At 42.5% G+C, this 72,089-nt stretch overlaps 1 protein-coding gene, 1 long non-coding RNA gene and 1 pseudogene across 4 annotated transcripts; 1 reads left to right on the top strand and 2 right to left on the bottom strand.

Moving 5' to 3' along the window:
- Nucleotides 1–11,463: 11,463 nt before the first annotated feature.
- Nucleotides 11,464–12,439, bottom strand: LOC122755812 (annotated as a pseudogene).
- A 23,988-nt stretch (nt 12,440–36,427) lies between these two features.
- On the top strand, nt 36,428–44,011 carry LOC122755813. 3 transcript variants are annotated; one of them, XR_006356410.1, is made up of 4 exons: nt 36,428–36,550; nt 37,493–37,642; nt 37,851–38,028; nt 43,388–44,011. It is a non-coding gene; the product is annotated as an uncharacterized LOC122755813 (long non-coding RNA). The 3 variants fall into 3 exon arrangements; XR_006356411.1 differs by having other exon boundaries at nt 37,493–37,637; XR_006356409.1 differs by having other exon boundaries at nt 37,493–38,028.
- Nucleotides 39,671–41,667, bottom strand: HOXB13 (homeobox B13). The gene is made up of 2 exons (XM_044004651.1): nt 41,067–41,667; nt 39,671–39,924 (listed from the first exon to the last, which is right to left on the bottom strand). The coding sequence occupies exons 1-2, from the start codon at nt 41,665–41,667 to the stop codon at nt 39,671–39,673; spliced, it is 855 nt and encodes a 284-aa protein (XP_043860586.1).
- Nucleotides 44,012–72,089: the final 28,078 nt, after the last annotated feature.

Genomic DNA, 72,089 nt, shown 5'->3' on the forward strand with positions numbered 1-72,089 from the left:
AAATCCAAATGAATAAAAAAAAATAGAGGGCAATATGAAATATCTCCTTGGAAAAACAACTGACATAGAAAATAGATCCAAGAGAGATAATTTGAAAATCATTGGACTACCTAGAAACCATGACCAAAATGAGTTTAGACAGCATCTTCCAAGAGATTGTCAGAAAATTGCCCTGATATTCTAGAAGCAGAAGGCAAAATAGAAATTGAAAGAATTCACCAATCACCTCCTGAAAGAGATCCCCAAGGGAAAAATCTTCAGTATTATTATAGCCAAATTCCAGAGCTCCCAAGTCAAGGAGAAAATATTGCAAGCAGCTAGAAAAAAGGAATTCAAACACTGTGGAACTCCAATAAAGCTAAAACAAGATCTAGCAGCATCTACATTAAAGGACTGGAGGGCATGGAATATGATGTTCCAGAGGGCAAAGGAACTGGGACTACAGCCAAGAATCACATACCCAGCAAAACTGTGTATAATCTTTCAGAGGAAAAAAATGGGACTTCAATGAAAAAGAGGACTTTCAGGCATTTGTGATGAAAAGACCTGAACTGAATAAAAAATTTGACTTTCAAATATAAGACCCTGGAGAAACATAAAAAAAGTAAACAGGAAAAAGACTTCATGAGGGATATTAAAAGATCAAACTGTTTACATTCCTACGTGGGAAGATAATACTTAGAACTTATAAGAACTTTCTCAGTAAGGAATTTACAGAAGACACAGGTCTGAACTGAATATGAAGGGATGATATCTGTAAAGCATTTATGTTTTGTTCTTTGTGGGGCAAACAGGGTGGGGTGTCTTATGCCTGGGGCTGGATTTGGGCTTGGGGCCTCCTGGGTCCAGGGCTGGTGCTTTGTCCACTGTGCTACCTAACTAACCCATGATGACATCTTTAAAATAGGGTAGAAGGGTAGGAGGTAGTTCACATGAAGGAAAAAAGAAAAAAGCTTATGGAGGGGAGGGGAAGAGGGGGAAGGAGTGGGGTAGTGAGCAAACCTTAATATCATCAGAATTGGCTCAAAGAGGGAATAACATACATACTCAAGTAGGTATAGTAATATATTTTCACCCTGAGGGAAAGGGGGAGAGGAGGGAGATAAGGGGGGGGGGTTGTAGAGGGGAAGGAAGGAAGGGCAGATTGGGGGAGAGAGCAGTAAAAAGCAAAACACTTTCAAGGAAGGTGAAGATGTTCTGTATAACTGCACAAGCATGACATATTGAATTGCTTGATTTCATAGGGAGGGTTAAGAAGGGAGGGAGGAAGAAAAATTTAGAACACAGAATTAGCTCAAAGACCTTAATATCATCAGACTGGGCTTAAGGAGGGAATAACATTCACACCCAATTGAGAGGAGTAATCTATTTAACCCTACAGGAAAATAAGAGAGGAAGAGGATAAGGAGGGAAGGGTGAAAAGGGGAGTGCAGAGTGGGGGAGGGAACAGTCAGAAGCAAAACACTTTTGAGGAGGAATAGGATAAAAAAAGATAGAAAAGAGAATAAATATCATGGGAAGGGAATAGGATGGAGGGAAATAGTTGTGATGATTGATTATAATGGCAAAATGTATGGTACCTACTTTGCTGGGCTACTATGAAGAAAATTCTTTGTCTAGTTTAAGGTACTATGTACAGGTTATGATGAACAGGATACTATCAGAAAAACCTGGAAAGACCTACATGAACTGAAGCAGAGTGAAATGTACTGTATACAGAATTACAGCAATAGTGTAAAGATGATCTGCTGGGAAGCATGTGGGTATTTTCTTTTCTTTTTTTTTTAGTGAGGCAGTTGGGGTTAAGTGACTTGCCAGGGTCACACAGCTAGTAAGTGTTAAGTGTCTGAGGCCGGGTTTGAACTCAGGTCCTCCTGACTCCAGGGCTGGTGTTCTATCCACTGCGCCACCTAGCTGCCCTTATGTGGGTATTTTCAGCAAGGCAATGATCCAATATAACCCTGAAGGACTTATGAAAATTGCAACCCATCTGCAGAGAAAGAACTGATGGTATCTGAAAACAGATGGACACACACTTTTAAAAAGTTTTTTTTTTCTTTGACAATTCCTTAATCTGAAGTTTTGTTTTTACTGTTTTCTCTCACAACCTATCTAATGTGGTAATGTTTTCCATGACTACTTATGTATAACTTATTTTGAATTGTTTGAATTCTTATGGGTGAGGGGTGGGAAGGGAGGGAGGAAGTGTAATGATTGGAATGATGCCACCTGCTGGAGACTTGCTGTAGAAGAGTTCCGCCCATGAAGCAAAGGTCTTTGAGGGCAAGACCAGGAGTCTTTTCTTTGGCGTCAGGAAATGACGCGGGCTAGTGGGAGGAGGAAGGAAGAGACTGGCGCTCGGTCTCACTCTTTTTCCTGGGGATGCTGGTGGAGAAGGCAGCTAGAAATGCGCTCTCCCTTTAATAGATAGAGGAATCTGGGCCTTTCTTCTCTCTTTACCAAATTCTTATTCTCCTTAATAAATGCTTAAAAGTCTAACTCTTGCTAAAGCTTATAATTTATTGGCGACCACTCATTAGATATTTTAGACAGTTTAGCTAGAATTTTAGCCCTTAACAGAAGAGAAATTAGAACACAAAGTTTTAAAAAATTGATGTCAAAATTTGTTTTTACATATATTTTGGAAAACAATAAAAGTAAAATGCAAGAAGGATAACATAAGCACTGTATACACTATGCAAAGAAAGGCCCCCCCAAAAAAGTCCCAGCCCCAAGGAGCTTACATTCTAATAGGGGAGACAGCCTGTTATTTAAATACATTTAAACCAATTACAACATAGTGAATATTATAAAAAGCAAAATGGATTGGATTTGTGACTTCCTTAGGAGAGGGAATTCCCAATGAGTAGCATATGCACAGAAGACATAGAAGATATATACGGAATTGATGTGTGATCTGTTGGAAGGCACTAGCATTGAGGGGATTCAGGGAGAGCCTACTGCAGAAGATGGACTTTGAGCTAACTCTTTTTTTTTTCCAGGGCAATGGGGGTTAAGTGACTTGCCCAGGGTCACACAGCTAGTAAGTGTCTGAGGCTGGGTTTGAACTCAGGTCCTCCTGAATCCAAGGCTGGTGCCTTATCCACTGCGCCACCTAGCTGCCCTAGCTAACTCTTGAAAGAAGACAAGGAAGCTAAGAGGCAGAGGTGAAGAGGGAGAATATTGCAGTCTTGGGGAACAATGAGTGAAAAGACATAGAGTAGGTAGATTGAGAAATGTGTCTGAGAAATAGAAAGACCAGCATAGCTGAATATCAGAGTTCATGGAGGGAAGTCAAGTGTAAGAAAACTGAAAAGGTAGAAAGGTGCCAAGATGTTAAGGACTTTATATGCCAAACAGAGAACTTTATATTTGATCCTAGAGGTAATAAGAAGTCATTGGAATTTATTAAGTAGGGGGTCACAGTCAGACCTACACTTTAGGAAAATTATTTTGGCAGCCAAGTGGAAGGTGGGTTGGAGTGGAACAAAATTTGAAGTACAGAAGGGCATTGCAATAGTCCAAGGAAAGTCTGATGAGGACCTATACAATGAGGAGTGACTGGGTGAGTTGAGATAAAAGGTTATATAGGAGAGATGTTGTTAAAGTAAAATCATGAATATTAGACAACAGATTAGGGTGGGTGGGAATGAGGAATTGAGGATAAGACCTAGATACAAGCCCAGGTAACTGGGATCTGGAGAAAAGATGATTTTTCTCTTGAATATATTGAGTTTGAGATGTCCAAAAGCTGGGTAGTGATTAAGGACAGGAGCTCAGGAGAGAAATTAGAGCTGGATATATAGACCTAGGAAATCATCTGCATAGAGATAATAATTGAACCTGTGGGCAGTGATAAGATCACTAATATCATAGAGGAAGAAGTAAAGAGGATCCAGGACAGAGTCTATGGGATGACCACATTTAATGAGCATGATATGGTTGAATATTCAGCAGAGGGGAGTGAGAAAGAGGAATTAGACAGGTAGGAGGAGAATCAGAGGAGAACGGTGTCTTGGAAACCTATAGAACCTTGTATCCAGTAGATCATGATCAACTGTGTTAAAGGTTGAAGATGGGTGAAAAAGGAAAAAGATTAAGAAAAGGCAATTAGATCACTGATAACTTTGGAGAAGGTGGAAGCAAGATTGCAGAGGGCTTAGAATTAAGTAAGAAAGAAAAAAAATATCCAAATAAGGTCATAGGAAAATGCCCGGAGCAGCAAAACTCACAGAAGAATGTGCTGAAATCATCTTCTAACCAAGAATGGCTTGCAAGGTCAGAAGGAGGGAGCTGCTGTGCTGATACAGGAGTCGGGCCCAACCCCACAGTCACCCTGACACAGATCCAGTCTCAGGAAGTCCTCACCAGAGAAGGACATCCCCAGAGCCTCTGTATCAGCTGAAGCACCAGTGTCGTCTGGAACTAAGCTCACAGTCTGGTGAGTGGGCTGAGCTCTGGGCAGGGGAGAGACTATGGGGGTCTATGCTGGTGCTAAGGCAGAACTTGGATTTTACACCCCCTACTGAGAACCAGGTGGTAGGCTTGAGTAGAAGTGGCCCAGGTGGGGAAGGGGCACAGGCTTGTCGGAGCTAACAACCACAACACACAAAGCTGGTTGATTGGCAAGTTGGTCTGGGGTCATCTAGGACCAGGAAACAGGCCAGTCGAGGGAAGAACCTGATTCTCCTTAAATCATACCACCTGGGATGTCTTAAGCTTGGGATACTGCAGCCTGGAAACAGTGCCCCACTGTAAGGAGCTAAAAGTCTAGTAAAAGAAAGGCAAAATGAGCTGACAGAGAAAGGTTAAGACCATAGAAAGTTTCTTCAGTAACAAGGAAGACCAAGGGGCACCCTCAGAGGAAGATGTCAACATCAGGGCCCCTATATCTAAAGTTTCCAAGAAAAATATGAATTGGTCTCAGGCCACAGAGGTGCTCAAAAAGGACTTTGAAGATAAAATTAGAGAGGTAGAGGAAAAAATGGAAAGAGAGATGAGGGTGATGCAGAAAAGACATGAGAAAAAAAGTCAACAGCTTGAAAAGTCAAATGGAAAAGGAGGTACAAAAGCTCTCTGATGAAAATAATTGCCTAAGAATTAGGATTGAACAAATGGAAGCCAGTGACTTTATGAGAAACCAAGACACAATAAAGCAAATCCAAATGAATAAAAAAAATAGAGGGCAATGTGAAATATCTTCTGGGAAAAACTGCTGACCTGGAAAATAGGTCCAGGAGAGATAATTTGAAAATTATTGGTCTACCTGAAAACCATGTTCAAGGAAAGAGCTTAGACACCATCTTCCAAGATATTCCCAGGGAAAATTGTCCTGAAATTCTAGAAGAAGAAGCTAAAATAGAAATTGAAAGAATCCACCGATCACCTCCAGAAAGAAATCCCCAAAAGAAAACTCCTAGGAATATTATAGCCAAATTCCAGAGCTCTCAGGTCAAGGAGAAAATATTGCAAGCTGCCAAAAGGAAAGAATTCAAGTACTGTGGAGTCCCAGTCAGGATAGCGCAAGATCTAGCAGCTTCTAGATTAAAGGACTGGAGGGCATGGAATATGATATTCCAAAGGGCAAAGGAAATGGGATTACAACCAAGAATCACCTACCCAGCAAAACTTAGCATTATCTTTCAGCAGAAAAAATGGGACTTTAATGAAAAAGAAGACTTTCAGATATTTGTGATGAAAAGACCTGAACTGAATAGAATTAAGTAAGAAAAAGGGGAGTAGATGCAAGAATTATGGTTGATTTCTCAATCAGCTTGACTGAAAAGGTGAGAGGAGATATAAGATTATGGTTAGTGAAGTGTTAGGATTGAGTAAGAGCTTTAAAGGATGGAGAAGATGTAAGCATGTTTCTAGGCAATAGGGAAGCATCCAGCAGGCATAAATAGAATGAAGATTAGTTGGAGGATGTATTGTTGGGGGCAATTTTCTGGAGAAAATGTAGATGAGATCCAGAGTTCATGTAGAGGGATTTGCCTAGACAAGGAAAATATCCACCTCTTCATCAGAGACAAGACAGAAGGAGGAAATAATAAGGGAAGATTTCTGAGTTATGTGAGATGAGGGGGAGGGGAAAGGAGGAAACTCTTGGTGCATGGGTTTAATTTTTTCCAGTGAATTGTGAGATGATGTCTTCAGTTAAGAGGGTCAAAGGAAAGAGTGCAGTGGGAGACTTAAGGAGTCTTTTTTTTTTTAAAGTAACTGGAGGAAATTTTTCATAGACAGTCTCTCAGATGAAGGTTTTATTTATCAAATAGATAAAGAGAGAAGGATAAACAAAAGAAAATAGGACAAAGAGAAATATATACCTAGTAATCATTACCATGAATGTGAATGGGATGAACTTACTCATAAAATGGAAGCAGATAGCAAGATTGTTTAGAAACCAGAATCCCAACAATATGCTGTTTATAAGAAATACACATGATGGGGGCAGCTAGGTGGTGCAGTGGATAAAGCACCGGCCCTGGATTCAGGAAGACCTGAGTTCAAATCTGGCTTCAGACATTTATACTTACTAGCTGTGTGACCCTGGGCAAGTCATTTAACCCTCATTGCCCCGCCCCCCCAAAATACACTTGATAAGAAAAGACACACAAAAAGTTAAAATAAGTGCCTGGAGCTGAATCTATTATGCTTCAGCTAAGGTAAAAAGACGGGTAGCAATTATGATCTCAAAGAAAGCAAAAGCAATAACAAATGTAATTAAAAGAGACAGTCAGGAAAATTACATTTTACTAAAAGGTACCATTGACAATTAAGTAATGTCAATGCTAAACATATATGAACCAAAGTGTAGAGCACCGAAATTCTTAAAGAAAAACTTAAATGAGCTACAGGAGGAAATAGACAGTAAAACTATACTAGTCGGGGGACCTCAACTTTCCCTTCTCAAAACTAAATAAATATAACCATAAAATAAATAAGAAAAAAACTTAAGGAGGTTAATATAATTTTAGAAAAGTTAGATATGATAGACTTGGAGAAAATTAAATGGGAATAGAACAGATTATACCCTTTTCTCAGCTGTATACATGTCACCTTCACAAATATTGACTATGTATTAGGACATAAAAAATGCACAAACAATTGCAAAAAAGCAGAAATATGAAATGCACCTTTTCCTGCTTAGAATACAATAAAAATTACATTCAACATAGGGCCTTGGAAGCATAAATTGAAAATTAATTGGAAACCAAATAATCTAATCCTAAAGAGTGAGTGGGTCATCATTTTCAAAAGTACTTCAATTAAAGCAAACACTATAGCAATATGGTAACAGGGACAAAATATTCATTATTTTACAAAGTTTGTATTCTTTCTTTCTTTCTTTCTTTCTTTCTTTCTTTCTTTCTTTCTTTCTTTCTTTCTTTCTTTCTTTCTTTCTTTCTTTCTTTCTTTCTTTCTTTCTTCTTTCCTTCCTTCCTTCCTTTCTTTTTTGGTGAGGCAATTGGGGTTAAGTGACTTGCTCAGAGTCACACAGCCAGTAAGTGTTAAGTGTCTGAGGCTAAATTTGAACTCAGGTCCTCCTGACTCCAGGGCCAGTGCTCTATCCACTGCGCCACCTAGCTGCCCCTATATTATTTCCAATATAAAGTTATTACTCTGTGTTTATCCACCAGAAAAAAAGAGGTATATATTAATTGGACATTTGCTTGTTATACTTAATATATGAAAATAAATGTTAAAATGTGACCATAAAAAAGAATGGGTGGACCAAAAAAACAAATCATAGGAATAATCAATAATTTCATTAAAAATAATAACAAAAATGAGGTAACATACCAAAATTTGTGGGATACAGCCAAAGCAGTACTTAGGTGAAAAAATTATATTTCTAAATGCCTACATCAATAAAAAAGGAAAAGGAGCAGATTAATAATTTGGGTATGCAATTTTAAAAACTAGAAAAAGAACAAATTTTAAATCTCCTATTAAGTGTCAAAATAGAAATCCTGAAAATCAAAGGGAAGATTAATAAAATTGAAAGAAAAAAACCAACACTGAACTGATACATAAAACTGGAGTTGATTTTATGGGAGGAAACCCAATAAAATAGACAAATTATTTGTTGATTTGATTTTTTTAAAGGAAAGAAGAAAACCTAATTACCAGTATCAAAAATGAAAAGGGAAAATACATCACCAATGAAGATGAAATTAAAGTAATCATTAGGATCGATTTTGCCCAATTATATGCCAATAAAACTGACAATCTAAGTGAAATAGATGAAAGTTTAAAAATATAAATTGCCTAGATTAAGAGAAGAGGAAATAGAATACTTAAATAATCTTATATTAGAAAAAGAAATGGAACAAGCCATAAATGAGCTCCCTAAGAAAAAAATCCCTGGGACCAGATGAATTTACAAGTGAATTCTACCAAACATTTAAAGAACAATTAATACCCAGTAACTGGAGAACATCTGAACATACTAGTATATGAACTTAATGTAATATAATTTGTCCAATAGCTAACTAGCTAGCTATGTAGATATGTACATTTATTAAGTACTTACTACATGCCAGGCACAGAACCAAGCTGGGCAAGTGGGTCAGGGAGAATAAAAAAAGATACGAGATAATATTTTCTCTCAAGGAGGTACATTCTATTTTTTTTCTTTTAATTAAAAAAAACTTTTTCAGTTCCAAATGCTTTACCTCTTTCCACTTTCTCACACAGACACTGAGAAGGCAAGAAATATCATGCCCACTATACATATGAAGCCATGCAAAACATATTTCTACATTATCCATGCTAGAAAAAAAAGGTAAGAAAAACAAAGTGGAAAAATAGCCATTAATCAGCACTCTGAGGCCCTCAGATCTCTATCTGGAAGTGGATAGCATTTTTCATCATCAGTCCTTTGGAACTGTCATGGATCATTTATTTTATCAAAATAGCTGTCATTCACAGTGGATTATCTTTATAATATCCCTCTTACATGTACAATATTCTCTTACTTCTGCTCACTTCACTTTGCATCAGCTCATACAAGTCTTCCCAGGTTTATCTGAAACAATTCCCATCATTATTTCTTCAGCACAATAGTGTTCCATCACAACATACCACAATTTGTTCAGTTATTCCACAATTGATGGGTATCCCCTTAATTTCCAATTCTTTAACACCACAAAAAGAGCTGCTATAAATATTTTTGTACATATGGATCTTTTTTCTTTGATCTCTTTGGGATACAGACCTAGTAGTGGACTTGCTGGGTCAAAGGCACATAGCTTTAGAGCTAGCTCTTTGGGCATAGTTCGGTATTCTACTCCAGAATGGTTAGACCAGTTCACAGAAGAAAATTCCATTCAAATGCTGTTGTCTTTCATATTCAAAGAGGTCCAAATTATTTCATCATTGGGGTCAAGGTACAGTGTGTTCAACTGCGACTGATGAGTCCAATATGAGCTCAGACAGCTCTACCACAGGTTGGGATGGAGATGTCTCTAGATTTGCACCTCATGTTCCCTTTGCTACTTTGATTCTGCTTTGATCATAAAGCACAGCATCTTCTTTGATGCAGACATGCCATGCTGAGTGATTCTGTGCCAGAGTCTCCTGTGTCTAATATCTGAGATTAAAGTTCTTCAGAAAGATATTGAGAGTGTCCTTGTACTGCTTGGACCTCTGTGTGAGTGTTTGCTTTTTATGAGTTCTCCATAAAATAATATTTTAAGTAAATGTACATTTGACATTCAGACTGTGTGGCCAGCCTATTGAAGTTGCACTCTCTGTAGTAGAGTTTGAATGCTTGGCAGTTCAGCTTAAGAGCTGAACCTCAGGGTCCATACTTTACCTTGCCAGGTATTCTTCAGAATCTTCCTAAGACAATTCAAATGGAAATGGATCAATTTTCTGGCAAGGTGCTGCTAGACTTTCCAGGTTTCACAGGCATACAACAATTAAGTCAGAACAACAGCTCTGTAGACCTTCAGTTTGGTATGCAGCCCAATACCTCTTCTTTTCTACACTTTCTTTAAGAGCCTTTCAAATGTGGAGGTAGCTCTAACAATGCCTGCATCAACCTCTATATATCAATCTATGTGGACATCCCTGGAAAATATACTGCCAAGGTAGGTAAACTTATCCTCAACATTCAAAATTTCTATATTTGCTGTAACCAGTGGTTACATTTATGGACAGTATGGTCCTAGCTAGTGAAGAATCTCCATTTACTTGGTGTTGATTGTCAGGTCAAAATTAGTACAAATTGCAACAAATCGATCCATATTCTGTTGAATCTCAGCCTCAGAGGCTGCATTGAGTGCACACTCATCCACAAACAAAAAGTTGTGCATCAACTCTCCCTCCACTCTAGTCTTGACTTGTAGCCTTTTCAAGTTAAATAGTTTATCATCAGTGTGGCATCACCTTGATGCCATTTTCAACCTCATTGAAGGTATCTGACAACATGATGGAAAACATCATGCTAAAAAGCATGGGTGCAGGTACACAGCCCTACTTCACTCCTTTGGTGACTGGGAAAGTGTGAGAGCATTGTACTTTGTCCAGAACTCATGCAAGCATGCCATCATGAAACTGGCACACAATACTGATGAACTTCTCCAGCCAATTACATTGTGCCATCAACTTCAACAAATCCTCACAACTGACAGTATCAAAGGCCTTGATCAGGTCACAAATGTTGTGTACAGAATCTCTGTTCTGTTCCTGGCATTTCTCCTGGAGTTGTCAGGAGCAAACACTATGTTGACTGTTCCTTGACCCTTTCTTGCCCATACTGGATCTAATGTAGATGACCATCTTCCAGGTGAAGGATCAGTCAATTAAGGAGGACACTGGCAGGAATCTTGCCATCAATGACTAAGAGACAGATCCTTCTGTGATTGTCACAGGACAACCTGTTTCCTATTCCTTTATAGAGATGGACAATGGGGGCATCCTTGATTTCCTGGAGGTTAACTTCCTCTTGCCATATAACCTGGAAGATTTCAGTCAAATTTTGTATGAGCAGTGGACCCCCTGCCTTGTAGATCTATGCTGGGATGGAATAAACACCAGGTGCTTTGCCACATGAGAGGAGTCTAATGGTATTCAATACCTCATCTTCAGTTGTAAGTTCTGCTAGAGAGATTGATTTCAGCCTGAAGTTTACTGTCAGTGGTTTCAGCATTGATTGATAATGGTCTCTTGAGAACACTATGCATATGCTCATCCCATTCCTCCAGGATCATGTCTTTATCACTGATCAGTCTGGCTCTATTAGCACTAAGTAGATCAAATTCATTAGAAGTTTTTAGCCCATAGTCTTCAAGGCATCTTAGAAGCACTTTGGGTTGTTGCTATCAGTGTAAAACTGAATATCATCTGTCTTCTTACTGAGCAAAGAATCCTGCATCTCTCTAAGCTTCACTTGCACTTTACTTTTTGTTTTTGTTTAAATTTTTATTTTTACACAGGAGGAAATCAAACATATATTTAACCCAATTTAGTTGCAAGTTCCTTAGCTTTTGCCTTTTCCAGCTTGGATATGAGCCACTGACTTTGGACCCAGAACGTTGCCACCCCAGTGACAACAGATCTCATCATATGTGTAGTTGTAATTGTTTTGTTTTGTTTTTAGTGAGGCAATTGGGGTTAAGTGACTTGTCCAAGGTCACACAGCTAGTAAGTGTTAAGTGTCTGAGGCCGGATTTGAACTCAGGTCCTCCTGACTCCAGGGCCAGTGCTCTATCCACTGTACCACCTAGCTGCCCCAGTTGTAATTGCTTTTGATGGCTTATACCAGCTTAACCAGGGCTCCCTTATCTTCAGGGTTAACCTGTGTGAAGGCAATGCTTGTGAAAGTCTTTCTGTGAACTAAGCAGCCCAGTCTGGCTTTACCTTTAATAATACAGTAAGGAACTCCCATTTTTCGGCACAAGGCAGGCAGGAAGACCATTAGCTCAATGGGGTCCACATCATGTGCAATCACTACCAACTGTGCCTTCTTGTTCTCCACCAGGGTAGTAACAGTGTTAACGCCCGCCCTGAGGACAGGTGGTCTCTTAGTGGGGACATCTCCTTTGCCTGCAGCTCTTTGTTCAGCTCGAGCCAGCAGCCTTTGCTTCTTCTCTTGCTTTGTCTCAGGTCTGTACTTGTGAGCCAATTTAAGCAGTTGAGTAGCTGTCTGACGATCCAAAGCCTGGGTAAACTGGTTAATTGCTGGCGGTACTTTCAAACGCTTATAAAGGATAGATCTTTGACGCTGCAGTCTGATGTATCGAGGCCATTTGACAAATTGAGTAAGGTCCCTTTTGGGCTGGATGTCTTGACCAATGCCAAAGTTCTTGAGCTGCTTCTCAAACAAAGGATTAACCACTTTCTTGGCCTCTTGCTTCTTTACAACAGCAGGGGCCGGAGCCACCTTCTTCCCTTTGGCCTTCTTCCCTTTTGGCATCTTGACTGGCAGAACAAGAAAGCTGCATTTTACTTTTGATGCTACCTTCTTGGTGATAGACAAGCTGTCCTGCTGGAGTTCTTGTCCTTTGTTTAGTAACTTCTGAATTTCCCTATAATTGTTGTCAAACCAGTCCAGATGTTTGTGAGTGTTCTGGTCCAGATGAGTATTCTCATCCAAATGTAGTGCTGTACGTCAAATCTTTGAAAGCTACCCACTCCTTTTATAACCAATGGTTTCTGTGTGCTGACTCAGCTTTCCCTCCAGGTCAGCAATGAACTGTTCATGCTCGGAAAAACCCTCTAATCTGTTGACAACTGAGTCTCTCAAATAGTTGTCTTGCCTTAGGGCCACTGCTTTTGTTGATTGCAAGTGTTTAGCTTTGAGAGGATAAGTCTATGATCAGTCCAGCACTCTACCCCACACCTTGCCTTCATCATTCTTACTACCATCTCCTTACAGTGATGTAGCTATTAAATGATAGTGCTTGCTGTGAGGGTGCACCCATGATGCTTTGTTGTATTTCGGTAGACAGAAGACAGTGTTGATGAAAGGCATGAGACACACAAATCCTCAGTGGTAAGTGACCTTGCTATCCTGTTTCCATCTCCTTTGCCTACTCTTACTTTAAAGTCATCCAGAATTACAAGTTTGTTCTCTTTCAGCACATTGATGATGAGCATCTTCTGGCTTTCTTAAAATTTTTCTTTGACTTCATTAGGGTTCATTATTGTGGAAAAATACATACTGATGATGGTGGTATGGCACTTTCCTGCATGTGAATCCTTTGGGGAGGCATACAAGCTTGCTGACTAGACTAGATCTGATTTCAAAATCTACACAGTGCCCCTCATCATAGCAGCCATTCCAGAAAAATGTGTATCCAGCTCTGACTTCTGAAGGCTGACCTTCATTTGCCAGTCTTGTTTCACCCAAGGCTGCTATTTGGATGTGATACCTGCTGAGTTTTTGCAACAAGAGCTGTTCATCTTTCAGGTGTATAGGATTTTATGTTGTCCACGAGCATGTGCACATTCCACATACCAATAGTGAGTGGAATCATCTTCACAAAAAAATTTTGTGCATTTGTGTGTGTGTTTCAACCATAGGTTAGGATCTCTGCCTGCCATGGTAAACTGGCCAGGGTTGGGTGAAGCAGAAAATTTTAGGGTACCTTTTTAAGCCCCTTCCTCATTCCAGGAAATGAGCAGTGAAGTCCTTTTTTTTGCAGGGCAATGAGGGTTAAGTGACTTGCCCAGGGTCACACAGCTAGTAATTATTAAGTGTCTGAGGCTGGATTTGAACTCAGGACCTTCTGAATCCAGGGCCAGTTCTCTATCCACTGCACCACCTAGCTGCCCCGCCCCCCCACACACTTACATTCTTATAGGGAAAAATGAAAATAAAGGGGAGCTGGAAAGCAGAATGGAGAAAGAGGGGAGGAAGGTACTGGGTGTGTGTGGCGGGATAAAGTAGCTGGTATGGAGGTAGATAAGACCAGAAAGTAGTCCCTCAAGATATGACCATCCCAGGGAGGGACTCATCAATCCTTGAGTAAGCTTTGGGTAAGGTCATTCTTATGTGGGCAAGGTAATAATTTGTAGAATTATCACAGCTATGTAGATGAAGATAACTTTGACAAAAAGTTCAGATTAAAAGCATTGAACAATAGCAACTGTGCCTTACAAAGCACACATTCATCTCTATTTTTCAATAAGTCAAAAATTATTAGAGTATAAATTTGTGTATATTATCAGTCACAACCACTCTTTTATGCTGTTTATTTTATTGTTTTGGAGGATTGTGCATTTTGAATTCAAACGGGAGTAAGTATTGCTTTTGCATTATATATTAAGACAGAATTTCTCAATAATTTGTTTCAAAGAAAATTCATGGTGCTTAAAATCAGATAGCCAAACAACCCTATGAGGAGTAGATTCAGAGAAGCTTCTCTATCTCACTCCTAACTGTCCTTCTTCATAGTCATTATCTCTTGGATAGATGCAATACACCAGCCAGGACAGAACAGTTCTCTCTGTGTGTCTCTGTCTGTGTTTCCCTCTCTGCCTCTATCTCTACCTTTATCTCTGATTTTGTCTATCTCTTTCTCAGCTGACCCCTGGATTGGCTTCTGTGTGATCTGAAATTGTGTGAGAGAATGAGAGGTTTAACTTTCAAAGGACTCTTTATTTGCTATGTATGTGAGAGCCCATTTCAGCTAATCCTGGATTCCAGGCTACATTTGGAATAAGAATGAGTAATGACAGGGTTGATTCCAACAAGAGGTATATCCTGTGTTGAGGTTTCCAAAATAAGCAGAGTTACTGTATGTTATGAATTCAGCAGTGTTGAAAGTTGAATTGGAAGCAGACAAATTGCATTATGGAGGATCTATCCACAAAAGACCCAGTGTGATGCAGTGGAAAAGAGCATTTATTCTGGAATGAGGAGAATTGAATTCAAATCCACCCTTCTACACATGCTAGTTGTGTGACTTACTTTCTCTGATCCTTGGCTTTCTCATCTAGAAAATAGGGATAATAACATTTTTACTACCTACCTCATACGAGGGCTAGGATGAAAGTGCTTTGTAAACTTTAAAGTGCTTGAAAATTGTGAGCTATTGAAAATTGAGGGGATGTCCATCAATTAGGGAATGGCTGAACAAGTTTGTTGTATATGATTGTGATGGAATATTATTGTGCTATAAGAAATGGTGAGCAGGATGCTCTCAGAAAAACCTGGAAATACTTGCATGAACTGATGCAAAGTGAAATGAGCAGAACCAGAATATTGTACACAGTATCAGCAATACTGTATGATGATCTACTGTGAATAACTTAGCTATTCTCAGCAACATAAAAATCCAAGACAATTCTCAAGGGCCTATGATGAAAAATTTTATCCATCTCCAGAGAAAGAACTCGTGGAGTCTGAATGCAAATAAAAGATGTGTTTTCTTTATTTTTGTTGGGGTTTTCTTGTCTGTGTTTTCTTTCACAGCGTGACTTTCATGGAAATGTCTTTTGCATAACTATATATGTATAGCCTATGTCAAATTGCTTGCCTTCTCAAGGTGGGGAGGGAGGAGAGAATTTGTACCTCACATTTTGAAAAAGTGTTAAAATTACTTTACATATAATTGGGAAAATATTAAATAAAGATAGTTATGAACAATGTAAGCTATTATTTGAAAATTGGTTGTATATTATGCTTTGGCCCCACTTTCTCCTTTGGATTTAGGCAAAGGCATGCAAAGGAAAACAAAACCTCTCACTCAGGGCAGCTAGGTGGCGCAGTGGATAGAGCACCGGCCCTGGAGTCAGGAGTACCTGAGTTCAAATCCAGCCTCAGACACTTAACACTTACTAGCTGTGTAACTCTGGGCAAGTCACTTAACCCCAATTGCCTCACTGGAAAAAAAAACCAAAAACCAAAACAAAAAACCTCTCACTCACTTTCATATTCTCTTTCCCTTCTCACCCATTCTCCTTCAATTAGCAGTCTTTTGTCCTCAAAAATATTTAATAGGTCCAAACGTAGAAAAGAAGATCCACCCTCCCTCCATTTAAGCTTCTCCAATGAAGTTAGGTAGTAAATGTAAATCATCTAGACCTAGACATATTCTACCAGAAAGCATTTTAGAAACCCAGAAATAGGCATCACAGTCCAAAATCATAGAATACCCTGAGGCCTTCAGGGCCTCAGAAATACTTCGAGGTCATGGAAACATTCATAGTAAAAATAGCACACTGGGCCAATTGCAGTACTTCCAAGAAAAATATCTCATTGGCAAATAAAATATTTTATTAGTAAAGTGCTTGCATTTATCATCTAAAGCATTTCTTAAATGGAAACACCATTCATCTTGACAATTTGACCTATGGTGATTCATCTGTGAGGCTCTCAAAGGGAAGCCCTTCATTAGCTTACAAAGGAGTAGGGGCATCCTACATCCTATGGGACTGTTCCCCACTATGTGATGGTCCCATGACCTGTGGAGGAGCAGGAAAGGGAAAGGAAGGCCAGATAGTATCAGCATTATCCATTTGATTCAATTCAATTCAATGGATATTTACTAAATACCAACTATGTGTAAGGTTTCATGATGAAGAGACAAAGATGAAAAATTACATAGTTCCTATCCTCAAAAAGTTTATAATCTCTAGGTTGCTCAGTGGATAGACTATTGGTCCTGGAGTCAGGAATACCTGAGTTCAAATCCAGTCTCAGGCACTTAGTAGCTATGTGACACTAAGCAAATCACTTAACTTCTATCTACCTCAGTTTTCTCATCTTCAAAATGGGGATAATAGTACCTAGGATTGTTGTGAGGATAAAATGAGATATCCATAAAGTGCTTTACAAGCCTTAAAGTGGTCTACAGATGTTAGTTGTTATAAATGCTAGCTACTCAGGGCAGGGGAACTTGGACGTCCAAACATACAAATATGTTGTAAGATGGATAGGTCTAAGATAAAATAATAGGTTCAAATAAAGTTCTAGAAGAAAATTCAAGGGGCAAGATAACATTTTCAGCTGAGTAGTAAAGGCTCCTGAGCTTGATCTTGAAGGAAAAGAAAATTTCAACAGGTAAAATGTTCATACCTTATAAGTATGGAAGATTTCTGTGCAAATTTATGGAGTCAGGAGAGAACAAAATTGAGAAAGTCTGTGAAAGGGATATTGGAAAAAATGTTGATTAAGGAATAATGTAAATGTATGAGTAAAAGGCATTTCACAATAGATAAATGGTCAAAGGATATGTGTGGGCAATTTTCAAAAGAAGAAATCCAAGCTATAGATAACCATATGAAAAAAAAGATGTTCCAAATCAATAATAATTAGAGAAATGCAAATTAAAGCAATTCTAAGGTTTTATCTCCTCCTCACCAGGGTGACAAAGGTAGCAAAAATAATGAAAATAACAAATGTTGGGAAAGGCTGATGGGGAAACAAGCACATTATTGCACTGTTGGTGGATCTGTGAATTAGTCCAGCCATTCTGGAAAACAGTTTGGAAATATATCTAATCATTAGATTAAATACTAAACTGTGCACATCTCTTGATTCAGCAATACCTTTACTAGACATATAACACAAAGAAATCAAAGAAAAAGGGAAAAGATTCATCTATACAAAAATACTTATGAGTTATTTTCATAGGAGCAAAAATGTTTAGTCTTTCAGTCGTGTCTGATTCTTCATGACCCCCATTTGAGGTTTTCTTGACAAAGATGCTGGAGTGGTTTGCCATTTCCTCCTCCAGCTCATTTTACAGAAGAGGAAACTGAAGCAGAGTGACATGTTTAGGGTCACACAGCTAGTGAGTGTCTGAGGCCAAATTTGAACTCAGGGATATGAGTCTTCCTGACTTCAGGCCTGGTGGGTGTCCACATATTGGGAAAAAGTAAACAAACTATGCTATATGAATGGAATAAAATGCTATTGAGCCATAAGAGAAATGAGCAAATGCAATGCTTCAGAGGAAACTGGGAAGGGATCTAAGAACTAAGGATGAGAGAAGTGAACAGAACTGTAAACATTTATACAATAACAGTATTAGAAATTTTAGAAATTTGAAAGACTTTAGAACTCTAATTAATACAATAGCAAACTATGATCCAAGAGAACTGAAGGTGAAATGTGCTGCCCCGTAGACTTAAAATATAGAATGATACATGAATTTTTGGATATGACCAGTGTAGGAGTTTGTTTGTTTCATTTGATTATATATATTTGTTATGAGAGTTTTCTTTTTTTTAATTGTTGAACTGTGGGATGGAGAGAAAATAAAGCCTTGTTAATTGGAAAAAATAAAGTTAGAAGAAAGGAAGAAAAAGGAAAGGAAGGAGGAAAGGAAGAAGGGAGAGAAGGAAGAATATTGGACTCAAAGTCATCAGAGCCCTGGGTTCAAACCCAATCTCCACTAACTAATCAGGTAGCATTGGGTAAGTCACATACCCCTCCCCACCAAGCTTCTATTTCCTCATCTATAAAAGGGGGTGATAATGTTACCTGCTTCACTGCTGTTTTGTAAGAAAACTTATAAAGTTTTACATCTTAAAAAATCTTAAAATCCTATATAAGTAAAAGGACTTTTAAAATTTACTGGTCTATAAAATGTCTAAAGCCTCTGATACAGAGATACCACTATTGGACATGTAGGCCCATGGAAGTTAAATTGAAAGAAAGGTTTCACATATTGAATTAATAATTAAGTTATGAAGTTATTAAATGGGGCAAGCATGCCTGTTTATTTGGGTACTCCTCAGGGAAGACCACAACTCTCAGTGGGAAATAGGTGGCAATCTCACTTTAATAACCACAAAGGATGAGAAAACAAACAGCATAGAAAATACAAAAAATATAGAGACAAGAAGAGAAAAGTAGGGAGAGACAGCGGCAGATGGAGGTATGGGAATAGGGGATGGGGCAGTAAATGCAGGCAGTGTGGAGAAGAGGGTGGGGAGGAAGAACGGCAGAGAGTATGACTCATGTAACCATGGATTAGAGTTGGGAGCACTAGGCAGCATGGACCCAATGGAAATGGAAGCTGGCAGCTTAGGGGGCAGGAATTTGAGGCCTCATTTTTATAGGGTTTTTTAGGGAAACAGACCAATTCCATTCTGGGCCACCTTGAGGTCAGTTCATTAAAATAACCAAATCTTCTCTAAAATATCAGTAAAACTTCAAAGTTAACATATTCCCAACATCTCAAAGTTATCTACACTTTCTGATGTTCTGCTTGTCTGGAACTGTGGAGGTCTGGGATTTGTCTGGGATTTACATATCATGGGACCAAAAACCTTGGCAGCAGTGCTGAGATGGCTCCCCTTGATTCAGCACATATTATCTGGTTGTGAATTTGGGTTACTACAATGATACATTTTGTAAATTTTGCTCCTTTGATCTTTGTCATGGTTTGTACCTAACTTCCAAGTTTCCCTTTGCAATCTGATTTTCTGCTATTGCCTCTTTGTATTGGCTACTTATAAACTTCTATATTGACCGAAAGAGGCATTGTGGTGGTCAGGGAGACCAAAACAAGATACAATTTTTGGTTTAGTTTTTTGTTGTTGTTTTTGCAGGGCAATGGGGATTAAGTGACTTGCCTAGGGTCACACAGCTAGTAAGTGTCAAGTATCTGGGTCTGGATTTGAACTCAGATCTTCCTGAATCCAGGGCCGGTGCTTTATCCACTGTGTCACCTAGCTTCCCCCAAAACAAGATACAATTTTAACATAATATGCATAGCATTGGTTATAGTAGTAAAAATTGGATTGTGGGGGGCAGCTAGATGGCACAGTGGATAAAGCACCGGCCCTGGATTCAGGAGGACCTGAGTTCAAATCCAGCCTCAGACACTTGACACTTACTAGCTGAGTGACCCTGGGCAAGTCACTTAACCCTCATTGCCCAAAAAAAACAAAAAAACAACAACAAAAATTGGATTGTGGGAGTGAGTGACCAAAGAAATCAAAGAAAAAGAAAAAGGACCTATATTTATAAAAATACTTATAGCAGTTCTTTTTCTGGTGGCAAAGAATTGGAAAATTAGAGAGTGCCCATAAGTTGGGGAATGGTTGAATAGTGTATGCTATATGAATATGATGGGAAATGATTGTGCTACAAGAAATTGTGAAGGGAATGGTTTCAGAAAAACCTAGGAATACTTATATGAACTGGTGCAAAGTGAAGCGAGCAGAATCTGAACAATTTATGCAGTAACTTTTGTTTTGGTTGTTGTTTGGTTGTGTCCAACTCTTTGACCCCACTGGAATGATTTGCCATTTCCTTCTCCAGCTCATTTTTACAGATGAGGAAACTGAGGCAAACAGGGTGAAATGACTTGCTCAGGTTCACACAGCTAGTAAGTATCTTAAGCTGGATTTGCACTCAGATCTTCCTGACTCCAGGCCTGGCATTCTATCCATTTTGCTACCTAGCTGCCTACTATACAATAACTACAATATTGTAGTTATAAACAAGTTTGAAGGACTTAAGAACTCTGATCAACACAATGCACAACCACAATTCAGGAGCACTGATGATGAAATATTCTGCCCATCACCAGAGAGAGAGGTAATGGACTTATAGTACAGACTGTGTGGTATATACATATGCATACACATACACATATACATATATATGTGTTTATGTGTACATATACACACATACATATGTGGATATGACTAATGTCAAAATTTATTTTGCTTGACTATAGGTGTTTGTAAAAAGTTTTGTTTTCGGTTATTTCTCAATGTGGGAGCAGGGCAAGGTGGGAGTGAGAGAATTCAGAAATGAAAATAAAAGAAAATTGAATTAAAAAGAAAAAGAAGGGAAGCTAGGTGGTACAGTGGATAGAGCACTGGCCCTGGAGTCAGGAGGACCTGAGTTCAAATCTGGCCTCAGACACTTGACACTTACTGGCTGTGTGACCCTGGGCAAGTTACTTAAACCCAATTACCTCACCAAAAAAAAAGAAAGAAAGAAAGAAAAGAAAAAGAAAAAACAGGTGACCACCAGTTGAGGAATGATTAAACATGATACATGCATGTAATGAGACATTTCTACATTATAAGGAATGACATACACGAGGAATTTCAAGAAACATGGGAAGACATGCAAGCTGAAGTCAGAAAAATCAGGAAAACAGTATGTGCAATGAACAACATAGGAAGAACAATTAAAATGATACTTAACATTGTATATTTATAATGATCAAACTTTGTCCAGGAAAAGAGATGAAAAATACACATCTTTTCATGGAAGGTGGAAAGGGGATTGTGGGGGCAGAACAATGAGGGTGGAATCTGAACAGAGCATATGTTCTTCAGATATGGTTGGGATGTTGGCTGGCTTTCCTGAATTGGTGGGAGTTTTTAATCTGTGTTACAAGGAAGCCTCCCTGGGTATGGAAGGAGAGGAATTAATTCAATAATTAATGTAATATATTTCAGCAATTTCATGATCCAAGACAACTCTGAAGGTCTTATGAAAAATGCAGTCCATCTACAGAGAGAGAACTGATGGTATCTGAATACAGATTGAAGCATAATTTTTTTTTTGTTAGTTCCTTTATCTGAAGTTTTGTTTTTGTCTGTTTTCTTTCACAACCTGGCTAATGTGGAAATGTTTTGTATGACTGCTCATGTATAGCTTATATTGAATTACTTGAGTTCTTGCAGGGGGAGGGGGAGGAAGGAAGAGAATTTGTAACACAAAGGTTTTTTTTAAATTGACATAAAAATTTGGTTTTGCATGTAATTTGGGAAAATAATTTTTGGGTTTTTTTTTTGTTGGTCTTTTTGTGGGGCAATGGGGGTTAAGTGACTTGCCCAGGGTCACACAGCTAGTAAATGTCAAGTCTCTGAGGCCGGATTTGAACTCAGGTACTCCTGAATCCGGGACCGGTGCTTTATCCACTGTGCCACCTAGCTGCCCCCCAATAAAATTATTTTTTAAATGAAATTAATGTAATATAAAAATTGTTGCTAGATATGCCTATCTGGAAATAGGCTTGACATAAAAGGGGAAGCTGAAAGAGGAAATGGATTAATGCCTTACTCTGGTCTTCATCTTTTGAATGTGGCTTTTGCTACCCAAGACCAGTCACACTCTACCCTTCTCCATCCACCTGGCAGTTTCTGAGCCGTAGTCACTGCCCTCAACTTTATCTCTGCAAAGAGTTTTCTACAGGGCACTGTGATTCATTGTTAGCCTAGGGCAGGGTTTCTTAGCCTTTTGGGTAGGTCCTGGACCCCTTTGGCAAACTGGTAAAGTCTATGGACCCCTTTTCAGAATCATGTTTTCAAATATACAAAATAAAATATTACATATTATGTATATATGTATTTTTCAAAAACAAGTTCACAGGGGCATCTAGGTGGTGCAGTGGATAAAGTACCGGCCCTGGATTTAGAAGGACCTGAGTTCAAATTCGGCCTCAGACACTTGACACTTACTAGCTGTGTGACCCTGAGCAAGTCACTTAACCTTCATTGCCCCACAGCAAAAAATAAAAGAAAATAATTACAGAACAGAATAAACTTGTAATCAGTTTCTGCCCTATTTGGGTGGAGGGGATGGAGCAGAAGTGAAGAGATAATCTTGGAACCTATGTCTCAGACAAAAAGTCACCAATCAACATCCTACCCTGGCCAATTAAAGTGGAGGCAGCTGCAGTGCCCAAGGATCCCCAACCCTAGTACTTAGACATGAGCTGTCGCAATTCATATTAAAATTTCTTTTCTCTCCTCCAATTGCCAATCCATTTCCTTGCTCTCTAGAATCACTTTCCACTACCCCATCGCATAGTCAGAGCAAATGAGGCCCAGAGGAGGTAAGGGACTTTTCCCTTCACAAAACAAGTCAGGGATAGAAGGACCAGAACTCCTGAAATCCATATCCAGGGTTGTTTTCGGTGAAACCTTCCATTTGTTTCCTAATTGCAAAGTTAAGAGGGACTTCTATCGAAGTCCCTCCCAAATCTTCACTTGAAGTTACTGGGAAGAAGGCCTGCTATCTCAAAGCCCAAAAATCTACTTTGAATAGCTTTCACCTGTGACATTCTAATACTGGAAGTCGTGTCAGGAAGTCTATGAGTAGGGGCTTAAAGATTATCTTAACTCATTAGTGAGTCCAGCTTCTGTTTTTCTGAAGGGTTATTCAAGTTACCCAGATTACCCTTACTTTTGGGGTAATCCAGATCCCAGTCCAATTCTCCATGTGACACTCATGTCTATATGGGTAGAGCAAAACAGAGGACTGAGGCAAAGATCTGGAAAACAGAGGTAAAAAAAATGACCACAATTCATTTGAATGATGAAGATAAATGGAACCAAAATGAATGTGTCAGATTTGAATGAACCTAGGGCATTGCCTCCACTTCTTTTTTTAGGGGGGGAGCCATTTTAATGAAAATATAAAGTAAAGAGTATGATGCTTGGGGCAGCTAGATGGTGCAGTGGATAGAGCACTGGCCCTGGAGTCAGGAGTACCTGAGTTCAAATCCGGCTCAGACACTTAACACTCACTAGCTGTGTGACCCTGGGCAAGTCACTTAACCCCAATTGCCTGACTAAAAAACAAAACAAAACAAAGAGTATGATGCTATGTAGGAAATATGGTGCCATATTATTCAAGCAATGAATGTTTGAGTGCAGAATGCACTTAGCCATAGGTTCAGGGTACAATAGCAGTGGGCACTAGAGAAGCAAAGGAGGCCACTGGACGAAGATATTATCAACTCCAGATTTTCCCCATTTGCCTTCATGTAAACAAAAGTTTTCAATTGAGCATTTGGATCAGAAATCAATCTCCCATAGATCTAAACAGCAAAGAAGAATGGTTGTAATGGCACCCCTGCAAACCTACAATTTTGTCTATATGATACCAAGTAACTCCACTAAAGTCTTCATCTTATACCTCATTGAGATGGGTATGAATAAGATTTCTCAATGCACTAAAATTACAGAATTTAAGAGTTGGAAGCAGGAGTGTGCTGCTAAATGTTTAACAACAGGCTGTCCAAAAAAAAATTCACGACACACTTTAAAATTTATCTGCATTATTAACATTTCCTTTATCACTTTCTTAAGGCTAGATGATCAAAAATAGATAAATCAAGGCTTGATTGAAACATTCACTCATTTCTGAAGTATAAATGTGAACACTAAAAACTTAACAATCACCTTTCCAGCTCATATCAACTGGCTTCAGCACACCCTTGTTTGGAAGGGACTGTATTTTGCCAGAGTAAAATAAAACTTTTTTTAAGTACAATTTTTTGTCCATATGGATACTCAAAATTCTTCCAATAAATCAGAGGCTCCCCAAGGATTTTTATTTCAATTGATTCAACTTAAGAAATAGTCATTAGGGACCTCCTATGGCACTGTCTTTGGTGACAGAGACAAGACAGCCTCTGCTCTCAAGGAACTTACATTCTGGTAGTCCTTTGCCCTACAAGTTGGGAACCACTGTGGTAAAGAGGATATAAAATAACTAGAAGACATTACCTGCCCTCCAGAATTCTTCATCCATTTGGAAAGGAAAGGTGTACAGATATGAAACAATTAGAAAATGTAAATTAATGGTGATGAGGCAACATGAAACAGGCTCCTTAGGGCTGGATATAATAATGCCTCACGTTCAATTCCCTAATTCTACCAGTTTCAATGGTATGATTTAATCCCCATCCATAAACTCATTCCTGTCCCAGGCTCTAGATCCAGTTGGAAGTAAACAAGGCTAGGAATGTAATGGCCCCTGTTTCTGTGGTGTATTATCAAGTCAGTCTTGTTTCTGGTTCTGTTCTGATTCTGTGCCTATCTTGGAATTCTGTCTTGTCAGGAAGTGACTGAATCTCTGAATAGACTTCCTGACTAGAACCCAATGTTTTCCTTTGCTTCTTCCTATTTTCTTAGATGTTTCATCCCACTCAGAGCAAACCAGTCATAGTCATTCATCTGACTTCCATGCAGAGAGGAAAATCTCTACTTGTTACCAAGGAGAAAAGGCCTAAAATATTTTAAGAGTCAGAATGGATTCTTGCCAAGGTGTCAGTGGAAGAAATTTGAGGGGTTGGAGTTGCCTGTGTAGAGGTCAGGGTTAAGGAGTCCATATCAGAGTAGAAAGCTGAAATTCAGGAAGCACCAGGGAGTTCGAAATTTGTCATACCCAACCTGATTTCCCAAAATGTTGGGGGTGGGGAGGGGTTCTTGCAGTTGCTTGTATTTTCTGCCCTCTGGCCCTCAGAGGGGACCAGAGCCTTACCCTTGAACTGAATTGTCTGTGACTTGATCCTTGCTTTCCTACTGCTATATCTCCCTAATGCTGGTAGTCTACCCACCACTCCACTGATGCCGTGTTCTAGTCATTTGCCAGGGTATCTATCTATTGTTCATTATTAGACCTTCCTGAGGCTTTCTGCCTGCCTGCCTGCCTGCCTATATTTGCTTTGATTTCTTCTTTCTGGGACCTTACTCTATCACCTCCTTTACCCTGGTGGGTGTCTCTATTATTTTGATCAGACCCATTTGGCAACTGATACAGTCCAAGTTGTGACATTAAGAAAATGCAAAGTTGAAGGAAGATCAATGGCTCCAAAAGGAAATTAATCTAGGGGCCGCTAGGTGGCTCAGTGGATAGAGCACTGAGTTCAAATCTGAACTGACACTTGACACTTACTAGCTTTGTGACCCTGGGCAAGTCACTTAACCCCAATTGCCTCACAAAAACAAAAACAAGCCACACACACACACACACACACCAAAAGGAAATTAGTCCAGGAAGACTTCCGGAAGAAGCTGAGTCCAAAAGTGACCTTCATCAAAAGTAATGATCATAGATCATATCACAGGGGTAGAAAGAGGGAATTCTCATGAATAAATGCACAAAAACCAGAATGGAAAATATGCATGTGACAATACATGATCAAGACAAGTTGAGACACCAGAACCATGAAAAAAAAAGATAATACTTGAAAAGGGCTAGACTCAGGAGTAGGTCAAAAACTAATAGTCAAGACTGAGGAGACAACATGTGGATAAAGCATTGTACTTTGAACCAGGAAGACATGTATTCAAATCCTACTTCAGACACTAGCTATATGACCCTGGGCAGGTTATTTAATTTCTCTGGTCCTTAGTTTCTTCATCTGTAAAATGAGGGAGGTGAACTCAATGACCTTTAAGGTCCTTCTCATCTCTAAGTGTATGATCCTATGATAAAACAAAACCAAGGGTCATGAAGCAGACAAGTAAGAGTATCACTTGGGTATTAGAGATTAAGGTAAAATTGTTAGGCAAACAGACATAATTTGGGCATCAGAAACCAGAAAGTATATCAGGATAGCAGACTTGATGCCTCAGACATGAAGCCATGCCTCCCACCCTCCCCCCATAAGAGCAAAAGCAAATAACAACAGCATATGGTTAAGTCAAGTGCTTGCAAGTGAGAACAGGTGAGCCACATTAAAGATACAGAAAGTAGTCAACTTGAGAGTGAAAGGTCCTGACATTGCATTGGTGATAATGCTGCCAGAGTCACAAAACGATAGCCATTTGCATGTAAACATATGTCACAATTCTTGCTTGATGTCCCACATTCCAGTATTGAAACTGGTAATTAGCCCCTGGTGGCACTGAAGGTTTGGGGTATTAAAATGATGGTTTTAATAAGCTCAACCCATGCACCAGTCACCAATAATGGAAGCACTGCCAAGGAAGACGGAGTTTTCCTTGTTAAAACACAAGGCAATAAATTTCTAGTGTAATAACTCAACCCCCAAATGAGGGCTAGTAACCAACCAACCAACCCATAATCTGGGACAAAGCCCTTTGGATCCCTTGATCCCTGAGTCCAGCCCCTGCTGGCCCTAATTACTTGACCTCAACAAGGACCTTTGTTTGTTTGTTAATTTGACATTCCTGGTATTTTATTTAAAACAAAAATCCCGATGGAAATTGTTATAGAAATGGAATATAAATGTACAACCCAGTTTTTGGCAGAACCTGAAGTAGAAATCCTGGATGTGATTTTCTGCAAAACCTCAATTTTCTATGCTTCTCTAATGACACAGAAAATTTATGACATTCAGGTCACATATATAGCAAAATATTTATGTTATTTTGTGGTAGCAAAAACTGAAACAAAGTGGGTGCCCATGGATTAGAGAATAGTTTAATAAAGTACAGAACATGAGTATAATGGAATATTTTTGAGCCACAAGATACTCAAAATGGTTGGAATTCAAAGAAGCACGGGAAGCCCCATATAGGCAAAACCAAAAGGATAATATAAACAATGATTAAAAAATGTAAATAGAAATGATATAAAAAGGCACCGAACTGGGGCAGCTAAGTGGTGCAGTGGATAGAACACTGACCCTGGAGTCAGGAGGACCTGAGTACAAATCTGGACTCAGACACTTAACACTTACTAGCTGTGTGACCCTAGGCAAGTCACTTAACCCCAATTGCCTCACTAAAAGAAAGGCACTGAACTTCAGAATAAATGCAATGAATAGTGTTGAATACAAGGGGCAGAAAATTATGGATGATGAATCGGGACTATTTCTATAGACAACTCTGTTTTTGCTCAATTTTGTTGGACTGTTTTTCTTTGTTACAAAGGAGAATGTAGTGGGGAAGGGAAAGAGGAAAGAGGAAGAGGGAACATTTTTGGAATATAAAAATAGACATTAATTTTAAAAGTAATAACAAGACACCCACCAAAATAATTATCCTCTGGTCTGATTACCATTCAGTTCAAACAAATGCATTTTTACTAACTTCTTCTGTTGAATATTTCCCCTTTTAAGACTGCCTGAGGGCAGCTAGATGGCACAGTGGATAAAGCACCTGCCCTGGATTCAGGAGTACCTGAGTTCAAATCCGGCCTCAGACACTTAACACTTGCTAGCTGTGTGACCCTGGGCAAGTCACTTAACCCCAATTGCCTCACTTAAAAAAAAAAAAAAGACTGCCTGACCTAAACTCTGGGCTGACTGTGGGGGTGGACTCTGCTAAATCCCAGGACATTAGCAAAGTCATGGTTGATGTCCAAACCCAGTATGATGCCCTAGCTAAGAAAAACAGAGAGGAGCTTGATGAGTCCGGGTGCCAGCAGACTGAGGAGAGCACTGCAGCGATCATCGCAAGGTCTGATAAGGAGGAAGCTGCTTGAAGCACTGTCAGTGAGTTGGAACATACAATCCAGTCCCTAGAGACTGACCTGGACTCCCTTCAAGATCTAAAAGCCAGCTTGGAGGAGAGCCCGAGGAAGGTGGAGACCTGCTGTGTTCTCAGATGGAGCAGATCAACGCAGCCCTGCTAGACTTCAAGGGCGAGCTGGGGTAGACACTCATGGAGGGGCAGTGCCAGGTGCAAGAAAAGGAGACCCTGCTCAACATCAAGGTCAAACTGGAAATAGAGATTAACACCTATTAAAACCTACCGGAGAATGGGGTGGGGGGGGGGGGGAAGAGGGCCTTCAATCTAGAGCATGCCTTGGACAGCAGCAGCAGCAGTTTCTTGCACTGTATCTATCAGACCAGTACCTGGAAGACTGTGGATGTCAAAGGGGTGGCAGAAATCAAGGACACCAAGGTCCTGTGGTGTTAGGGCCATAAATTGGGAACCTAGGCTGAGGCAGGAAGTTAATAAAGACTTTCTGGTCACCAGGCACCCCCCCACCCCACAAAAAGCAAAACAAAACAAAAAACCTGCTGCACTAAAATGAAGTAGAGAATGAATACAATTATGTGGATAATTCATATGGAAAGTCAGTATAAACCTACTGGATTAGAGCTCTGGTTGGCTTCATTCATCAGGATGACCCAGTTTAAAATCTAGTCTCCAATGCTTGTTTGTGTGACAATGGACACTTCAGAAGACTCAGGCAACTCTCTGACTATAAGTAAAATAAGAGAGTTGGACTAGGTGGCCTCTAAGGACCCATCTAACTCAAGATCTTTGATCCTATGAAAATAAATTAAGATCTGAGTTGGTGGAGGGAATTCCCATTCATAATGCATTGATGTCTCCCTACCCCGCCTCCCCTTGCTCCTATACACAGATACTCACACTTGTCTCTAAGGTCTGTACCCTTTGTCTGCAGGTGTTTTCTGGCCAGAATAACTCTGACATCTACTTGGGTGTGCAAAATCCATCCAAGGATCCACTGGGTATTGCAAAAACCAGCCCGTTTGCTTAGGTTTGTTTATCTGTGAACATCTCTGTTTAGAACAAAATTAGTAAATCTTTCTTAATTTTTAGAAATGCAAAGGAGGGGTAACTAGGTGGTGCAGTGGATAGAGCATCAGCCCTGGATTCAGGAGTACCTGAGTTCAAATCTGGCCTCAGACCTTTAACACTTACTAGCTGTGTGACCCTGGGCAAGTCACTTAACCCCAACCGCCTCACTAAAAACAAAACAAACAAACAAACAAAAGAAATGCAAAGGAATGGGGGTCAGTGGTTGGGCACTGTTTTTCCCTCAGTGATCACACTATTTCTTTTACATACTGCTAATCCAGTGGCCCCAAGAGAGATAAAGTCAAGATGAGTCTACTGTTTTGTGGACATGTTATTTCTTCCTCTGCACCACTGGAAAGCAAATGCAGCTCAGGAAATTTGGGGATAATTCTAGCATCCATTAACTGAAATTTTCTGGATAATTCAAATTTTACAAAATGGAACTACTGTCCCATGGCCATCTGTCCACCAGGAAGCTGACAGAAGGCACTTAAACTTGGCCGGTTTTAATCACATCTTTTCCCTTGAATTCACCTGTCCTAAGGACAAATTCTGTCCTCTGACCTGTTCATTCTTCCCTCTGACACTTGGAAGTCTGCCCTGGCCATGGTGAAAACAAGGTTATTAGTTTTGTTCCTGATGTCTGGGTTATCCACAAGTCTGGAGAAGTCAGGAAAAGAGAGAGAAAGGGGAAAGAAGGCAGAAAAGAAGAGAAGAAGATAGTGAAAGAGAGATGGAAGGAGGAAGGAAGGAAGGAAGGAAAGAAGGAAGGGAGTGAGAGAGGGAGGAAGGAAAGTTTCATCTATTAATAAGTACCTACCATGTGCAAGGCACTGCACAGAAGTACAATATTTCCTGTCCTGGGGTTCACATTCTATTAGCATACTGAAAGATTTAATCCAAGCCTTTTAGCTAATAAAAGCTAAAGTGTGTTGGGGGGAGTGGGGAGTGTAAAAATTACCCAGATAATTCCCTCCGTTCTCCCTTTTACTTTGCTCCATGGAGACCTATGCTTGGATCAGTACTAGACTGAAAAGGACAGGGAAGGAGAAAAATGCTTCTTTCTTTCCTTTCTTAGAATCTCCATGGGGAAATAATGAGGATCCATCATCCTTCTCTCCCTTAACTTCCATAAATTATCCTCTGGGAGATACCAGAACCTAGAAGCTGCTAAACTAGGGAGAGGGGTGCCAGAAATCAGGTCTTGTCCTGATTTCCTTTGATGATTTCCTCTGAAACCAAGTCTCTTGAATTTCCGAATGAGAAGCACGATAGTTACAGAGCCAACTGTGCCTCTCCAAGCCCTTCTTTCTCTATTGAATGCTAATACCTCCTATGCACAGACACACAATCTCAGTTCAAATACTGTGCCACCCTAGGAGAACATTTCAGGAGAATAATATCACTGGCCCCACAGCTCTTAAAATACTAAATACTAAGGCAAGAGAAAACACAGGACTAAACCACTCTACAATTAACTCTTTTTCTTTGTGTTGTTTGTGGCTGTGGCTGTTGTTGGTTATTGTTGTTGTGGAGCTAATGATATTCTAACCTCAGGCGCCTGCCTACACAATCACTACTATCCAAACCAGAGGGTGGGAGAAACATTGTGAAAAGTCAAAGCAGGAAAGAACCTTAGATATCTTGTCCATCCCCTTCCTAAAGCACATCTTTCCCCTGAATATTAAGGCCAAAATAATACATGATTCCATTTAACCAGATACTTTTCCCCTGGATTTTTAAGAGAAAAACAAAATTTACTGAAAAGTTTTGGGAGAAATGAAAGATGGCTCTGTAGCCACAAAGAAGAGTTCAGTTCAACTCAGTCATTCAAGGGGCAAATATAATAAAACGCTTTATTTCCACCCACCCACGCCCTTCCCAGATAATTCAAGGTTTAGGCTTTATTCTAAGAATTAGGAACCTCTTGAAATCACTGAACTAAATTATCCTAATAATGAATCAGCTTTAACCTACATTAACTGAATAATCAACCATCTTTTTGCTAGAATGTGGAAAAATCGACCATTTCATTTCTTAAGTAAGTTAAATGACACAAAGACAGGCAGGGTTATTTATTTTTGTAAGGGGTGGTGTGGAAGTAATCCATTTTTTAAAGTCTTGAAGGCATTTTTCAAAGATGCTTTGGGCAAAGCTACAGGGTTCTAGGAGGGCTGCTGAACAGGGGATGGATGGTAGAAGACCTGGCTCCCTCCCCTCCCTTTTCCTACCCACACCCCCCTCGCTAGCTCTTTAGGGACAAAGGAATGTTTATGACCCAGTCTCAAGTTCAATGACAAAAACCTTGGGTGGACAGGATGAGCTGGGGGAAGGCAGGGGACAGTGAACTTCAGCCAAACAAAGGAAGTAAGAGTGAAAGAAGGGGACTTAAGGGACTGAAAGGAATGGGGAGAAGAAAATGGTGGGGGGGAGTGGAAGAATCTCAACACAGTGGGCCTCCGGGCAGTCATCTTGGGGTTTTCTGGCAAATGAGAATGTAGATTGCTGTGTCCTTTTCTCCTAGTCTGTGGGGAAAGAGATCTGCATGTTTCCAGGGGAAACTAGTTCGTCTGCATGGGAGGGTGCTCTTGAGGGTTTGGGAGAAGTAGTCTTGTGTGGTGGAAAGAACATTAGATTTGCAGTCAGAAAACCTGGGTTTGAACCTCTGCCAGTAGAAATAGGGGACCACTGGCAAATTACTTCTTCTTTTTGGGTCTATTTCCTCTTTTGTAAAATTAAGGGATTTGTCAGACACTTAACACTTGCTAGCTGTGTGACCCTAGGCAAGTCACTTAACCCCAATTGCCTCACTTAAAAAAAAATGAGGGGATTTGGGCTGAATGAGCTTAAGGTCTTCTCAAGCATTAAATCCAGTGTATTGGGGGGAAATGAAGAGAGGGGGAAGGGGCAGAGAGAGACAGAGAAACAGACAGAAAAAGAAACAACCTGTACAGGAGGGTGTGTGTGAGTCTGTGTTAGGGTGCTGTTTGTGACTTGTGGGATGAAGATGTTTGTATGAGTCTGTATGGGTCAGGGGTGAGTCCTTTTAGGAGGAGTACCACATATATGAGTGTCCACCAAAGAATGAGAGTTTCTGAGCATTTTCCTGGATTCATTTGCACGTTACTGCTTATGTGGCTGTTCACACCATTGAGTTTCCAAAAGTCTTGTAAGGGAACCTCTGTTAATTTCCAGAGGTGTGCAGGGATGCATAGATGTAATATTTTTTTAAAAATTCATGTATGAGCTTCCTATATGGCACACATTTCTTCCAGGTGCGTGACTGGGTGGATGGTGGCTTCTACGCCTGGGTGAAAGTGCAAAATGGGGAATGGGTATATTGGAGAGGAATAAGATGGGAGTGGGGCTAACTTTCATGAGCTGTGTGTAGGTGAGTACATGCTTAGCTGTGCCTTTGTGTTCGTGCACAGCAAATGATCGAACCTGGTAACTAACTTCCATATACATACACCTATAAGCTACCGCAGATGAAAAGTTCATGGGCGACCCTTTGTAGATCAGTGTATCCACGGAGCATAAATGACTGTGTGTAGGCAGCTGTGAGCAGTCGTGTGTGTAGTGGAAGGAATGCATACTTGTGTACAACACACAAACATCCACACACACACATCTGTACAAGGACTCATCCAGACGATTAATAAAGAGGATTCTTCTACAAGTAAATTCACATGGAGCCACTAAGTCACCAACATCCCCACCTTAAGACTACTCCGAAAGGAGGAACTGAGTGCCAAACTCTAAGCCTCAGTTTCTTGATCGGCAGAATAAGAATTATAATATCTGCACTATTTAGTTCCGAGGATGCTTAAAAGGAAAGCTTCGATTTCTGAAATACACCTGGGCCCGTGTTAAAAACAAAAGGGATGAAAAACGAAAAGCCTTGAGGCCCCAAAGTCTCCTAAAGAAAGTAGTATTTGGAGGAAACCTTTCTGGAGGAGGGGAAGGAGAGAGGTAAAGAAAATGCGATCCTAGGTTGTCAGCTTTCTCTCCAAGGAAGCAGAGCAGCCCCTTGATAACCCGCCTCGTACGAACCCTTCCCTCTTCCTTTCAATAGTTCGCAAAAATCACGGGGTCTTTGCAGCCCGAAAGTGAAAGCAAAAAACCTCCAAGACATCCATGATTTGTAAAAAAAAACCCCTATCGTAGAGAAAAACGAATAAATGCTCCCAAGGAGTCAATGAAGTTGGGTCTTTGAGAACTGACGAAAAGAATACACTGGACAAAATCTATGTCCTGGCAAAGAAACCTAGTAGCCTAGAAAAGGATTCTGTTAGCTCCCAGATGAATATTTGCCTTGCGCTTTTCATTCTTCTAAGGTTATGCTGAGCTCTCAGATCGCAGCTACGTTCCCTAAAGGGTCACCCGGGTCCCAGCTCCCTCACACTCCGAGGCCCATAGGGCAGGAAAATTCCCTAAGCCCATAGTCGGCCTGGTCCTGACTGCAGAGCTTAACCTCTGGGCTGGCGAAGTGGTCTAGAAAGGAACAACTCGGTTAAGAAATTTCACAAGGGGGTAAAAAGCCTGGGGTGAAAACTGCTAGGCTGGACTGGTTCTTAAGCAGAGAGAAAGAGGCAGGTTCTAATTACTAGTTATTAATTAGAGAAGACCACCTACCCGGCCCAATGGTGTATAGCTTCAGCAAGCCAGTTAATCCTTAAATCTACTGGTCTCTACTGAAAGACGTTCGGGGAAGTGGTTTTCTTACCCTTGTTAACTTTTCTTTATATATATATATATTTATATGTATATATACACACACATATATAGTTATCTTTTGATTTCATACCACTTTCATTTCTAAATATGTCCCCTCCTCTTCCTCCTCTTTTTCCTCTCCCTTCCCTACCAAACAAGCCAGCTCTGTTTACAAAGAATAACGAAAGAAAAACAGTTTAAGAAAGCCAACCAAAACACCAACCGAATATAACATTATAAGCAATATTATTTCACACCCATCTTCTAAATTCTTCTCTCCGGCTAATTTTCAAGGGCTCCCAATTCTGCCTTGTCTACAAGACCTAGAAAATTGGAGAGGTTCTACGCCTGGGAAAAACATAGGCCCACGCTGAGCACCTTTGCCAAAGGCCAGATGCCGGCATCACAGGGATCTAGATTTAGATCTCCACTCCTGGTTAAGTGGGTCCTTTCCTCGTCAGGTCCTCCTGGGTCCTCCTCTACTTCTACCCTTTCATCTCCGCACCCAGCTCCGCGTCCCTTTCGGCTATCAAGTTTGTTTCCAGGATTGCTGGAATGCTTTCTGACTTCCTGCACACACTTCCCCCAATCTTTCATGGAGTTTCAATTCTTTCCTGCCCCTAGACAGAGTAAATCTATAACCCAAATCTTCTTCCCTCACCTTTACACACACATACACACCCTTCTACTACTGCCTGGACAGACCTCCGAAGATTTCTAAACCCTCAACCAGAAAATCAATCTTTCCTTTTTGAATGGAATTCAGGCTAGGGCTGGGATCTTCTCTCCATTGCCATCCCTTATTTTTTCACCCTGAAAGCCCAACTAAGACTTTCAATCCAGACAGTCTCCCCTTCTTTCCTTTTGTGCGGTTTCTCACTCACCCCACCCCGCTTCCAGCGCAGAGCCAGGGCGAGAGAGGTCAAGACCACCAGGCAGGAACTTCAAGTTCAATGGCAAAAGTCCCTCCTTCCCCCCCCCCCATTCCCCGCAGGGCCTCATTTCCCTTCCCCCATCTTTTGGGCGGCTGCTGAGTCCGAAACTGACACCTTTTAGTAGGGAACCTTCAAAATTCCAGGAGGGACCCCTCGCCCCATCACTTCCGGGGCAATTTAGAGAGGGAGCTAATTGAAACATTTTCTTCTCTTTCTTTTTCCCTCCCCTAGTTGATCCGGCCCCCCACTCCAGACCTCACCTCCGCCGTATTTCCTTCTCGAGCCTTGGAAGGTGGGAGAGGAAGAAAGACTATTATTATTTCTTTTCCTTATTGGATGTTTTAATCGCTCTCCGGCTGTAGCCAAGTCACTAGGGGGATGGGGTGGCGGAATGCTGAGGAGGTCAGAGGCTGTCTGACTGGGTACTGGACATACTGGACCCGTTCCTATTCTGAACCGGAAAGGAACTGAATCAGGTGGGTGAAATTCGTGTATATATTAACATAACAACAAATCACATTTAAAAAATAAAACCACGCGCTCCCTTTTCTGACTTCCTTTCATTCGCCCTTTTCCTCCACCGCAGGAGTCATGGACTGTGCTTTATTCCACAGATTACGGTAACGAGTTCTTTTATTGAATTCGCCCGCGTGATTTGGAAGGAGTATCTTTACATAAAAAGCTGCTGGATGTGATGGGGGGAGGTAGATTCATTCCTCCCAGACATTTAAGTGCTGGCACTTAAACGAAAACTTTAATAAAAGGGGGAAGGTGGGGCAGAGGGGAGGGGTGATTGATAGAGGCAGAGAATTCTCCGTGTTTGGGGAATGGTACTTTGGGGGAGGAAAGGCACAACTAACTAAGGGAAATCAGAAATGGAGAATTGGGAAAGATTTGGGAAGAGTGCGCCGCGTCGAATTAAGAACAATTCCAATGACAGGAGAGGCAAGTCAAAACAGAGAATGCATAGACGTCTGCCGCGCGGACTTGGAGTAGGCCTGTTTCTCCCCCCACTCCCCGCCAGAAATTCGTGCTTTACCAACGAAGGGGTGGCTAGTAGAAGGAGGTGTGCTGTACATCTGGATTCAAACTCTGCCCTAGAAGGCCATATCCAAACTTTTTCCTCACGCCCTGGCCAACTAGCCTGCCTCGGTAGTAGTAATGATGTGGGTCCTGGAAACCGGGTAGAGTAAACAATCTGGTCCGGGCTCCATCCTCCCGTTTATTTACAAGCCACTGGTCCTGTAACCCTACAGGAGGCCCGCTAGAAAGGGGCAATGAGATGCTGAACCCGGTGGAATCTCAGGACGAGGGGGCAGAGATGGCTTTATTCTTAGTAGCTATTTCCGACGAGTTACTTGATATATTCTTAAGTGGAGTCGTTATATTTGTACGTTTGCGTCTGAATTCACCTTCCAAACACCCTCCTCTCCCATGCCCTGCCCGTTATTTTCAATTTTTACAATGTTTAAAAACAGCACAGATGAGAGTCAGCACCCTGCGTGAATTTTCGTTAATATTTAAAGATAGTCTTTTGTCTACAAGTTTATCTGTAAGGTCACGTGTGGTTGTTGCTGTTCAATGCAGGAGAATAGTTTCTCCCAGCTCCACTGAATAACGGTGACAATCTTTCGGTTCTAATTTCTGCAGCAAACCCTTTTGAAGTTCTGGGGAAATTCTTCTTCGTTCTTGTTTCCCCCCTGTATACAAAGGTAAATTTCATCTATTTGTAGATGCATGTGACTAAGAGGATTAAATATGGACGATCTTTATGAGGCTAGGAGCATGCACACACAAAGAGGAAGGGATTGTATTTAAAAGAGGGTTGTTTCTGTATAAAGAAAAATTAACTTTAAAAAGGGGATGCTTTTGCTGCGGTCATGTATATGAATCACGTATTTATCCATATGAACACGTCACGCAGGGAATTTGAAATACACAGAATATTGATTTATGTATAGAACAAAGACAGACAGGCAAAGGGAGGAAACGCTCGGACTCTCTTTAGGTGGGGCTATGGCTCTCTGTCCTTCTCTTTCTTTATTTTACATCTCTTCCTTCCAACCCCCATTCTTGCTGTCTTCTACTTGCCCAATCTCCGCCTGAATTGATTGATCTGCCTACCAGAATTGTGCATCGGGTCTTGGGAACTTCTGTACTGGTTTTTTATCTCAGTCCTGCATTCCAACCGGTCCCAACCTTTTGGGGATCCTTCCCGAGCCCCAAAACCCTAAAGCCCAAGGCAAGCCGGAAGTCAAGGTGGCAGTCAAATACTGCAGTAGTGCATCATGGCCAGGAGGGGGAGATCTTGTTCTTTGCATAACCCAGTCCCGCTTGAAAGAAAATAGTTTCTTACCTCCAAACTCCTTTGGCTCTTTTCTAATAGTTGAAAGCAAAAAGTTAAATTATAGGATCGTAGACTATTAGAGCTGATGTTAGAGCTTACTTAAAGCCGCTGCTTTGGGGACAGGAGGTGGGAGTCCGGGCTCTGCAGGGTCCCTCACCCTCAAACTCGAGAACAGGTTTGTTAGCATACTATCCCAGTTATTCAAAGCAGCAGCCTAGTTGGCCCTAGCCGTTCATCAGTTAGGGTTTCTTTCCTTCCCTCCTCCTTCTTCAGCTTCTTCCTCCTTCTTAATTTCTTACGTTTACAGAACTCCCAGAAACCTCCCTACAGAAGTCGAATCCCAGCTCCGAGTTGAAATCATGACCTTGTAGCGCTGAGACCTTGGAGATCCTGGCCTTCTTCCCCCACAACCCACTCCAGAACACTGGAAGGGGAACACTCAGCACATTTCGGTTTGGTTTGTTGTTAGGGTGAGGAGAGGTGATATGGGAAGGGGATCAGGAAGAAATTAAGGCTAGAAGATGAAAGAACCGGATCCAAAAGGGAAAACAAAGTAGCTGAGTTCCCAAGGGAATCAAAGTTTACTCCCGAGCCTCCAGAATTTCTTTCCCTGTTAATGAGTTGAGATCATTCTTAGCCCGATTCTCCATCTCGTTCTTTCCCAGAATCTGACTTCAGGACCAAGAATTCTTCGGGATCGGTTGGCTGAGCACTAAACAGATTTCCAGGCCCAGATCCCACCACCTCCAAGTTATCCTAAGGGACTTACCTCCTCCCAGCTTCGAAAAAGAGGGAAATGGAACTCAAAAGGACAGCGTTATGGAATCAAGTCTATTTCATCAGGTAATATTAAATGGGGTGTTCTACCGTATTTCCATTAGAATCTATCACACTCTGCTATAATGTACTGTCCTATAGAGTTTGCATTATACTATAGTTTCATCAAGGACTTCTACTATAAGTATATATCGCATATGCTATATAACAATGACACCTTAAAGGGAGCCACAGGGAAGGGAGTCCCCTCCATGGGATCTTTGCTCTCCAAAGAGTGGATCTTAGCCCTTGTCAACTAAATGTCAGCCAGGGCTGGGGATGCAGTGTAAGTGGACGTCAAACGGGGAATCCCTAAACTCCACAAGAGAGGACAAAAAAAGGTATGATTTCAAAAGTGAACTGAAATCAGATCTGGGCTCCTTTAGCCACTGCCATAATCCAACCTCACAATTGTTTTCCAGTTTAAAAATTAAAAATCCTGCCTCCAGATACTTTATAAAGACAAGGACCTCCATTCACCCTTACCCTCAGCCCAGAGGCTTCAGATCCAGCAATTACCAAAGTTCGGGAAGGGGAAAGGGCACTCAATTGGTCGATTTATCAGTTTCTCTTTCCCTCCCCTCCTTTTTTGGCTTCCTCTAGAGCACATAGAAGCTCTAGGTTGGAGAGGAGGGTGGCTACCCTCTCACCAAAACCGTCTGGGTAACAGTTTCTCTGTGGCTGGAAGAAAGGGAGGTCTACACCGACAGGAGCATCCAGGTCATTCAGGTCCCATATAATCCCTAATCTTCAATTTGCTGTCCAGATAACTGAACAAATGTGAGCATTAAGGTTTTGCTTTGAAGGCAAGCATGGTAGAGAGGGAAAATTGAACTATCCAGATTCTTTTCTAGTTCCATTTCGTTATCGCCAAACTGACCAGAACCCAGAAAAGAGAAGTGGGAGAACAGAGGGCCAAGTAACTTTGCCTCACCCCAGTTTTCCAGGGAACAGAAAGAAAAATTTGGACAACTCAAGGTTGAGGACTCTTAAGGGTGCCTTTCTATATAATCTGAAGGTAGAAAGGATATCCTTTTGAAGATAACACCCTTTTTCATCGACTACCGTTGCTGGAAGGCCGGCCTTTGCCTTCGAAAAATAAGAACTGGCAGTGTAAACGTCATTGCAATGTGTACACTCTGTTGCCAGTCCCTCTGCTCCCTCACTGTAGATGAGGCCTGAAGAGAAACCCCAGTTTTCCATCTGGACCTGGGTCTGGAGAGGAAGGCACCACTGAAATGGGTGTCTTCGGGAATTTATTAATTTATTAATCAGGCTCGATCCATCGAAAGTGGTTTGTAAGGCGCTCTAAGGAACTGCTAAACAGAGAATATGAGGGTGATTATAACCTTAACTATAATTATTATTATCTCTGTCATTGTTATTCTTATTTTTTTTCCCCGTGTAACTATATAGGCAAATAGGGAAGAAAACCTTGGCCTTTCTCTCTCTCTTTTTCTACATATATAGTGACATATCACAACTGTCCTATTCATCGAAAGGGCCCTCGACTTCTGGGAAGCAGGGCTGATCCCAGGGGACACCTCTTTGGCAGAGTCGGTGGCCTAGTTAGGGCTTCACGATACCCAACTGGTCCCAGACCCGCCCCAGCCCCTGGCCGGGTCCTGGTCCCCCAGAAACAGCTTCCCTTCCCGCCAGGAGATCGCCATCAAGGGGTGGCGCTGGTCTTGATTTTAGCTAAGACCTTCTTCTCCTTGACTCTGCGGTTCTGGAACCAAATGGTGATCTGTCGCTCCGAAAGGCTGGTAGCCGCCGAGATCTTGCGCCTCTTGTCCTTGGTGACGAATTTGTTGGCGGCATATTCCCGCTCCAGCTCCCTCAGTTGACCCTTGCTATACGGGATCCGTTTCTTGCGGCCCCGGCGGTAGGAACAGCCGTCCGGCGGATGCTGGGCCGAGGCGTCTATGTAGGAAGCAGAGGTAAAAGACAGAAATTCTTAACTCTTAACTGCGGGCCCTGGGCCCTCTAGGATATCTGCTAGCTCTTAGCGTACATGCACATTGACAGAAATACATCTCCACCCACATCATACGAATACATGCACACCCAAATAGCCACACATATGTGTCAAGAAAAATAATTTACATATAAAGAACCGCAAGTTTCTCAGAGCGCTCAGGCACACAACCACAAACGCAAACAGCAGGCTTACACAGGAGCCCCTTACACACAGGTACAGCCACAGGTGTGTGTACACTCACAGATCACATACCCACACCCACCTACATATCTACACACATCCACGTACACACAACCACAGACACATATACACAGTTTCAAATAGTCTGAAAACATTAAAAACTAAGAGATTCCCTGCAGAGCCATTCACTGCAGGCCAATGCTCCCCCAACCTATCCTCCAAAAGAGGGCACGTACATGGGTGGTGTCTACACAACACCAAAACGACCAGGAGTAAGTAAAGTGAGAAATTCAGCTGAAGAGGATGTGAGGGACCTGTCATTTCCACTACAGATTGGCAAAATATTTATTTCACCGATATGGTCACAATCTACCTGCTCTGCCTTTGTCTACTACTGTCTTCCATACAAAGAGACCCACGCAAAACGTATGGACTACACATTCATTCATAGTATAGATTCTTGGGCACAGCTAGACTCCCCCCTCCCCAAATATGCACACATGCAAACTGCTGTACACACAATTCCTCTCAGCCCTCCTGGACAGCTGCAAGGGAAAAGGGCCGGGGTAGTAGGCTGGTGGTGCCGGATTTCCCAGTCTCGGTCTCTGCTCCCTCAATACTTAGGGGCCGTTGGCCATATCCCTGCCAGCACTTCTACTTAATCCTTCTACTTAATCCCAACAGCCATTTTTGGAAGAGTGCCAACGATAAACTGCAGCCAGTTTTCGCTTCCTTTCCCTTCCCGAATCCTACGAATCCCCCACCTTTCATCAGTTCCAATCTGCCCCGATATCAACGCCACTCCCCCGCCAACACACACACACACACACACACACACACACACACACACACACACACACACACACCTGAAAGCAAAGGGGAATTGGGTCTTGGAGAAGGTTACCTGCAAATGCAGCCTTCCAGAAATGACCGGGCTGGTTCTGTTCCCCTTGGCAACACATCTGGCCACTCCAACCACTGGCGAGGGCCCAGGGCTGGTAACTGTCCACTGGCAACAGGGTGTCGTGGCGGGGCTCCCCAGGGCCTCCAAGAGTTTGCACCACCGACACGTCCAGGTAACTAGCCACGGGCTGATAGGGCCCTGGGTACCCAGGATAAAAGGCAAACTCTGCAGGACGGCTAGGATACTCCTCCCCCGCTGCAGTGGTCTCCGTGGGATAGGCAGCCAGGGTAGCTGCCTGGGTGCACGGTTTCAGCGAACTCCGGGACACTCGACAGGAATAGTAGCCTCCACCAAAGTAGCCATAAGGAACGGATGTTGGGGAGCCTCCCTGCGGCACCCCGGGGCATGGGTGACACTGCTTTGGCGGCTCCCCGGAGCCAGGCAAATCTATGGGGGTATAATTGGGGGTGGGCAGTAGCGCAGGCGCTGAAGGGTGACTCGCCAGTGGCGAGTGGGAGACCAGATTCCGACACCCGCCCGCTCCCAACAAGCCTTCGATATCTTTGCCAGCATCCAAGGTGGCATAAGCACCGGACTCCATGGAGCTGGTGGGAGGCTCATGGGGCGGAGGTGGGTGGGGAATCCGGGGCGCTCAGCTCTTACTCCCCATCCAGGCCCCGGGAATCCAAAGCGTTTTAAATCGCTCCCAGCTCAAGAAACGCCTGCATTAGCTCTGGCCAGCCGTCCTGACGTAAGAGACGCAGGAACCCAGATCCCGAGAGCGGATTGGCTGCTGCTTGGGGAAAAAGACTAATAAAATCCTGAAGGCAGAAATTGCGAAAATACTGCAACCCCCACCCTCCCCCAGCTCACTTTTATTACCACTGAAACAACATGAGAGAAAGGGGAGGGTAAATCCCTCCCCAACCCAACCCCCCAGCTACCCAGTTTTAGAGAGGAGCAAGCCTCTGGGTCTTAGAAGATAGAAAGGGAGAAAGAGGGGCAATGGAGGAAAGGGAGGGAACTGTGCCCCACCTCTCTGTCTCCCCCCTCTTCTTGGCTCTCTGTCTTCCGAGCTTTGGCAGGTTTAACAAAAAAGAATTAAAAAAAAACTGTCCCTATAAAACACATATCTTGTGAGGGGACAGGAGTGTTTTTCGGTGTGGGGAGGGGAGACCTTGCAGTAACCAACCTGTAATAATTTGAGGGTAATCAGGAGTGTACAGTTTTGGGGGGAATGAGGGGTTAACATCTTTTGGGGGATTCCCACACCTGGGTGTGTGGGGGGGGAGGGGGAAGGTAATGGAGATTCTAGTCACACACCCCAGGCATCTACACTAGGTGCTCCTCCTATTCCCGTTGCCAAATCACTGGGTTTTTCTACCCTGGGCTAAAGGAAGTCTCAGGTCACCTTTCTCACCTCCCGTTTTCAACAGAGTCCACTCCTGGATGGAGTATTTCTCTTCCTAAGGTCTCTGAAGACAATGAAAAAGACGATGCCAATCCTCGAACCCTTCCTATGGATGTGAGGGGAGGGAGCTAGGCAGAGAAACTAAGAAATTGAGGGAGAACCAGAGCCTGTAGCTTCAAGAAAGTTAAAGAGGAACATGAAGAGAGCCTTTCTATAAGAACATCAGGATCAAAACTGGGAAATCGTTAAATAGACACAGATACTGGATTTTAATGAGAGAGAGAGAGAGAGAGAGAGAGAGAGAGAGAGAGAGAGAGAGAGAGAGAGAGAGAGAGAGAGAGAAGCAAAGGACAGACAACAAAAGGAGACAGATGGACCCAGGTACAGGCAGAAAGGGACAGAGATAGATGGATAGACAGAAACAGAGGCAGAGGCAGAGAGAGATGAAAGAACAGAGATAGGTACAGAAAAAGAGTAAAGGACAAGGAAATCCAGGAAAGGGGGAGAGGGGGAAAGGAGAGGGGAGAGGGAAAGAGGGAGAGGGATTCAGATACAGACACAGAGAGACAAAGATATAATCAAATGTGAATCTGTTAGAACTGAATTGGTACCACCACTTTTTTTTTTGGTACCACCTCTTAAGGTAATGTCTACCAAACTATGTCTAAAAGGGGAAAATTAGGATATTGGGATCACAGATTTAGAGTTGGAAGGGACCTTGGACTATTTGGGTCACAAAGTTCAGAAAATGAATGGTCTTGACCTGGAATGTCTCCCAAGGTTTCTGGCCCTTGGAATATACCCCTCTCTTTGCCCCAATCACAGTTCCCAATGGGGCCCCCCAAATCCAGGATCTATCACACTGAGCTAACCCAGGGAAAGAAACCAAATCGTTCTCTATTCTCACTAGGCTCCAAAACTCTTATGAAGAAAGAAGGTTGAAGCCTGAACGAAGAGGGTCCTGGAGTCATTGTAACTGCCAAGACACAGAAGTAGTCAATTTTTCCCTTGGGATTTGCCAAGGTAGAAAGAAACAGAGAAGGCTGGAGACAGGTCCAAAAGGTTTCTATCATAAAATGGTATGAAGTGGGGGAAGAGGGAGGGGAAAGCACCTCCCACACCCTCTCCATCATGAGCCACCAATTCTCTCTGTATCTACTTGCTCCAGAGCCCAGGACTCAACATAGAAACAGGAATTTTTTACCAGCCTCCAGCCAGTTTCTCATGACAGCTTTCATGACAGATTCTCAATGCATTTCTATGAAGGGGGCGGGAGCTTGTTTTACAAATGTGGATTTGCATCCCACACTTTTGGAAGGGGTCAAAAGAAGTTCCTGTTGAAAAGATGCCTACAGTGAAGGGTTTGCACCCTCATACAGGATGGAGTCATAGATCTTGGATCCTTTCTATTGCCACTGTACCCTCCATTCTTACACTCCCTTTCTTCAAGCTGGAAATAGAATTATTTTCATCTAAAACCTCTTTGGAAATTCTCTCTGTGTTTGTCCTGATATCGTTATGCTATTTTCTGAAGAACAGCTTTCATTAACTCAAATAGAAAAAAAAATCCAAACTTTTTGAAGGAAAAAAAAGCTGTATAATTTAGGGTGGGGGTGGGGGAATTGAAGGGTAGGGTATCCTTCAAGAGAAAGAGATGCAGAGAGATGTGTTTGTAAATGTGTGGTCATGTGCACAAGTGTACTTGTGGGTGTGAATGAACATAAGTGTATTTGTTTTTTTTGGTGTGACAAAATTTATTTGTGCCTAGGAGGCAAGGAATGGATTAAGATGGGAAGTTCTACATGGAAGCTGGACTTTGGCAAGACAGATAATCTTAGTTAAGGAGTGTAATCTTATGCTCTGTTCCTGAGATTGATGGAGGGAGGGGGAAAGTTGTTTTTCATTAGATTATTCCCTTTGTGTCTCCCCATGTGTTGTACATAGGTTAGTAATTTGTATTTATGTACAAGCATATAGGTGTGTGTTTTCAATGAGTTATCACTGTTTTTCCACCAATGGGCAATGGAGTTTACCATCAGAAGAATTCTACCTGCTTCCTTCCCAGTCCCCTACATCCTATAATCGAGGTTAGGGGAAGTGACCCACAGTCAAAATATTTCATCTACTCCACTCCTGTCACCCTTTCAGTCTGAATGGTCTTGACTCCCCTCATTCGTACATATCTATGCCAACCACTGTTGTATTCTGTATAATTAGAACTCACAGAATTCAACTTTGTGAAATATCTGGTAGATGCCACCCACCTCACCTGCTTGCTGTGGGGATATTCAGTGCACTGGGGACTGACTGACTGACTGAATGAATGGATGAAAAAGCATGGCTGAGTACTTACTATGTGCTGAGCACTGCAGTAAATTGTTCGGATACAAATACAAAAGCAAACACAGTTCTTGTTCTTCCTCAAAGAGCTTACTTTCTAACGGTGAGAAACATCGTAAGTAGGGGGTTGGTAGCTAGGGAGGGAAACTTATTTCTGGAAAGCTAGAGATGGTGAGTGGGGCCAGAGTGATAAGCCTAGCACATCTCATATGGGACATGACATTTTTGTAAATCCAAAAATGTATGGTGTAAAAGGAGCTGAAGGAGATCAAGAGTATTAAAGAAAAAACCAGCGTATCTCTGTCTTTTAATTCTCAGTGCCTAAAACGTTGGAACGTGTCAGAAACCTAATAAATGCTTACTGAATTGGACTGGATTGGATTGAATCGAATTGAATTGAATCTGGTGGTGTACTCTTTCATCCTTGGGCTCTGTGGGATTTAAACCTTCTAGTCCCAGATGGGGAAATTTGAGTTCTAAAAGATGTCAGTGCACCATGAGGTGCTAAGAGGTAGAGCCATGACAGGAACCCAGGAGGCTTGACTCCCAGTCCTCTGGCCTTGCCCTTCCTTCCCCCATCTCCAGACAATGTTTCCAGTCTCCTTTGTCTCTCAGATCCGAAGGGGCTAGCCCCCTGCCCCCAGACCCCTCCCTACTTTACTGACCGAGGCCCAAATGCTCTGAAAGCCTGATGATGCTCCTTTACATACGGGCCAGTACACCCCCTTGAAGGTCAAGGCCAAGTTGAAAGTTAAGAGTCTGTTTACCTCCAGATCTCCATTCATCCCAAGCCCCATATACCGCCTGTGACCTTTACTACACTGCCTTTGAAACAGCAGCAGACGCCCATGGCGGGAGGTGGGAGGGGAGGGGATTCCAGCCACCCAGAGTTGACACCTTAATGTAAAGTCCAATACACTTTTAATTCAGTTTAATGAAATCGACCAGATTAAAAAAAACGGAGAGAGAAAATCATTGAGCACCTTTTCTTGTCTTGTTTATGTTTTTGTTTTTCCAAGCAACTCAGTTTTTGATACTGCTGGAGCAGTTGGAATAGCCAATGATTCTAGAAGTGGTGCCCCAATAATGGTTGCCTATAAAAGGAAGGAAACAGTCATTTTGATGATAGTAATGTGATACCACTAATTATTTCTAATAATGACTGTCCTCTACTGAGACTTCTCTTTCTGATGCTACTTTCCTCCAAACTGATGTGTTGGAAAGGACCTAAGGTTTTGAGGCTTTTACATTTTGAAGTTTTATGAAAACTGCTTATTGAGTTTTAAGTCTCTCTCATCATTCTTCTTTCCTTTATTTCTTTTTAATTTTCCTCCCTTTTAAAGTTTTTTCTTTTGTTTATTTCTTCATCTTTCTAGTTCTTCCTTTGTTTCCTTCTTTATCTATCTTTCCTTCCTTATATTTCTCTGACATTTCCCCCATCTTTTCTCTTCTCTTCCTTCTTGTCTTTAGCTCTCTTCCCTCTTTCTTTCCTTGATCTTCTTTCCCTCTGGGTTGTTCTTGCAACTTTCCATTGTTATTACAGGAAGTGAAAAAGCAAATATCCAAAGCCCTGCCCTGGCGCCCCACTGGGCCCCAAACATTTGCCTGCCAAACCTCCATTCAGCTCCTACCTGATTCGGAACTGGGATTTCTCTAGAGTCCCAGCCCAGAAAATTCATATTTGTCCCAATCTTCAATTCCTCAGAAACTAGGGTTGATTGGTTTGCTATCCTCGGGGACCCACGACCCTTTTAGGCCTGTTCATCCACCCAAGGTACACGGGACCGAGAAAGATGGGTTTTTTCTTCATCAAGAAAACCCTCCTTTCCACAAGCTGGCTGCGAGGTCTGGCTAGTCCAGTCCAGGGACTGAGCTGTCTGGAGTTTTCAGGGGCCACGAAGGGAATTTGGTTTTCGGTTACAGAGTTTGGTTGCGTTCCCGAGTCTATAATACCTGTCTTGGAAAATCCAGAGTAGCCAGAAGAAAATCTCTGAGAGGAACAACGTGTCAGCTCTTCAACCCCCTGATTCCCTCTTGGCCTAGATGCACAAACTGCAGACACCAGGTTTCCAGACTGGTCCGTCGGTACTCTACAGTTGGACCATATCAGGCAAAGGTACCCACGCCGGGGACCCAAAACAGAAAAACTACGAAGGAGAGGGCAAAATATTAACACAAAAACCAAGGAGAGGAAACTATAAGAGGAAGAAGGAACACCAGTGCTCCATCCTCCAGATTCTCCTAGTGAAGCTCGGGACAGCCCCAGGGTAAGTAGGAGGCTGGACTGAGACCTCCTCCACAGCCCCGGCTGCAGCCTGTGGGAGCTGAACGCTCCGCAGCCCTAGCTCTTTGTTTGGGGAATGGAGAGGCCTGGCCAGGGGCTAGGGGACTGAGCTCGGAACACACTCTCGAGGCAACGTGTCCCTTTCGGTCACTCAGGGGACGGTCGCCCGGGAGGAGGCTGACAAACCCTCGTCACATTTTCCTGCCACGTGTGAAAGGAAAGAGCGAAGGAGAGTTCCACTCCCCCACACACACCCCTTCCTCCCCATCCTTCCACAGGTCTTGCGCCCGTCCCCTTCCCAGACCAGACTCTGCGAGAACTTTAGAAGAAGGGGGGGGGCAGAAGCTGGGCCAAGTCTCGGAACACGGGGAACCCCCTCCACCTCCCTATCCTCCCAATTAGAGCAAAAAGAAATCCAAACCTGCTCTTGCCGAGATTATTCCGGTTTAACCCTCATAGATTTTAGCCGGGGGTGGAATGGGGCAAAGAGGGTAGCTGTGTTCCGTGGTGTGGGGGTGGGAGGAGGGGTGGCAGTTGAGAGGCGGGTAGCGAATCTGGAGGAAACCAGAATTGGAAAGAGGCGGGTGTTAGGGAAGTTGATATGAATACTGGCGATTTAAGGTTTGCAAAGAGCTCTTTTTTACTCAGTGAGAAAGGGCTCCCCTGCAAATCCAGTCGAAATCAGACAAAATAATTTATTTTATAAAATAGAAACCTTCAGAGAAAAGAACTTGGGTGCCCAATAGGGTAATCAGATCTGGGGGAAATCCAGTCCAGAGAATTCAGGATAAAACCTCTCCAGGTTGATTTCGGGTGAATACGTCTATACCAGACTTAAAATCACAACCTAGTTCACTTTCATAACGATCCTAGAAAATGGGCCCGAAATTGTGTAATCTCTCCGGCTGTCCCATTCTAAGTGCACCGTCTAGGTCCAGTCCGAAGAGGAGTCTTCCAATCAGGCTTTCTATACTGAGGGGAATTAACTGGGCTCAGGGCATGGGTTTTCAGTTATATCGAGGGAAAGAAGGATCTACAGCCCCCTCCCCTGCTCACGCTGCAGGTCACAGTTTTCCCTGTTCCCCTTCCGCTGTTTATCTCCTTACATTCTTCTTCTGGGTTAACGAAAATCCTAGTCTAGGCTGGCTCAGGTGCGGGAAGAGATGAAGCAATTTTACATTAAATCGGATGCAGGGACAAGATCCATATAGTTCAAGACTTCTAACCTCCCTGAACCCCGAACACCTCAGCTCTTCTTCTGTAGGGTGTTTATCTTGATAAATGCTCTCCTCTCGCCACCTCTAAATGTAAACTTGGCCAGAGATAGAATTTGGATATACACTTTCTAAATAAATCAAGTGAAGAACGAGAGCTCTGACCCAGATCATTCAAGCCCAAAGCAAAGCCTTTTGACCTGAAATCAATAAAGCTTCCCGGACAAAGGGTGGAAATCATGGTGCTTTGGGATAGAATTGCTCAGATTCTCGGAATCTTCGTCTCAATTTTCCACTCCTTTTGTCTCTAACAAAGCAGAGAAATCTCTAAACTTCAAAATGTCCCCAATTTCCCAGGAAGAAACGGTATTTTCTATTCTCGTTCATTCCCTCCCCAGATTCCATCAGATCCTTACGGGGGGAAAAAATTCGGCCTTTATGTATCTCCAACTTCCCTTTTCAAAGAAACAGAGAGTAAGGAAGAAGTGAGGAAATTCTCTATATTTTGATGGGGGTGCGGTGGTCAGGGGAACAATTGAATGTGATCTTCATTCTTCCCAATCCATGATTCCCCCCCCCCTTTTTTTCTCTTCTCCTAAAGAATCCAACCCCAGGCAACCTGACCACTACCACCAAAGATCTGCATTCATCTTCTGAAATCTTTTTAATTAATTTAAATCTGAAATCCTTTAAATTCTTTAAACACACACACACACACACACACACACCAACGCTTCCTTCCTTTCTTCTTTCATTGCTGGTTGGTTCCCCTGCAGTTTTCTGATATTTGTAGATTAAATCAATCCCAAATATGACATTTTTAATATCTCTCCCAACTTTCCCTGAAGATTCTAGCCCAAGGTAAAAGTGAATCAATCCTCTTTGAGGTGAAGCAGACCTCAAAGGTCTGGATCTATCCCCATCCCTTAGCTCATGTCCTAGAATGGCATGATTTGGGTCAAACAACTACATTGTTCTATAATTCAGTGTGAAATTACCCAGTGGGGTTATGAGCTGTGGCTTTTCCTGATAATTCAGCCCCCACTGCACCTACATTGCTTATCTCTAGGACTCTGACATCATTTTCTTCTGGGAAATTCTCTTCACCCCCAAATTTCATAAGTGGGTCTTTGATTTTTTTCCTTCTGCTTGCCCCATACAGATAGTTCCATTGGGAGATTCCCACCCAGGACATTCCCCTAAAGAGAAACCTGAAGGTGGGGAGAGAGCTAACCCTACCTTTTATTATGGGATGCCTGCTCCTTGCTCCTCCACTATGTTTACACAGGCTGAAGGGACCTAAGGTAAAAAGATATCATTCACCAAGATGAAAATACCCTTGAACCAGGAGCTTCAATATAATTGAGTCACTGAATTGTCTGTATCTTTCATATCTCAGTACAGTACTCCACTTTTTGATGTTTCTTTCAAGGAAGAGTGGTACATAGTACCTGCAATCAGGAGACCTTGTAAGTTAATCAAGAAATACTTATTAAGGACTCACAATGTGCCAGGCACTGTACTAAATTCTGAGGAAAACAAAGAAAGGCAAAAAACATGGATCCTGCATGCATTGTAGTGGAGATAAGATTCAAACAACCACTTTCATACAAGATATATACAGTGGAAATAAGAGATAGTCTCAGAGAGAAGGGCCTGGGAGAATCAGGGATAGAACAGAAAAAGGCATCTTGCAAAAGGTGGGGTTTGAGCTGAGTCTTGAAGAAAGCCAGGAGGCAGAGGTAAACAAGAGCCCTTTTTTTTTAAGTGAGGCAATTGGGGTTAAGTGACTTGCCCAGGGTCACACAGCTAGTAAGTGTTAAGTGTCTGAGGCCAGATTTGAACTCAGTTACTCCTGACTCCAGGGCCGGTGCTCTATCCACTGCACCATCTAGCTGCCCCTAAACAAGAGCCTTTTAATCATGGAGGAATTGGGAGTCCAGACAACAGGAAGCTTTATACAGGGATTTCTCTAAGTTAGCTCACCTCAGTCCACCCCACCCCCTTTGGTTTCTCAGACTCTTTTGTGACAATTCAAAGGTTGTGTCCCCTGTAATTCCAAGAACAGATTTATCTGGGCTTTATATATTGAGATGTGCAGTGTAACATCACAACAAAGTAGAATGAAAGACTTTCCCTCTACAATCATTTATTAATGTCATGTTGCAGGCACTGTGCTCAGAATACATATAGAAAAATGAGAAATTCCAGACCTTCAAGGAGCTTACATTCTTTCTACTGATCTACAAAAGGACTTCAGGGACCATCCAGCCCAACTGTCTTATTTTACAGATGAGAAAACAGCCCACAGATGTAGGGGAAATTCTTCCAAGGGATTAGACATTACATGTCCTTCTTGACTTCAAGGACAGCATGCCTTTCTCCTCACCAAGTTGCCTCTAAAAGGAGATTCCCCCCCTCCCTATATCTATATTCCAAGTGAAATTCCAGGTGTGAAACTCTACCCACCTAGATGTTGCCTATGTCAATGAGAAGTTGATGTCCTCATGGTTCCGCTGCTAGTCTGAGGCAAGATGTGAGCCTAAGTCTTCTTAGGCTTCAAGGCCATAAGACTGCCTACTAAGATAGGCTGTCATATATGTATGTAGATGTATACATACCCACATACATATAAACATATATATATACATATATATATATATATTGCATGTGTGTGTATGTATTTGTTTCCCACTTACGATGCTTCCCTCCTTTCCTCACCTAGCTCAAACCAGCCCTCGGGATGGTGTGTCTCATTCAGGCCAAAGACTTATCCCTGACTCCTCAGCTCTCAAGCAAGGTGAAGAGGGAGTCTATTGAGGGGAGGGTAAGAGTTATAAGGAAAGGGGTGAGGGAATGGGGTCCTTAGAACCAGCAGGAAGTAAGGTGGACCAAAAATGGAAAGCCCCAAGATCCAATAGAACTCAAAAAGATCCCCATTGTTGTTTTTTTCCTCTGTGCTCTGCTGTGGGTGTAGAGGATAAATCCTTATTACATCAAGGTCATTTCCTATTTTATAAGTCCCAACTAAAATCCCACCTCCTACAGGAAGCCTTCCCTCTTAATTCCAGTGTCTTCCCTCTATTAATTATCTCCTATTTCTCCTGTATATAACTTGCTTTGTATTATACTTATTTGTATGTTGTCTCCTCCATTAGATTGTAGATTCCTTGAGGGTAGGAACTGTCTTTTCCTCTTTTTGTATCCCCAGGGTTCAGCACAGTGCCTGACACGTAGTAGAAGTGTAATAACTGTTTATTGAATGAATGAATATTACATAGTTCTTTGTTCCAACTTTTGGAGCTGCCTTCAAATCTGGGGACTGAGGAATAGTTTCAGGTCTGAGTCTAAACAGTCTGTGTTACCTGAGCTGAGCAGGGTCCCAGCAGGAGGGTGGAAAGTTCAGATTTCTTCCCATCACCTTTTCTTAAAAAGAAAGAAAGAGGGAGGCAGCTAGGTGGCACAGTGGATAAAGCACCAGCCCTGGATTCAGGAGTACCTGAGTTCAAATCTGGCCTCAGACACTTAACACTTACTAGCTGTGTGATCCTGGGCAAGTCACTTAACCCCAATTGCCTCACACCCCCTCTCAAAAAAAAAAGAAAGAAAGAAAGAGGAGCATGACCAATGAAGGAATTTGTTTTGCCAATATATATGGAGGCACATATAATATATATAATCTATATTGTAATAAATATCTCTAAAAGGTTTTGCTTTTCTTGATTTCTCAGTGAGTGTGGGGAAAGGAGGGAAGTGGGAGCGAATATGCACCTGAAAAGAAAAGAAAATTGAATTAAAAAAATAAATAAATGAAATGTAATTCACAGACACACACACATATAAGAATAAAAAAAGAGAAGCTCTACCCCTGGTTGGACTAAGGTTGCTGGACTCCCAGGCCAAGGGCAGGGAGAAACAAAGGTCCTGAAGGATTTTCAAAGAGAAAAGCATGGACATAACCTTCTTCCCCTTCTATTTTCTCACCCTTACTCAAAGGGCCAGTGAGTGCTCCAAGGGTGATTCTGCTCCAGCTGTATCCTCCCCTTCCATATCTTGTCCCAGTACAGTTTCTCCCTGCCCCATCCCAATTAAAAGGACAAAATTCAAATGTAAGGTGTTGGGGGCAGCTAGGTGGCAAAGTGGATAGAGCACTGGCCCTGGATTCAGGAGTACCTGAGTTCAAATCCAGCCTCAGACACTTGACACTTACTAGCTGTGTGACCCTGGGCAAGTCACTTAACCCCCATTGCCCCACCAAAAAACAACAACAACAAACAAACAAATGTAAGGTGTCCCCATTTCTAAAGGGAACATGCTAGCAGACTGACTTCCCTTCCCCCCCACCTGTTTATTCTCAGTATTCCCGGTTCTTTGACCCACCCCTTCTGACTTTGGTCCCATGGGAGTGCAGAGTGGAGCAGGGAGACCAGAGAAGGATGAAAAACAGAAGAAGGAAGTAGAATATAAAATGAAGTCAATCCAGAGGTACTCAAAGCTGAGGTTGGGATCCCTAGACAGACACAGAGACAGACAGACAGACAGACAGAGAGTGAGAGATTGGAAAGTTTGAGAGATGATTCAGTTACTTTAATTCAAGGGTAGTAAATATTAATCGATTAGATTACTTAAAGAAACCCCAGGATTTTTTTCTACAGTAAAGGAAGGGGATGAGAGGGCTAGTTAAGGCATTTTTTCTCTCTCCATATCCCCGTTTTGTTTTTTTTTTTCATTTTATCTCCCCCCCCCCGTTTAAAAAAAATCTCAAACTTTGCCTATGTAAATAGATTGGGATCTGTGGGGCAGTGAGGAGGGACGACTGGGAGATAGACAATGGAGACAATTGTCCCATGAATCTAGGGAACTCAAGCCAAAAAACTATCCACTTGCCATCAATTATGCAGTAACAGGTCATGAAGAGCTTGCTCTGGGTCAAGCAGTTTAAGAGAGGATGGTAGGGAGTTCAGATTCTGGTTCTTATCTTAGGGTTAGTATCTCTGTAAGCAACCCACTGCACCATGGAATGCCCCCTCCCCATACTGTGCCAACGTGGCCAGGAAGAACAGTGGTAGAAAATCTCCATGATCCCTAAGTAACTCTTCCCAACCCTCCTCTCCCACTCTCATTCCAGAACTACCAGATTTCTCCTTTAGGTTTACTTGCTGGAGAGGATGAGACCAAGATTGAAATGAGAGTGGCCCTGCCAACTCAAAACCTGCTTATTATGCAGGCCCTCTTAACCACTTCCTGACAGACCCTTTGCAAGGTTTTCATCCCAGGGTGAACATTCTGATGAAGAGACTTCTAGCCTTCAGTCCCAACTTCAACCTCAAGGCAATGTTTCTTCCAGATTTTTTTCAACTTCCCCCTCTTCCTTTCATGGAAATTTCCTTCCAGAAGACAGAGAAGATGGCAGAGACTTGGTAGGACCCTTAGAGGCTCCAGGAAAACTACTAGCTGGACCCCAAGCACACCTCTACGAAGACCCATGTCTACATTGAAGGAGTAGAGAAGAAAGTAGCACTATGGAAAATTCCATCTGCTAAGGCATCCACTCAGGCTCAAATCTTCTTTTCATCTTCAGGTCAAATGAAACAACATGTGTGAAGTGATGTTTAAATGTTATTATTCAACAGTGTTTCTAATTGTATAACCGGTGTCCTTTAGTCACATTATCTTTCCCTATTGTTTTAGCCACAGAGGGAAAATTCTCTTTGGTAACAAGGTGCCAAAACAATCTATCCACTTGACCAGTTTGTTGGAACAAAAAGTCAGCAAGGAGAATGTCAGAGTTGGAAAGAATCTTGGAGACCACCAAGTCCCATCCTTTCAAAGTTATAGAAAAGGAAACAAACATAGAGGGTAAGTGACTTTCCCAAGGTCACACGATGAAGCTGAAATAGAATCTGTGCTTACTCAGTAAATTAAGATTGTTTTGTCTACATAGTATCCACAAACCGGCTCTCCCCGCTCCCCACTCACATACGCAAACATTTTCTGAGATTTTTTGTGGCTCGGGTTGACTGACCTTTACTCCCCTACAGAAGAAATAAAAGACAGAATATTAGGAGGCGAAGTGGCTCTCGGATCTCTTGCTTCCTCTTCAATTGAACTTTCATACTCATTATCTCCAATTCTTTGTCAGAAGAAAAGATAGATGTCTAAGGACACTAAGTGACGAGGACGCTACAGTTCCGAGGATATTTTACGAAGCTGATTAAAATTAAGTTCACCTGTGATTTTCATGGGGACCGAAGATTGAGGCAGTTTTCCGAGAACAAAGAGGAAGAGCCAAGTTCTGTCCCTGCACTCGTTTTCCCCCACTATGCCTCTATCCCCCAAAAGAAGCTTAATCCCCAATCGATCTAGGCACAGCTCCTGAAAGGAGCAGAAGAAAGCTTAGGGAGGGGAGAAAAAACAAGAAATACGTGTAGATCTCTACTTAAGTTATGAGTAGAGACCACTATTACCCATCTGAGGAGGGGAACTAGTCTACCTGTCTGTCAACTGACCCTGGGTCCATTCTGTGCCAATCCCTGGATTTATGAATCTGAGTAGAATTTAAGATTCTTGGGGGAAGATATTGTTCATTTGTTTGTTTCTGTATTCCCAGCACCTTAGCATTGTGTTTTACACAGAGTAGGCTCTTAATATATGTTTATTGACTCAAACTAAAAACAGAATCGGAGGAGAAAGAATGCAAGGAGGACAGTTTTCGGTGAAAAAAAGAACCTAGTTCCTTCCCCCCGCCCTATATCCCACAAATACTACGACCATATTCACAAAACCTCTGTTCCAGGTTCCTGCAGCCTTTAAAAAATAAAATGTAGGTAAACGCGTTTTGCAATCCTTAAAGCGCTATACAAATGTCAACGGCTTTTGCTTTTATATGCTACATATTCGTTCCTAGAGAATCAATTCCCTGTTCTTGCCCTCCTTTTCATTCCTCCATCATAACGCTCTCTATACCACACCTCAACCTCAGAATCATTGCGAGGGAGGATTTTTGCCCCTTAGATGCTTTTAACAAAAGAAAAATAGAGCGGAAGCCAGTACTCGGTGATTTGGACGTGGCGGTGGGGGCGGGGAATGCGAACGGATTCCTCCTTCCCCCTCACGAAGACTTTAGGATACAGAATCAACCTTTTCCCTGAAAGCTTCACCGACCTCTTAGAAGACACGGTCGCACTGGGTAGTCAATTAGCCACGGGCAACAAAGTGGTCTTCATTAATTATCTCCTATTCCAGGTAATTCGGCTGTCAACCTCAGATTTCAATCACAAAATACCCAGGAGTCCCCAATCTGTTCCTCGTGGGAGCCTTAGAGGGGAGCTTGGCTTTCTTTTCCAGTAGCTTATTGCAATACCAAACAAGAATCCGAAGAGAAAGCGGCGCTTACCCCCGAAAAGTGCCCTAGTGTAGAGTCACCTTTCAATTCTAGTAGGAGATTGTGTGGAACTCTCGCTGGGAAAAAAAAAAGGGGGTGGGGGTTGGAGGGACTAGAATTCTTCAGTCTCATCACATACACCCTGTGCCCTCGTCCTTGCTGATTTTCTGCTCTGCTGTGATTTTGATTCTATTTACAATTGCCTCCAAGAAAAAATGAGCTGGGTAAATCACTATTGATTAGAGAAATGCAAATTAAAATAACTTTGAGGTACCATCTCACACCTATCAGATTGGCTAATATGACAGAAAAGGAAAATAATAAATGTGGGAGAAGCTGTGGAAAACTTGGAACACTAATGCATTACTAGTGGAATTGTGCTAGTGGAGAACAATTTGGAACTATGCCCAAAGGGCAATTAAATTTTGCATACCCTTTGATCCAGTAATACGAGTACTAAGTCTGTATCCCAAAAAGAGAAAGGGACCTACATGTACAAAAATATTTATAGCAGTTTTTTGTGGTGGCAAAGAATTAGAAATTAAGGGAATGCCCATCAATTGGGGAATGGCTAAACAAGTTGTGGTATATTAATGTAATAGAATGTTACTGTGCTATAAGAAATGATGAGCAGACAGATTTCAGAAAAACCTGGAAAGACTTAAATGCACTGATGCTGTGTGAAGTGAGCAGAACCAGGAGAACTTTGTACACAGTAACAGCAACATTGTGTGATGATTAACTATGATTGACTTAACTCTTCTCAGCAATATAATGATCCAAGACAATTCCAAAAGACTCATGATGGAAAATACTATCCACATCCAGAGAAAGAACTATGGAGTTTGAAAGCAGGATCAAAGCATACTATTTTCACTTTGCGGGGATTTGTGTGTATGTGTGTGTGTTTTCCCTTTTGTTCTGTTTCTTCTTTCACAACATGACTAATGTGGAAATATGTTTACATGATTGCACGTGTATAAACTAAATCAGATTGCTTGCTGTCTTGCAGAGGGGAGGGAAGGGAGAAAAAAAATTTAAACTCAAAATCTTTAAAAAATGAATGTTGAAAACAATCTTTACATGTGATTGGGGGAAAATAAATACTATTTGCCAAAAAAAAAAGTAAATTAAAAAAAGAAAGAAAAATGAGTTGCCTGCAGCCAGAAACCAAATTGCCTGAGTCCAATAACCAGGGAGACTTTACACACTAAGAAGGAGAAAAGAGGTGGAAATCATGCCACATTATCTGACCCTGGTCAAATCTTTGAGCCTGTTATCTCATCTGTAAAATGAACATGATACCTGTAGTATTTAATCTCTCAGGGTTGCTGTGAGGACCAAATGAGAAAACATAAGTAATGCTCTTTGCAATCTTTACTAAAAATTACATATACATACATATATACGTACATACAGAATTACTATTATTATTTTTATCATTGTTATTTTGGTTCAGGTCTGTGATTTCATTGTAGTAGGAACTCCCAATGAAGTGACTTCCTGTAGTTTTGCAGCCACAGAGAAATTAAGTGATTTGCCCATGTCACACTACCGGTATGTGTCAGCCAGATCTCCCTGACTCAAAGGTCCACTTTCTGTCCACTAAGCTATGAAGCCATTTTCCATAATTATCATTTGCCAGAGCACTGCTTGTTCCCTGTTGACATGAACTTTGTCTCAGTGAAAAAGAAACCCAGAATGGGGAAGGACCACTCTGAAAGCTGTTTCAGAGATTTCATGCTGTATATAACCCAGGAACATCCTTTCTTACTTCTCACCCTACTGGGACCTTTTTTCTAAATTTTAAATGCATTGTTAAACTGCACATGCCCTTTGGCCAAGGGATACTACTACTAGACCTATCCAGTGCTTAGTACAATATCTGGCACAGATATTGCTTAATAAATGCTTATAGACTTATTGATTATACTTCAAAGAGGTCAAAGATAGAGAGAAAGGATTAATATGTAGGAAAAGATTTATAGGAACACTTTTTGATGTAGTAAAAAAACTGGAAACAAAGTGGATGTTCATAAATTGGGGAAGGATTTAACAAATGTTGGTGCATGAATGTGATTAAATATTACTGAGACCTAAGAAATGACAATATTGAGGGATTCAGAAAAAACAGAAATACTTTTATGAATTGATGCCCAATCAAGGGAGCAGGAGGAGAATTATTTACAACATGGCTATAGTAATGTGAAATAAAATAGCTTTGAAAGATTACAGAATTCTGCTCAAAGCAGTGACCAATCATGATTTCAAAAGACTAATGGTCAAGCATGCTTCCCATCTCTTAGCTGAAAGATGATAGTATATACAGAATGAGCTATACATTTTCAGACATGGTCAATGTAGAGATTTGTTTGCTTAATTCTAATTATTTATAACAAGGGAGGACTTCTATGGAGCAGGGGAGGAGAGAAAAATTATGAGTAGCTATTTGAGTCAGTGAATAGAGTGCTGGGTCTGGAGTCAGGAAGATTCATCTTCCTGAGTTCAAATATGGCCTCAGACACTTACTATCTGTGTGACCTTGGGCAAGTTTCTTAACCCTGTTTGCCTCAGGTTCCTCATCTGTAAAATGAGTTGGAGAAAGAAACAGCAAACAACTAACCAAGCTCCAATATCTTTGCTGAAAAACAAAACAAAACAAAACCAAAAACCAAAAATGGAGTTATGAACAGTTGGACATGACTGAAATGACTGAACAACAACAAACAGATTCTGAAGGGAGAAAAAAGAAGGAAAAAGAAAGGAGCATTAATGAAACACTAAGAAAATAAAATCAGAGAGCAGAAGGTTCTGAAGGGATCACAGCCAAGCAGAGTCCTGCTACTACTATGTTAAATTTAATATGCATTAAAAAAAAAACCTATGTAGCAGATGCCCATAGTTTCATAGATAATCATCTTTTCTGTTCTTTGCTAATAATTATTTGCTAGTTTGCTAATATTTGTAATTTTTTAAAAAACCAAAGTTTATATTTCAAAATTTCAAATGCATTAGAACATACAAAAAAACAGCTTCAAGCCACAGCTAGAGTAGCTAGTTCTATTAGCTACCTTCCCTGGACAGACAACAGCAGAAATGATGCTATGAGTACAAGGCAAGAAAGATTCATGATCCCCCCTCGTCTCCTCCCCATCCCTACTCCTCATCAAAAGACTGGGGGGAAATAGCCTCCATGTGCTAAAAATAGCTTCATCTGTGATGGATCTCAGGTAGTAAGAGTCCCAGGGACAAGGATCCCTGGGTTTTTTTTCTATGCCTGATGGCCCTTTTCTTTCACAGGCAGTTTAGAGAGGGGACCTTTGATTGAAGTCTCTCTTGTCTGATTCCATACTTACCCCTGCCCCAACCTATTCCAGGCGGAGAGAGAGAGCCATACCCAACAGCCCCAGCTCCCAGTGGAATTTTAAATCAGGAAAAGGATTACCTCTTTTTCTTCCTCCTCCTGCCTCAATCCCTTTCTAATTCTACCTCCTCTTTTTTTCTTTGAGCTGGAAATAAGATTTCTGAATGACAGAGATTCTGGATTAGAAAATCAATTGCCTAGTCTCTCTGATCCTCTTCCTCCAAGAGACTCATGCCAGTAGAACAGGCTTGGTCTCCTCCAAGGGTGAAGAATGTCCACTACAGTTTTAGAATAAGTATAATCTATACTTCAGAGTTGAGTTTCCTTTGAGGAAAAGGGTCCTCAAGCCCCACCCAGACCAAAGAGACTAGGAACAATCTCTCAATCTCTCTCCCCCCTCCCCTTCCTCTTTCCTTCCCTCCCTTCCTCCCCCTTCTCTTTTTCTCTCTCAATTTATAACTTGAAACTAGAAATCTGGAGATATAGGAGGGTATGTATATACATACACATACTATATACATATACACATATATGTATATTCAGAAACCCGTGTTCCCATGTAGGCAGAAAGAAAAGCAGACAGACCAACAGACATGCTTACAAATAGTTTTGTACTAAACTTCCTGGTTAATCCAAATAATCAATTAGGAACCGGTTTGGGACCTGGCACTGAAGTCCCAATGGTTTATGGCATCCCCCGCCCCTCACCTCCAGTAAGCAGAAGTAGTCAGCCAAATACATGAAGCAATAGACAGATAGGCAGAAATCTGGGTAGAGGCTTTGACCTTCACAAGAAAAGGTGATAAAATAGAGGTAAATAACTTCCTGAGAAGTCATCCAAGTCCAAAAGCAGTACAGAAAGCGAAGGGTGTGCACTTGGGGGAGGGAGGAGAGGTGGGGGAATGAGTGAGGATGGGTTACTTGGACTTTCCAGGCAAGCCATCTGTGTCCACAGATAAGATTCAACCAATTTAGCACTTGCCTAAAGCTAGCTGTCCAAGATGGTCAATACAGCCTCTCAGCCTGCTCAGTAAGGGGCGGGGGAGGGGACGGGGAATCCTTCTTATTCAGAGTTGGAAACCAAAGAACAGGCAGATTGACCTGTCCATGGCTCCTTAACTTTTTTGCATGTTACAGACCCCTTTGGGAATCTGGTGACACCTAATGCATCCCTTCCCATAATATCTTTTTAATTCAAAATTGGAGGGAAGGGGCAGCTAGGTGGCGCAGTGGACAGAGCACCGGCCCTGGAGTCCGGAGTACCTGAGTTCAAATCCCGCCTCAGACATTTGACACTAGCTGTGTGACCCTGGGCAAGTCACTTAACCCAATTGCCTCAGCAAAAAAACCCCAAACAAACAAACAAACAAAAAAAAAAATTGGAGGGAAAACTAGATGTTGGGGGGGATTTTTTTTTCCTCTAACCAAGTTTATAGACCCCCGAAAGCTATCCACACACTTCTTGGTTCCCAAGAATTCCTGAACTAGAATTTTTCACCTTTCAAAGAATTTTTGTAGCCTGATGTAGAGAAGGCCTTTGGCTGTGGTCCAGTCCACACTTCTTAAGGGAAGAGAGAAGAGGAAGCAAAAATCTGGGTCATTCTTTGAGGGAAACACTCTCCATATTTTGGAAGCTTGGGTGAAAGAGTTTGACATTGTCCTTCAAAGCACTCACCACCAGTAAGTAAGCCAGCTATTTCAATCCCACACTTGTCTGGGTGTCTAAACAGCCTTCACTGAGCTGAGTCTGAGGATGGTGGGATTCATGAAGCTTTCAGAAGTTAGGGGAGATATAAAAATATTCCTCTCTGTGTTTTGTTTCCTTTTGTTTTCTCAGGTTTGCTTGGTGGAAGGGAAGCAGCTCTCTTCTCTGCTCAAAAGAGACGGAGAACTGAGGCAGCGGTGCTGAAATTAGAGGTCCTGTGACAGCTGCTGCGCAAATCTAACCACGTATCAAATCTATAGGACAAAGCAACTGGGTCAATTTCGCCAATTACATAGGTGGGATGAGGAGAAATTCCTCAAATTGGTTACTGGTATAAGTGTAAATGTAAATTTGGTTTGGAATTTTGGGGTCTGAAGGAATTTAGATCTTTGTTTCAATTCTTCACTCTAATTTGCCATGTGTGAATGACAAGTGTTTCTCTGTGTGTATCTGTCTGTAGCTTCCCTCCGGTTAGAATATAAGCTGCATGAGGGAAAGGTCTGTTTTTATTTCTGAACTCGTATTCTCACCGGTACCTGCCTAGCCCGGAGTAGGTGAGCAATAAGTGCTTGTTGAATAGACTGGAGCGAAGAATTCCTAGAGCTAAGAATATGAGAGTTTAAGAGGAAGGTTTGGGAAAAGAAGAACTATGGGGAGGCTTTTGAAGTGAGGAAAGAGGCAAGTTTATACACAAGAAGTTGAGCATTTAGGTGACAATGAAATTTTGATTAATTTGTTTGTTTGTTTTAGTGAGGCAATTGGGGTTAAACGACTTGCCCAGGGTCACACAGCTAGTAAGTGTTAAGTGTCTGAGGCTGGATTTGAACTCAGGTACTCCTGACTCCAGGGCCGATGCTCTATCCACTGCGCCATCTAGCTGCTCCAGACGATGATATTTTGGGCAATGGTTCAGGTGGTTTGTAGTTTGGTCTTCACACTCCAAGCCAGGGTAAGGACTGACTACGGGACGGATGGATCCCAGAAAGAGAAGGTTCCTGAGCCACAGAAACAAGGATGCAATTCGCAGAATAGACTCACAGGTATTGGAAGTGAGCTTTATTAGGAACTTAAAGGATGGATCTTTCCTCGATAAGTGAAAGTGTCCTGGAGAGCCCTGGAAGATTGGAATTGTTTTCCCACTGGGGAGAAACTTGGATTAGCCAAGTGTGGCGTGTTGGCCGTATAGTCCGAACCAAATGATCCTGAATTCTCCTCCCAAGAACATTCAGAGGGACCACCAAAGGGCATGGGCAGCTGAGTTTCTTACTATAAGACAAATCAATGGACTGAGCGTCCTCTTTTCTTGTCCAACCCATTTATGCCAAGCCTCTCCCTCCTTGCCAATCTCCTAATTTTCTGAGCTCGACTCAAAAGAAGTCGAGGCGAGGAAAGAGGGTGGGGTAAATTGTAGGGTTAGGGTAAATTGAGAGCAGGGAGAAAGAGGACTCTAAAACCTCGAAAGAGAGGGTTGTACTTTAGTCACACACAAAAAGACACAAAGAGATCTCGTGGCTGCATGCGTAAGGACCTGGTGAGCAGCGAATATCCCTTCCAGACCACATTCAGTTTTTGTTCCCCTTTCTGTTCCCGTTTATTTAAACACCACCCCTCCCCTTCAACCACCTCTCCAGTCGCTTGAATTCCTATAAAACACTAGGATAATGCATTATTTTTCATCTTCATGACGAAATCACAGAAGGCGAAAGGACTTGTCCACCAGAAACCGAGAAGGACGCGACTCTTTAGGAAGAGCTGCAGCCGCCCAGAAATCTCGGTTTCTGTACTGCGGCCGTTCTCCCTGCTCTCAGACCCCCAATCCTTTGCTCTCATCATACTCTAGAGGACAGAAAGAGGTGGAGGTGTTGGGAAACGGCTTTTTCTGAACCTTTACAGTGATTCAGAGGTTAAACTGGTGGGGAAAACGCACGATTCTTTAACTAGAGATTATTTAGCTTCCCTCTAGGCCTTCTTCACCCCCCAGGAAGTAGTGACACCCCCCCTTCCCTCACTGGCGGCTGGGGATAAAGAAGAGAGAAACCCGAACCCGGCTCCGTCAGGCGCCAGTTCCCGATTCGCTGGCTGGAAAATTATCCCCGTTCCCGTTCCACCCTATCGAATTCCGTGAAGGTCTCAAACCGTCATGAAGGTCTCTTCAGTCACAGCATATTCGGAGAACTCGCGCAACATCAGCAATAAAATGTTTTGGCCTGAATTTCCTGAAAATTTACCTAACGATCTACTCCGAAAGCATCGAATAACTCTCTGGCTTTACTAGCTACTATTTGAACTGTATAAACCCAGAGTTTGTTTCGGTCATTTTAATACAAGATTTCCAAATATCAAGACTGAGAGTTTAGTCGCAATTATATGATTAAGACCTTTCTCCTTTCCCTCTCCCACCCCTTAATCCGCTGTGACAAGCAGTGTAAACTCAGTCAGAAAAGAAAAACCTGGGTTAGTTAACACGTTCACTAGAATTAAAATTTATTTCAATCCATTGACAGTGGGGACTTATAGAGCCCCTTCGTTTAATTAACAAAGGATCAAGTCGTATAGCCTCACCCTCAAACAAAATCGTTATTTGAAAATAACTGCTCTGAATTACTCGGGTTGTAAAGATCATCTTTTAGTCTGAACTCTGGGGGAGGAAAACCAAGATTTGACATGTGTACATTAAAGCATAAAATGAAAATATGTAAGGAATAAATAGGAGCATGGATCATCGTGTTTTGAAAAGGAAGATGTCAGGTTACAGAGTGTCCCTCATAGAGAAAGGGGACCTAGACCGTTGTTTCCCTTGACTGGTAAAGTCCCAGTCAGACTAGGAGTTTGGGACAGAGTTTTGCCCTTCATCGTCTCTGTTGACTAATTTTAAACGATCTCGACACATCCCTTCCTGTGTACTCCCATAGACCAGGGAGGTGAAGGCCCCACTATCTAGCTCTGGACTCCCGAATCCGGGTCTCTTACTCTTGAAGCAACAGGAACAGAAATCAATGAAAACTTCATTTCCTGTCCCCAACAACTCCCCACCCCAATCAAACCACTCCACACACTCCCTCCTATCAATGGACGTGGCAGTCTAACACCCCCCCCTCCGCCCCCCGCAAGAATCCTTTGGCCCAGCACCAAATACATTTAAAAGAATGAGGTTGAAGTCTAAAAGGCCAGTTCCACCAGGGAACCATAACTGCAAGAAGTGTGCTTGGGGATCCTTGGGGATCCTTTAGAGTACACTACCCAGTCCTCCACCTCGCAGTCCGGTAGGCTCTCCCGGATCTTCCACCTTTAGTGGCATACTTCGTTGTTTGGAAGGAGAAAGTTGATAGCTATGGGTGAGCAGCATCCCTGAGCCCAGGATGTGAGGAGCCCAAAGTCGAGTAAGGGTTTAGATGAAGTAGTAGGTTTTTCCAGTGGTGCTTCCTCCACTGAAAATAAGGAATAATCCACACTTTCAGGGATGTGTATGTGCATAAGGAGAAACAGTGTGTCTAAGTACTATATGCATCAAGCCACTGTTCTGAACAGCTCTACTCCCCCCCTGCCCCTACCCCCTTCCTTTTTTGATGTCCCTTATGGGTGGGTGAGGTTATTCAAAATACACATTGGGGCAGCTTTCATTGAAAACATGGTGAACTATAGGGATACTTCTTCCCGGATGCCCTGCGCTAGGCTGGGTTTCTGAGTCCATTTCTGGAGACTCTTTGGCTCAAGGAGAAGGGTCCCCAAAAGTGAAGTAGCAAGGAGGGAAGACTGGGGCAAGGTAGCAGAGAGAATAGAAGGTCTTGGAGTCACTCACTGTCCTAAAATTCTGATTTCGATACTTATTGGGACAGAGTTTTGCCCTATATACAGCATATAGCCTGGAGTTAATATTGCTTTACTTCTCTGAATCTGTTTCCTCATTTGTAAAATAGGATAATGCTATACATAAAGTTGCTGCAAACTCCTGACAGTATGGAAAGGAAAGGGCAATCGATCCAAGGCCAGGCATCTGTGTGCTCCAAGTAGGAGAAAGGTTTCATTTTGTCACAGTCATAACAGCCAACACAACAAGGTCATATCTATTTATCTACAGGTACACTTAAATACATAATAGTGACCAAGGTACAATTTCAACCCCCCCTTGTAAACAGGAAAATATTGAAGAGTTTTCTTATTGTGGTCACCAGTTGGTTGTGCATTAAGCAGCTGCATACCTTGCCTTCCCTGAGAATCGGCTCTTGAGGATACTTCCATAAAGAGCCCCAATAGATTTGGGGATAGGACAGGGAAAAAAAAGATCCAAAAAGAAAGCAAGGAAGGAAGACATAGAAGGAGTGAGAGAGGAGAAAAGGTATTTCCATGGGGGGGGGGAATGATAAAGAAAGAGTTATTAGAAAAGTTTGAATCAAACAAGTTTGGTTTTTCCCTTGAGTTACTTTGGACAATTGCTTCAATTCTCTATTTTGTTTTGTAGCCAAGGATACACCAGTGGTGGAGAGTGTGGAAGCAATTAGCCAGATCTTTAGCCCAAAAGGACATTTAACATTTTTTCTGTAATGATCTGGACATTTCTGATGAAAGGAATTTGGGGGGGGGGAGGTGGAGATGGGGAAATCGGGATTTACCAAGATACTCCTTTGTTGAATTGAATCCAATTAATTCAATCAACTCAATTCATAGCTCTTCAGGGCTAAAGTCAGTCTGGAGACACACCTCGGTAGGATGTGGATTTGTTCTTAGACATTTCTCCAAGCTGATGGCCAAGGTTTGGAGTGGAAACTTTGAGGACCATCCTTTGCCTCACAGGGTGAAAGTGGATTGCTGAGGCCTGGAATTTGACCCTTATGCTCCACCCCCACTCCACCCAACACCTATGGGGAACTTCCTCCCTACCACTGGTAGGAGAATTCCTTTCCCCCCTCTTCCTCAGACAACTCCACCCTGGGGTGAGAAGACTCCCAGGGAGTTCAGAAAAGAGCCAGAAAAGGAACCCAAGAGTTCCGGCTGCAGACAGAGCAAGCTTACCCCTGATACTCATAAAAACAGACTATTCCAGACAGCAGTGAGTACTCCCTATCCCCATTAGCCGTCAAGGACCTAATAGCTTTAGTCCCTCTCCTCTTTGTTAGTTCCCTACCCCACCCCCACCCCCCCATCCCTGCCACCAGATGCAGAGCGAACTGCAGCTCACAATATCATTAGCCACCAACGTTATGAACCAGATTGGATTTGGCTATAGAATAGATATCTGGAAGTCTTGGCCGAGTAGAAACAAGTGCCCCGCTAGAGCAGCTTTGGCCCGGTCCTAGTCTCCCACCAACGGCCTTTCCCGGAGGGCCCCTCTGGTCTCAAAGCCCATCTTCTCATCCTGAGACTGCAAACAGGAGTCCAAATGACAGCAATCCAAATAGCATGTTCAAGATTTTAACCCTGTATTTCCGGCAGCACCAACACAAGGACACATCCTTATCAATATTTTTAAAACAGCCCCTGAGACAAGTCTGCCCATCCCCACTCTAATCCCACCTCCACCCTAATGGGAATGGGTGGGATGTCATTCTTCGATTTCTGGGATATTTGTAGAAAGTCTCTGAGTCAATTTCTGGGATATCTTTTGGAGGTCTCAAATTGACACGGGGAAGTAAATTTGTAAAGCTCCTTCCTTGGAAATGCTTCCAAACCATGTCTACAAGGGCAAAGCAAAGGAAAAGGAGAAAGCAAATCTTGGGGCCACTTCCAATTTTGCTGCTGAGGAAAAAGGGAGCAGTTGATCTCGAGAGTAATCATAATAACACGCGTTTGTCTCGAGCTTCAAGATTTATAAAGTGCTTACACGAGGTGGGTCGTCTCCAGGGGCCACAGTCTCTGCAGAAATGCTCCCTGCCCACGCTTAGCCAGTGTAGACGAAGTTCAAGGCATCGCCCTGAGCCCCGGGGGTCGAGGAGAGTGCAAGGGGGGAAGTTCCCTACAACACAAAGAAGTTAACGATGTTTGGCTGTCTCGGATCCGCCGGCGGGGACGGAAGAAGCGAGGCCAGCTTCTTATCAGCAGATGTGGGAGTCAACTTGGGACTTGAAAGACGTTTGCTTTCCTCGGGGATCCCAGACAAGGCCCGGGGCTCTGAGAGAGGCGCAGGTGCGCGGCCTGACTAGGGAACAACCGATTTATAAGGTCAGAGGTGGCGGGTTTCACCAGTATGACCCCGCCACACCCCCGCCCACCTGCCTGGGTTGCAGACTGGGCCAGCTCCGGCAGCGAGAAAGAGCAACTCGGAAGCCCTCCACCCCCACCCTGAAAAGAGGGGTCGGCAAAGGGCCTTCTGGTAAAAGATTAAGCCCTCAGGAGCTGCGGAGAGCTGCAGAGGCGCCAGTGAGAGTCAACCGCAGGGTCATTCCTGGGGAAAGACTATCTGGGACAAGGGATACAAGGCCAGGGCGAGTAAGAACTCATCTCGCTCCTCGATTTGATCCAATCCCTAAAGCTCACCCTAATCCACTTCCCAACCCCAGTCCATCGCCCCCAGCGGGAATGATCCAGGAGATTTCCCTCTGCACAGGACTCCTGGATCCTATTCTCTCGAGGGAAAGAAAAATATTCCATATCGGCAGATCCAAGAGCCAGGCAGATCGCAAAACAGGCTGTTTACACTTCCAAAAACGAAGTGAACATTGGAGGGTTATGGTTCCATACCCAAAGAGGCCATCTCCAAATTGGACCGGGCCATCAAATTACCGAGTCTCCACACATTAAACAGCCTTGTTTAGACAGGCTTTCCTTACTGATATTCGGAATTTTCCCACGAATTAGTGGGCACTAGGGATTTCAGAAACACTTGGGGATGGGGGGAATAAATGTACCACCAATTCCTGAAGGTTAACTTCGGAAAAACTATAGTGGCAGAATGAATTACAGAGATAATTTATAGTGAGGGGTGTCTATTTTGAGTTCACGTCAGTTACTTCTTTCTTTAAGATTGGTGATTATGAGGTGGGGGCTGTGGATCTGTGATCTGACTCTTGGGTACTTCTCCCTATTATTGCTCAGGTTTCTTCGATTCGATACCCAACCCTTCCCGAAGTCTCTCGGTGTCTGTGTCTCTCTGTCTCTGTTTCTCTTTTTTCCTCCCCACTTCCAAGTCGATGAACGGGAAGAGAAAAGCTTGGGGTAAGGGAGGAAAAGTTGATTCTCTTGAAAACGAGAAATAACCTATCCTGGAGGTATTTGTGGGAAGTGGGGGAGGAACAGTATAATCTCCCATCTTTTTTTCCTCCTTTAAAAAAAAAAGTGAATCCTAATGAACAGATTTTCGTTTTCGGTTAACTGAGAAACATGGCGAGTTTCGGAAATGGAGGCTACTGAAAAGCTCCTAGTGTGAACGAAGATGAAGATGGTCAATTCTGCACGGATACTATCCATCCGTTTCGAGTTTGCTCTGAATCGCTCCGAGGGGAAGATGCTCTCTAAGGTTTTGGATCTGCGGAGAATGAGTGGCGGGGTGGAAGGAGCCATGGAAATAATTTTCGTCTTTAGGTGGTAGGAGAGGATATCATAGGGTTTTAAGAAATTAGTTTCGACTGTACTTGTTATTATCAATGCAAAGATGATGCTGGAGAAAATTATTTTATTTGGAAATCCTGAATAAAAAAATTCTCCTAACACTTAACATCTCAGAAGCAGCTCTCCAGCCAGCCACGGGCCTCCTCCTCTTTAGTTGTCCTGAGTCTTCTCTGTAGCCTTGGCTGCTTCTGGGCTGACCTGAATCCCTGAACCTTTGGAACAAGTTGCCCGGATCTAGGTGGGTCAGTAGCTAGATTTGGAGTCCGGAAAACCTGCACTGGAATTCAGACACTTAGTATTTGTGTGACCCTGGGCAAGCCACGTAATATCTTTTGGCTTCAGTTTCTTCAATTGTAAAATGAAGGGGTCGGATTCGCTGGCCTCTGAGGTTCCCTTCCAGCACTAAATATAGTGTCTGACGAGAAGACTTGCCTGCCTCAGCTCTCCTCAGTGACTGAGACACATAAATAAATCCCTCATGGCGGGTATCCCCAGTTCTCGGGTCCCTTAGCCTGCAGCCCATAAGGGAGAGACTCGCTTTTACAACCAGCCTGACTCTGAGAGCCTGTGTCGGGAATGGACTGACTGGTCATCTAGGCCCCAGCAGTCGGGCATCTCCCACGCTCCTGATTGATGATGGCGTTTCCAGCAGGACTGGTGCCCTGAGGCCTCAGCATTCCTCTTAGCTGAAGAAAGGATGAGCAGCCCTAGTACCTTCATTCTATGTTTGTGGTCCTTTAGAGGCAAATTTAATCTGGGGACTAACAGCGTCCTGGTATATGGAATATCTGGGCAGGCGCCGAGCTCCCCTCCAACTCTCTGACATAGCAGGTTCCAAGCTTGCAACAATAACTGCAGGAGTTGACCATCAGGAAACGAGTAAGGGCTTGGGAGGGGGGAAGAAACGAGGTGGGGAACCTTGGACCGAATTGAGTACATAGAGAAATGCGATGTAATGGGGTTTGTGGGGAGTCACTGGGAGAGCTTGCTTGCAGTGCTAAGAATTTTCTAGGGTTTCTTCATACCCTCGCTCCCCACCGCCTTTCCCTAGAGGTGGAAAGACAGTAGGCAGGAAGAGGGCGCTAATTCTCCGCCCGCCCCCCTTCCCCATCCTGGCAGTGCTCGGCTGCCCAAAGGAACAAAAGCCTTCTTTCCACCGGCCGTCTTTAGGGGGCTGGTCTCATCGTAATCTGTATGCAGCCCTGGCCCGCGGGAGTTCAGTATCCCCCCATGCCCGTCCCCCCCGCCCCAGCTCTTCGCTGGCCTCAGCCTCTTGAGCCTCCCCCACCATCCACTCCCAGCCAGGAGAGGAGCAAGAGCAGGGAAAGGCTCTCTCTTTATTTATCCGGCGCGTGGCGGCCAGCCTCGCAGGTAAATCAACATGAGCTTACGTGCAAATCACAGCGAGGAGAAAGCGAGAATCGGATTCCTATCTGGCGATTGCGGAAAGGGCCTTGGCTTCGGCAGATGCTCCTGACCTTAGGGTTCAAACCATGGGGGGCGGGGAGGAAAGCAACATTTCGAAAATTCGTGATAATGTTACCCTATCGGTCCCCGCGAGGAACACAACCGGGCTCATCCTGGCTCACCGGAATGCACTAAGCATAGCCACACCGGAAAGTGTGAGGACCGATTCGTTCCTCCGGGCTCCGCCATCCTCAGTTGTCTGTCTGTAGTTTCTCCGGCTCACTCATCGCGGGAGAGACGTCTGGCCGGGGTTCCATAACTCAGGGACTCCCAACCCCGGACCGCATTTCTAGAGAGACTAGATTAGGCTGTCCACTCTAACCCTATAATAGACCCCAGGGCACAAGGTCTCTGAAGTGTTCACAGTGAGGAAATGAAGAAGGCAATTGAGAATTGACCTAATACACCGAGTTAATGTATTCCGTCCACTCGAATTGCCCTGCAGCATCCCGCTTTCACTCCCTCTCCCAGATTCTCTGTAATTGTTATTTTAGTTTTTTTCTATGCTATTAAAAAAATTCTTCAAAAGATTATTTTGGCGTGCTGTTTCAAATGGATATTTAAAAGAAAGGGAGGGAGGAGAACAAGAAATTGGGTTGTTTTGGTAGGCTCATTGGATAAAGAAAAATATTAAATGCCTACACAACTTGGTATATTACGTCCCTAAGAGAAAACATTAGCTTCTACAGTTGATTATTGATCCTAAATCAGGGGTTCTTAATGATGTCTCTGAAATGACTTTCTAAAAAATATTTTGATGACAATTTCAATATAATTGATTTCTTTTGCAATCCAACTATTTTATTTTATGAGTTTTAAAACGTTATTTTGAGAAGCAACCCATAGATTTCACTAGACTGCCAAAGGGTTCCAATGATACAAAAAAAAAAAAGGTTAAGAAACTTTTCCCCGGTTGGAAACACAGTCCTCCCGCCATATATGGCTGGAATTAATGTATAAACGAGTCTCCTATTAGAAGTTATACTATATATGGTTTAATAGAGCCCCAGTGTTCCTGAGAGTCACGCAGTCATCTCTATATTCAAGGGATTATCTTCAGACTTATGTCCACTACACAAATACCCGCAAAATGAAGTGTAGAGTTGAGGTCAAGATCAAGATTATTAAGATTTTGTTTTGTTTTGATTTTTTTTTTTTTGCGGGACAATGAGGGTTAAGTGACTTGCCCAGGGTCACACAGCTAGTAAATGTCAAGTGTCTGAGGTCGGATTTGAACTCAGGTCCTTCTGAATCCAGGGCCGGTGCTTTATCCACTGCACCACCTAGATGCCCCTTAAAATTTTTTTAAAGCAGCAAACACTAGGTTAAATATCTCCAAATAACTGAGGTTATTTAAAATTCCTTTCAATTTTTAAAATTTTGTTGGTGTAGAATAGTCCTTAGATTGGTAAAAATCCCCCATTTTCCCCAAATGAGACCTCCTTTTGGGACCCTCCTCTTCCCAAAAACAGAATGTAAGGAAAATGTCTGGTTGCAGGGAAGATTAGTTTCTGTGGGAGACTTGCCTGGGAAAGAACTACACAGAAATCGTTTTTGGAATAGGGATAGGTGGAGAGAGGGATGTTTTTGGAATGGGGGCTGAGAGGAATGCTTATTCTGCCTTTTAGGGGCACAGGGATGGGGGCGGGGAGTGTAGAAACACGGAGATTGAGCAACAAAATAGAAAATTACCTAGAAAAGTCATCTCCCCACCCCTTCTTGGCATCTCAGTGTCAAGTCACCTGTGCTGAGCTGGTTCTTCAGCTCAATCTGTATCCATCTCAAGAAGGGAGGGGGGAGGGGTGTCTCTTGCAGCAAGTCTAGCACTACCCTTGTTTGTCTTGGCAAGATTGCAAGGGTTCTGCAATAGTTGCCAACAGGATTTTTGTGTTTGCTCTCCTGCCTGGCATGGCTGCTGAGGCATCTGGCATTCTGCTCCATTTTATCCTTGATGGCCAATCCCCTGTTTGCCTCTCTACCCCAGGAGGTACTCTGAGCCAATGAGATGGTGCCCTGGTCCCTGGTAATTCCTCCTTTTCAGCCTAGGTTACTTTCCTTTTCCTTAGCCTCCTGGAGACAGTCCTAAACTTGGAAACTCTCCCCCAACTAATTGGAAAAAAAAAAAACTAGGAATGAAGGGGGCCAACATTAGCAGATCTCACATTATACTATAGAGTAGTTATGATTAAAAAATAGTAGTGGTTAAAAAACATTAGCTGATCAGTAGAAGAGTTGATTATTAGGTACAACTCAGAAGAAAAAATTGAACATAATTAGTGTTCAATAAACCCAAGAACATGGACTACTGTCTC

This window comes from Dromiciops gliroides, chromosome 4 (assembly GCF_019393635.1).
Source record: "Dromiciops gliroides isolate mDroGli1 chromosome 4, mDroGli1.pri, whole genome shotgun sequence".
Lineage (NCBI taxonomy): Eukaryota > Metazoa > Chordata > Mammalia > Microbiotheria > Microbiotheriidae > Dromiciops > Dromiciops gliroides.

Bases quoted from the DNA above. Each gene is read 5' to 3' on its own strand.
- HOXB13 (XM_044004651.1), bottom strand. From the start codon at position 41,667: ATGGAGTCCGGTGCTTATGCCACCTTGGATGCTGGCAAAGATATCGAA. The intron at 39,925-41,066 runs GTAACCTTCTCC...CTTCCTACATAG, and splicing joins CTGGAAGGCTGCATTTGCAG to ACGCCTCGGCCCAGCATCCG.